Source organism: Arvicola amphibius, chromosome 12, assembly GCF_903992535.2.
Source record: "Arvicola amphibius chromosome 12, mArvAmp1.2, whole genome shotgun sequence".
Lineage (NCBI taxonomy): Eukaryota > Metazoa > Chordata > Mammalia > Rodentia > Cricetidae > Arvicola > Arvicola amphibius.
The window spans coordinates 158,054,530-158,126,618 of record NC_052058.2 but is presented as its reverse complement, the minus strand read 5'-3'; the positions used below and the strand labels follow the sequence as shown (position 1 = coordinate 158,126,618).

The 72,089-nt window shown below is 45.8% G+C and overlaps 1 protein-coding gene across 1 annotated transcript; it reads left to right on the top strand.

Moving 5' to 3' along the window:
- The first annotated feature begins 27,246 nt into the window (after positions 1–27,246).
- Positions 27,247–60,349, top strand: Ccdc83 (coiled-coil domain containing 83). The gene is made up of 10 exons (XM_038313444.1): positions 27,247–27,341; positions 33,765–33,849; positions 37,330–37,492; positions 40,621–40,788; positions 43,749–43,840; positions 47,407–47,475; positions 56,671–56,792; positions 57,858–57,937; positions 58,483–58,670; positions 60,188–60,349. Exons 1-10 carry the CDS (start codon positions 27,247–27,249, stop codon positions 60,347–60,349), a joined length of 1,224 nt encoding a protein of 407 aa, XP_038169372.1.
- The last annotated feature ends 11,740 nt before the right edge of the window (positions 60,350–72,089 follow it).

Sequence of the window (72,089 nt, the reverse complement as noted above, 5' to 3'; positions counted from 1 at the left end):
GAGTGACCTTATGTGTATGTTATGCCGATATGAAGACTTCAGGTACAAACGAGATTTGCATCTACGGTTGATTGTCTGTCAAAAACATATTTGTTTGTTGTTTTGTTTTCTAAAGTAATGTTTATAGGAAGCATAAATACTGAGAAAGCCCTGGACTAAGGATTAAAAAGCCAAAGATCTAGTCTTGATTTTGTGTGAAATAAAAATGCCTCTTCTCCAATTCTCAGATTGCTCATCTATAAAATTAGAAAGGATGAAAATATCGTTTACCTATTATGAAAATAAGATAATGAAAATGATGATCTGCAGAGTCTTGCTTCTTGGTGTTGGGAGATCTGGCTCCTGGACTCTGCTAACAACGGTGGGTAGGGTTGTTGAGAAGCCATTTAGCCTCTTGGCCTCCATGTCCTTATGCCCAAAATTAAGAAATAAGGCCACAAATACTCATGACCTCTTGTAGCTCAAAATCCCAGATTTAAGAATTTGTGGTTTAAGGAGGCCTTTCCTTGAAGATGCTTAGTTAAATTCGCTGAGGTCATACTTACCATAACAAAGCTTTTGTCATGGGCTTCAGAGGCGTTGGCTGTGGTGTGAAACACTCAGAGCTTCCTGGAAATCCCGCTTCCTTGTTTGCAGAAAAACCACCACCTTAGGTGTTGGATGGTTTTGTCCTTTACATTGTTAAACTCCAAGTCAAGGAAGAGAGCTATTTTTGACTTGCAGGAAGAATGTTCCACTTTTAAGGTTTTGTGTGTGTATGTGTGTGTCTGTGTGTGTGTGTGTGTGTGTGTGTGTGTGTGTGTGTGTTCATTATACATGGTGCTGTGCCACTGTGGTGGTCTGGAAGAAAATGCTCCCCAAAGGGAGGGGAACTAGCAGGAGGTGTGGCCTTGTTGGAGGAAGTGCGGCACTGTGGGGGCGGGCTTTGAGGCTTCAAGCCACACCCATTGAGACAGACCACTTACTGTTGCCTGTGAGATCAAGATGTAAGAACCCTACGCTCCTTTTCCAGCGCCGTATCTTCCTGCACCCTGCCTTGCCTCTGAACTGTAAGTGCGTCACCACAATTGAAGATTTTCCTTTATTGGAGTTACAGAAGGCACATACAAGCGTGTCATACAAACGTGTAACAGACACCGAGCGTATTCCTTCCCGCACCCTCCTATCCACCTTCTCCTCCCGCCCATCACTCTGCCGTGATCCCACAGATAGCCTTGCCTCTCGGTTCATGTTATTATTTATTTACACGTAATTTTATGTACCTGTGTACAATGTAGGGTCCATGGATGACACAGGGAGCTGTCACCAAACTGCCCCGCCCGTCCTTCGCCAAGGTCAACGAATCTTGACATTGTGTGGACACCTGGCTTGAAGGACAGTTACTGCCAAAGGGAAGCCCCTTCCTAACCGAGCATCAGCGGGAACTTGTTAGAAAAGGTAACTATGGGCTCAACCACAGCATTCCAAAGCCCAAGTCTAATAGGAAACCATGCAGCTGGGTTTCTATAGCCTTCCAGGTGATTCCAGGGCACACTGGAATTTGAGAGCCATTGAAGAAGGGAAAACAGCAAGTTGACGCTGAACTACTTATTCGCTTACCGGCTGTTGATAACTGTTTCCAGGTACTTCCGATTTCCTCGGCAGTGGTTAGAGTACACAATGACTTCTCTAGACGCTGCTGTTGGCACCAGGACTAAGTCCATCGGTGCTGAGTTGGGTCACTCACCATATAGCAGCTGGAGATCACGAGAGCCCTAGACGTGCGAGGACTTGTTGATGTTGATCTGATGCATTTGAGGAGGTCTCACAGTTATAGCAAATTCATTGACCCGTTTATAGACGAGGAGAGAAAGAACTGAAGAGGTCACAGACTAGCAAGCAGCAGAACTGGGATTTACACTTTGATCGGTTTCCCCAAATCAGTACTTTTTCATATGGTGCCCAAACGTAAGGTATTGCACATACTAAGTGCTCTACCACTGAACTAGCCCCTAGCCTACAACTTCAGCTTAACAATCAAATTAAAGTCTAAATCAAGTAGCTGATGTCAGCTTCAATCTTCTGCATTAATAACCTCTGAAATTCCCCCAAGATGCAACAGAGGTGCGCTTTGGTGTTTGAAACCACAGACTGTACTTTGTTGGTTTTTTGGGGGTTTTTTCCTATTTTACTCCTCATTTTTCACTGTCGTTCTTGTTTTATGTTTTCCTACCTTTCTTGTGGGCGATATTATTGGTTCCACTTTTGTCACTGGGGTAAAAATAATTTGCAGCAACCACAAACATTGTCTGGAAGTTGCCAAAATTGTGGAGTTGTCTCTTCGATTAAAGTGATAGCGTGTTTTATAACTTAGACTTGAGGGAAGTGCCCCAAGGAAAATACTGATGAAAACTTTGAGGTTTGACTCCAGTCTGGGCCGTAGGGCAGTGCTTCAAGTCACATTCAGAAGTATTCAAGATATGTGCAAGCTCCACAGAACCCCAGCCCATCTCCGTGTCGGCTGCAGGATGCTGTGGTCAGTCAGGCTGAAGCTCCATTGGCCACATTCAGAGTAAACAAGAGATTCTGGGACAAGCCAAGGAACCATGGGAAACCCGATGGGGCCTCTGACTTCGGATGAAAGGAAGCCGCATGCTATCACGCCGCCAACCAAGAACACATTTATAGTTTGTCTAAGCGAGGGTGAGTGCAAACGGGAGCCTCAGTGACTTAGAGCCGACATCCATGCTGTTCATGACGTAGCTAAAACACTAATGGTTTCATTGCTCCCGTGGCTTCTTAAGAGGACATTCTGAGACCTCGCTAATGCGGACGGACGTGGTATGAATGGGATCAGAATGGCACTCGGGTAGAGGCTCTGCCTGTGTGTTCAGTTGGAGCTGGGGCTGGACAGATAACACTGTAGACTAGGCATTTGAGGGGAGGGCAGGGGAAGAGAGGGGATGTGAAGGGAAGAGAGGGGAGATACATTAAAAGGAGCAGGTATCATTGGAAGTGACACGTGTTCCACCAAAGATTGCCTAACGTCTGATTTCTGGTTCCCTCAGTGTGGAGAACTCACAGAACTTCCCTGACGCAGGATTAATAGCCCCGGGCTGTGAAGGTTTGCACTGAGTAACATCCCAACCATTGGGTGGTTGGTGAAAACTGTCAGTGGCGCATTTTAGCCTCACCAACTGCTGGGACTCAGATGCTGATGCCCCTTCTCTGAAATACGAGTCATAAGCAAATCCATGCCAGGTCTCTGTTGATGGCTCCTAAGAGAGTTCTGATGAAACCTCATCGTGTCAGGTTGAATGAATGCTCTCGGGAGATACAAAGTGACAGAGATGTTGGAGCCTGCAGACAGCCACCTTCCATGTGGCCATTGAGACATCTCTGCAAATATCTATCCTTAGGACGGCAGTTGTCAGACATCGTCTGACCTTCTACCAGCCTTTGGAAATAAGGCAGGCTTACTTCTGACCACCGCCTAACCCCACTAGCCATAACTGACATTCCCAATAGATAGCCTTTCAACCATCCCACAAGGAATCATCACCACTTCCATGACAGGAAACCATGACCACAAAGCATCCTGTTGGGTACTGCTCTAGCAAGTTTGTGGTAGACAAATCTCTCTCAGAATCCTTATCTGAGATGGGGGAAAAGCCACAGAAACAGGAGGTAATGTTACATTGCAAATTTCTGAATATGTAATCAGCTAAAAATGCTAAATCAACATATTCCAAATTTGGCTCCCTTATTCTTTCGTTGGCAGTAACTTGTTAAGAGAAACTAATTATCTCTTTAGCGAGAACTACCTTGGCACTTCTTTTACGAGCTGTAATGACTCAAGCAGCTAACTCGCCTCTGCTCAGGCATCATTTTATTTAAGGTGACTCATCCCGGTAAACAGGCTTTTCATTAGAAAGGAAATTCTTATCCTCCTCCAAGAGAAGGGAGAAGTCAGGAAGCATTTAACTAGCTGCATCCCCCGATGGCACCACCTCCAAAGGGATTCTACCTGCGTAGACAGTTTCTCCCACAATAATCCTTTCCACTAAATAGGACTTAGCAGTTTATAAAGGAGGTCCACATAAGGACTTTCATTTGGCCCTCTCGGTAAACTCCGAAGATTAGAATCAGAGCTGGGGCTGGAGAGATGGTTTGGTGTTTAAGAGCACTGGCTGCTCTTCCAGAGAAGCTGGGTTCGATTCCCATCACCCACGTGGCAGCTCGCAACTGTCTATAACTCCAGTTCTAGTGGATCCAGTGCCCTCTTCTGACCTCCATGGGCACCAGGCATGTACATGGTATACAGGCAAACACTCATAAAATAAAAATCATCTTTAAAAAAATCCCTCCATGTTTAAAAACAAAAGAAAGAAAGGAATTAGAATTATGTTAGTTTAGGATTGACAATGCAGCAGTCTTGGACACATGATGAGATTTTCGACCCTCGGGTCAGCCTCGGGGTCACTGCTATCAGGTAAGTCCTGATTAAGTCTGCCTGATGTCTCCGAACATATCACAGAGGGATCCTGGTTCTCTGCAACAATATTTCTCAAACTGAACAGTTTAAAATTATGAAGTTCCACAGTGTATGTGGGAAGCCACAGTTGGCCAAGTAAAAGATTAGGGTGTTTGGCTATCATCTCGAGTGAGGGACTTTGTATTTCTATGGGGCGGGCATGCGTGTCTTTTAACATACTGAGTGTCCAGCATGTGCTTTATTTTTTTAAAAGGTATTCTGTTGCTTTTATTTATTTATCTTTAATTTTAAACATCACCATATTATTAGTTCAAGCTTCTCATGTTACAGATTGGACATAAAGAATTTGAAACGTTCATACCCAACTAGGACAGAAACATGAATGTACTCTCTATACTCAGTCTGTTTCTGCCCCCCAAATTGGCATAAGAATTATATTTCTCAGGACAATAGTTTATCGATAGCCATGGTCCTCAAACTTGAATTTGTATCAGGGTTATTGGGAGGGCTTGTCACGGGTTTCCAAGTCCTAACCTCCGAGGTGACCAGTGGGAGGCCAAGAATTTGTCTCCCTAACCCATTTCTGGTGATACTGGTTATGAGAGCCTAGAGAGAGATGATCCTCTGAACACTAGCCATCTACGGAATATCAAGCAGTCAAACTGAATTGACCAGGGTGGTACATCTCACTGATTTATTTCATTTGGAGTTAATAGGAAAGGGGCATCTTCCCTTCGGAATTTGTAACCCATTATTTTACCATATCCCTACATCATCAATACCCAGCTGCAGTAGCCAATCATGTCAAAGCTCCTCCACTCTATTGGTAGATGATGCTGATGTTGGACGTCACCTTGCCCAAACTGTGAGGTGTTCTATGTCTGCAGTAAATGGTCCCTGTCTACATTTCTCATTCTCAATGGCTGGCATCTCTTTGTGTGTCTGTGAGAGACTTTCTTCAGGCCACAAACTTTAGGGGAAGCCAAATTTCTCAGGGGCATCTTTCAAACTATGAAGACGGGAAGCTGAGGATCCTCCAACTTCCCTGTCGCACAACGGGGGCAATCCTGAAGTCTGTCCAAACAAGCCCTCAGAGTGTCAGTAATGAGGTGGAATTCTAGTCTTCCACAGCAGTCCCCACTTGCCAGCCCACCCTCTCCTGTCCACTTTCTCGTCTAGGCTTCCTGGGATCACATCCTGTATAAGCTGCCTTTAGACCAAGACTTGGATCCGCTTTCAGGGGACTTGAGACTTAGACAGTCGGCTTCAGAGCTCTTCCCCAGACTCAGGGCTGCCACACTGGATCTCGCTTAGTTTTCAGTTCGGTGCCCCTGGGTCTCATTCACAGGTGATGAGTGTTCGGAAGTCAATGAATAGTACAGACTGTTGGTGCCCTGGCGACAACAGAGCTTCAGACAGTTGACACATGAACGCGTGATTCTCTCACCGTGTGCAAGGCAGTCACTCAAGAAAGAGGCCTAAGTTCAACAAAATGAGATCTATGAGGGATGTCAGCTAAAAAAAAAAAGAAAAAGAAAAAAGAAAAAAAAGAAAAGAAAGCCCTCCCTGTGTGTATCTATTCCAGGACACTGCTATAGCAAGCACCTGTCAGTTCTAAAATGCAGATAAGCTCTGCAAATATTTGGGTTTGAGGAGTGGAGTTCTCAGCAATGACAGCACCAACGTTTGTCACAAGTGTGTCATGGTACCGGACAAAACCCCAAGGGGGAGGAAAAGCCTTGAGAACTGAATCCTAAAATGAAGCCAATTAGAGAAAATAGATGTTTTTGGTATTTTTTTTTAAAAAGGAGTTAACTATTATGTAAAATATAAAATAAAAAAAATCCATGTTTCACACTAGACAGTTTTTGGTGGCTTAATCTTTCCAAGAACAACATCAAAAAAGAGGAGGAAGATGGTGGCAGGTGACAGCCGGGCACAGACTGCTAGGATCTCCAGGGAATAAACAGAACAGCTGGGCAGCAGTCATCCTCGGAGATGGGTATTAACAGGAAAACACCAGTTTCAGTTACAGAGAAAGAAAGGAAACTGTGGAACATGGAACAGGAGGGTGAGTGGAGACTCAGCCCCCACTGAGGAATGCTCACCCCCAGTGTTAGCGCATCTGCAGAGGGCAGAACCATGGTGAAGACGCGAGCCTCAGAAAATCTGTACTGCAACAAATCATGTAGAAGAAGAGAGAAAGAGAGATGTGGAGACAGAGAACCTCATGGGTTGCTGCCCTGCAAGGGGGAGTAGACGGCCCATCTTCTTGGAGGAGGCAGGAAACCATTGTCAGACGACCCCTGCTGAGTCAGCACCACGTGGCCCTGGAAGCAAAGGTCCCTCTCTGGCCAGCTGACTGAGGGATCCCAGAGCAGGTGTCTCTGGACTACTCTGAGACCTGGCCCCCGGAATACCTCAAAACTGCGCAGGGTTCTGTGAAGTGGAAATCTGGTTTGAGCCACTCTCTGGAGTAGACATCACAGAGACAGACCAGGTACCCAGTCACCTGTGCAAGGGCAGGCACAGAGGCAAGCCCAGAACCCATGCCACTGACAGGGACCACCGCCCCCTTGAGGGACCATACACAGGGGGACCAGCACCTGTGCCCCAACTCTGCAAGGGATTATACAGAGGCAGGGCAACCCTGCTCCTACAGAAATACACAGAAACAAATTGCCTCAGCATGTCCAGGTAAAGGACCACATACAGACTCTAAACAATAACACAGTTCCTCACCCTTCCTGGGTGCACTGACCTTATTTAACATCTAAGTTCAACTTAATGGGCCGGCTTTGTCCTATTCTCTTCAATTTCATCCCAGGTCCTCTACAAGCAAGTGTCTAGGGTGGCTCTGGGAGAAGCTAACGGGAGGACTGAGGGCGGGGGTATGAATGTGATCAAAATATATTGAATGCATATAGGTCCTCAAAGAATTAATAAGAATACTATTTTTCTTTTGTTTTAACCTTTGTTGAATCTTTGTGGATTTCACATCATGCATCCCAATCCCACGTATTTCCCTGTCTCCTCAAATCTACCCTCTTCCCTTGCAACCTCCCCACAAAACAAAACCAAATTTAAAAGAAAACCCAAAAACCTAACAAAATAAAGAACCAAAACAAAACCAAAAAGAAGAAGAAGAGGAGGAGGAGAAGAATAAGTATCTTGTCGTGGAAGCTGTAGTGGCCTGGTGAGTCACACAGTTTACCCCATAGTCCATTCATCTTTACTTTTAAGTATTCATTGCTATGAGTCATTGGTCCCGTTCGAGGCCTCTGGTTTCTGCTACACCAACCCCTAATGGGCTCTCACTGGGGCTTCTCTTGAATATCCTGTTGTCCTGTGTCATGGAGACCCTGCAGTTCTGAACCTGCACATGCTCCAACAGTTCACAGATTCGGTGGATGTCGGGGTGGGCCAGCTCATAGCCCTGGTAGTAGCTGGGTTTGTCAGCTCACTAGTTTTTCCCCCTCATCCTCATTCCCTGGATGAGCTCTCCAGCACTGCCTGGGCTATCTCACCCAATGCAGCCTACAACAAGGAACTGGGCCAGTTCTCCGACTCTGAGGCCCTCAGGACCTAATCCCCCTCACCCATATCACCAAGGCCAGATCTACTGTTTTGCCCAGGCAAGGTGCAGGGCCCTCTCTCCTGATTGCTGTAGGGGGCATACAAGAGGAGGGGGCGGGGTCAGCTCTCCCGGCTCTCACACCCTCAGGACTGGCTCACCTTTATCAGGACAATGGGTCAGCTCTAGCAGTGTGCTGCTCAGATGGGAAGCAGAGGCTGCTTTCTGGTGCACTATAGCCAGTGAGGGTCAGGGTTAGCTCTCCTACTCTCGTGACCCCAGGACCAGGTCTTTCATCTGCTGCAGGTGGTAATGGGGGAGGGCATCTTTCCCTCACCCATGCTACCACATGGCAGATGAGGGGAACAGGGTCAACTCTCCCACTCTCAGGGTTGGCTCACCTGTGTCCCCAATTACAGGGTCAGCTCTAGTGTGCTTCCCAGGTGAGGTGCATACCCATGGCGAGGGGTGTAATCATCTTTCCCAAGTACTGGGGTGAGCTTTCCCCTGGCAGGTAGGACCAGCTGGCCCACTGCAATATCCAGCAAGTGGCAGGACCAGTTATCCCAGGACCAGTGAAGGGGCTAGCTCAGCCCAGCATGGTTCCCATGATCCCCATGCTAACATGAGCCATGGACATCACCACTGACCCCAGCTGCAGCAGGACCATGGACCCAGACATGGCCCTTGGCAGAATCTCAGGCCCAGGCAGCAGCTCAGGCCCAGACATCACCATGGCCCTGGTGGCAGCATAAACTCCTCAGATCAGCACAGTGCAGGCAGCAGCATGGCCCTGGGCATCAACATGCTTCCAAGTGGCTGGCTAGACCCTGGTCATCCGTAGAACCCTTGGATGGCAATGGGAGCCATAGACCGCCCCCCCCCCGACCATTGCCCTCCAGATCATGGACACAAAAATGGCCCTAGGCAATGGCCTATGCCATGAAGTCTCCATGGTGGTATCACTGGTCACCCAGATCAGCATGGCTATTCCCGGGTGTGGCATAGTTCTCAGACACTGGCACAGTCAAGGTGACCAACTGAACCCTGGTCCTCTGCGTGAACCCCAGTGACAACAGGAGCCCTGGACATCAACTCAGATCCTGGTGGCTGTAGGACCACAGACCCAGGCATGGCCCTCTGCAGCAACTCTGGCCCGGACATCACCATGGTCACTCAGATCAGGACGTCCCTGGGGGCAGCATGGCTCTTGGACACCCTCACAGTCACAGGTTGTGACCCAGCCCCCAGGCATCTATGTGGCCTTTGGTGGCAACATGGGCCATGGACATCAATACAGACCCTGGCTGCACCAGGACCACAGACCCAGACGTTGTCCTCGGCAAGAGCCGAGGCTGTCACCATGGCAACCCCTCCCTCCCGTGGCCATGTAAATCACCCACGTTGGCATGGCACCTGTGCAGCACAGGCCTCGGATACCAACATTGCCAAACCCAAAGGTCCTGTACAGTTCCGAGACGACAGGAGCCACGGACATAAACTCAGACCCACTCAGCTGCTCTGGAGCCTCGGATCAAGACCTGGCCCTTTGTCACACATAGCGCAGGCCCAGGCATCTCCCTGGACTTGAGTGGAGAGCTGGTCATTCACATCAGCCCGAAACTCACCATCCTCACCCCTCCAGATCTGCCTTTCCCCCAAACCCACAAACCATCCCACCTCTCCCTCTCTTCCACCTCCCCACCTTGTACTCATGACCACAATGATGCCCAACCACCCAGTGTCTGGGCTCTTGGTTGGGTCATAGGTCATGCTTGGTTGGAAAACTGCCAGTCCCAGCTGTAGGAATGGCATGGAACTGTTGCCTTTCCTGTCTCCCATGCCCAGGCCTAGAGACCTCGGGCGGTACTTGGTATGATGGTACCTGATTGCATGGCTCCAGGGGTACCAGGCAGGGTCCTGGTTGATTGTGGCCCTCGAAGACCCAAAAGTCTGAGGGCAGTGGGGGAGGGGAGGTAGCACCATCTGCATCCATCTCCCCAAATACTATATTTTTGAAAGACAAATAATTAACCAAATAAGTCTCTCTGGCATCAAGTTTCTCAGGGTGCACATGTACCATGACCTTGATGCCTATACTCCCAAAAACTCCTGGGTGGAGTGAGCAGTAAAAATATATATTAGCAATTTCTTAAGAAGGAAAAGAAAAAAAAACCATAGGGGCTGGAGAGAGGTGGCTTGGTGATTCAGAACCCTCCCCTACCCCCGGTCGTGCAGAGGACAGGGTTTGATTCCCTGCAACCACAGACAGCTCACAACTGTCTGCATCTCCATTTGCTGGGTCTCAGACTCCCTCTTCAGCATCCAAGGGCACTGCTGACAAGCATACAAGCATACACACACACATACACACATACAATAAATAAATATAAAAACATAAAATGAAAGCAAATCTTCAGAAAAAGAAAACATTTCCAGCTAATAAATATAATACGTATTGCATACTAGATTTAAGGCAAACACAGTTTTGTGTAATACTTCTTTGTTTTCGCCGCGAGAGTGATGGAGTGGCTTTAGAGCCCTTCGAAAGTGCTTGTATCACGAATTCGTAAATGATGGATGTAAATACAGACACATAAACGCACATTGCTCCTGGCACTTTAACCCCCAGAACTGACTTTCCTCCACCCGTTCCACAGATTCACTGACTGTAAAACCTGTTCATACTCTGGATTTTCCTGTTTGCGCTTTGCTGTAATTATCAACAAGAATGACTGACCGAGTAAATTAGAAATGATCTTCTCGACTGTTCCACAAACAACTTTTCTATCTTTCCATCTCGAGGAACAGGCAGCAAAGTTAGTCATCACTGTGTCCCATAATTGCTTGCACGCACTCCTGCGCGCCCGCCCCCAGTGCAAACGTGTTTTGTAGGCAGGCCCTCGCCTGCAGAGAAGAAAGGCCCTGCAAGGACATACAGTGAAGCCAGTCAGCTACACTCCAGGACCAGAGCCCTCAGCAAGCCAGAGCCTGCGCAAAGTCAGACCCAAGAAACCTGGCCTCCAGCACTGGGAAACTATCTTTCTGCTGTTTAAACTGCCCTATGTTGTTTTGCTGTGGTAATACTAACACACTAGCACACCTCTCCCATGTCCCTTAGTACAACCTTGTTGAAAAAGGAAGGGAGGGAGGGAGGGAGGGAGGGAGGGAGGGAGGGAGAAAAGGAAGGGAGGAGGAAGGAAGGAAAGAAGGAAGAAAGGAAGGAAGGAAGGAGAGGGAGGGAGGGAGGGAGGGAGGGAAGAGAGGGAGGGAGGGAGGGAGCGAAAAAAGCGAAGGAAGAAAAAAAAGATGGCAGAGCAGGTAAATCATAGGACGGAACTATTCCTGACTAGGCTGGAAAGTACATTAAACTCTGGTGATGCCAGAGCCTCTGGCTATCAAAATGGTTCCAAGCCAGTTTGCACGGTGGAGGAACCCACATTCAGATGGCCCTCCCTCTCCCAGAGCAAAGCCTCGGGTGATTCGCATGATCCCGTGGGGGATGGGTAAATGATGCCTAGTGTTTCTTTTTTTTTTTTTCTTTTTTTTTTTTTCCTCCTCTTCATTTTCTGCTTCTGCTAGCTCATAGAAATTGAGGCATTTGTGTAACTGGTCTGTTCTAAACCAGGGTCTTAGGCTCAGCACACTTGAGGTCGAGAGCTGCGGGGGAAACTGCCCCCCACGCACACACACACATTGTGGGCTATGTAATCCCTGATTTCTACATGGTACCTACCACTGCCGATGTTCGATGTCTGCAGATATTGCCAAGTGGACACAAGGGGACAAAAGTCACCCTAGTTGAGAAGCATCAATTTAAGCCTTCAGAGATCGTTTATAGGAGCCTGTCAATCAGCCATCTAGAGAAGAAAAACAAAATAACAAAAAGTGATATGCAGACAGGGGACAGGGTTTCTGAAGAAAGATGAACCTGCTATGCCAGGGAGAAAGATATACGAGCCCATCTGCTGTGCTGCACACAACCATTTCCTCTGAAAGATATATGATCAAGTTTCCTGTAGCAAGCTTTCTTGTCGGACTCTCTTTCGATTGCCAGGCCCCAAAGAGCAACACTGGAGACTTACTATTAATTATGAAAGCTTGGCCTTAGCTTAGGCTTTTTTCTAACTAGCTCTTATAACTTAACTAACGTGTTTTTATTAATCTATGTCCTATCGTGTGTCCTGTATGTCTGACTCATTCCGCGTCCCCTTGGCGGCTCACGAATGCCTAGATTCATCCCTCTGACTTCCTCTCCCTCTCCCGGAAATCCTGCCTACCCTCTCCTGCCTCGCTATTGGCCACTCGGCTCTTTATTACACCAATCCCAGCAACACATCTTCAAACAGTGCACAAATGTCCCACAACAGCTTCCTTCGTACATGCAATAACCATATGCGTCTTGACACATGTAAAAAACTATGAAATTAACACTACAACAAAGATCTAGAATATTCATGGGCTGGTAAGATGGTTCGGCAGGTAAGGACACTTACCTCCAAGCCTAGTGGCCTGAATTTGATCAGAGGAGAAACGTTGTCCTCTGACCTCCACATGCACAGCCAACACACACACACACACACACACACACACACACATTAAAAATATGATTTGAGGGCTGGAGAGATGGCTCAGTGGTTAAGAGCACTGGCTGCTCTTCCAAAGGTCCTGAGTTCAATTCCCGGCAACCACATGGTGGCTCACAACCATCTGTAATGAGGTCTGGTGCCCTCTTCTGGCCTGCAGACATACACACAGACAGAGTATTGTATACATAATAAATAAATAAATAATAAATAAATATTAAAAATGTGATTTGAAAGATGAAATAGTTGAAAGGCAGTGTTTTAATGTAAAGGTTTGAAGGAAGCACAACCATTGCTATCTTCAGCGAAGCCCTGTGATGGTCACAGGGGTCATTCATATACGATCTCATTAACATGCAGCTAATAACATAATAAGTTAGTGGGGTGTGGTGGTGCACGCCTTTAGTAACTGCACTCTGGAGACAGAGGCAGATGGATCTCTGAGTAAGAAGCTACCCTGGTCTGCAACAGGGTGTTCTAGGACAGCCAGGGCTAGAAAGAGAAACACCTCAAAACAAAACAACAATTTCTTTTATAATTCATTCACCAAAGTGGGTCCTGCCCCATGACCAGTCTAGTGGCCCCATAACAAAACTGCCACACATGTCAGAAGTTGGTTACCCACATTGTCTCTGGACTCCTGCCTCCCAGCCCCTAGTCCCCGCCCCCACCCCCTACTTGCTTCCTTCCTGTTTCTTGCTCCTGATTTGGGCATGCTAGGAAAGCCCTGGCGCTCACAGGACAAGGTCTCATCTCCATGACGCCATCCTCACGCACCCCACCTGTCCGTGGTTATCCAGAGAGACAGCTGAAAGCCATCTCTAATGACGCGGGCTAAGCATGCTTGCTGTTAAGAAAGTTCATTGTCTCTGGCTCAAGCACGACATGGTGATTGTTCTTGGGCTAGAAAAACACTGGTATTAAAAAGGCCGCTCGAACTCATTCAGGCAGCTGTCTGTCCTCGACTGTCTCTTCCGTTGTTGTGCGTTAAACCCAAAAACTTAACCTTGTGTGTGGTCTTCCTTGCCTGCTTACAGTGGGTAGCTCGGGCTTCCCTCGGGGATGGGAGGGAAGGCTCGCTGGGAGGGTTTTGCTCTGTTTCGTTCCGGGTGATAGAAATCACCTGCAGACAAGGAGCCTTCCAATGCTTTTCTCCAAGAGTTTTCTTTCACCTGGGGGTTTGACCCAGAGTGGCAGCAGCAGGCTGTGGGGAGCGGCGGCGAGAAGCGCCCTCTAACGCTAGTCTCCTAAAGGGCTCAGTTCGCAGGATGTTAGAGCCCCCCCCCCCTCCGTCCCTCCCACACACACACCCTGGGCCTGGAAGACTTGATGGCACTTATGGAATTTTTCATGCTCCCTTCTCTGGCTCCTTACAGCCTTTTCTCTGCTCTCCCTCATTGTGATGGCCCTGTAATTTCACTACCCTTCTGCCCTGGCCGCTCTCAAACTGTCCAGCTCTTTCCGGCTGGATTTGAGTTCATGGTGGCACCGGACATTGTGGGACCCGAAGACAGTCCTGGGCACGGTGACCCTCTCTTGTTCTTCTATAATCTCAGCACCTGGGAAGTAGAGGGATGACTAAGAGTTCAGCGTCACTCCCAGCTCCATGATAAGTGTGAGAATAGCCTATGTTACTTGAGACCTTGTTCCAAAGATCGAAGAAACAAACAAAAATGTTCTTATATGAAGGGGGAAAGGGAACTAGTGAGAACTGAGAACATTGAGGGATGCAGATACGAAAAAGGTGCAGGGTATATGTGTATATATTGTGTGTGTGCGTTGTGTATATGAAATATCATAAAGAAACCCATTATTGTAATATGCTACCTAAAAATAAACTAACTTTACACATAAATGTCTCTATGTTTTGTTTTTGTTTGTTTGTTTTAGGCAAGGAAAGCCGCAGAGAGGAGGTGAAGTGCATTCTGGGAGGTGCGGTGGGCTCCCTCGCGCCCTGCACAGATTTTTCTCAGAATTCACCATACAAGCCAAGGGCTTCTTCTAGCAACTACTTGTGACAGTACCGGGTTCAGACCCCCCCTGGCCCACAGGGCACAAGGGCATAGCTGACCCCTGCAAGCTCCAAGTGTCGCTCTGTCAGAGCCCTGAGGAGCAGCCCCCAGCCAACAAGTGGGAACTCGCTGCCCAGCCTACTGGGCTGTGTTCCAGAGCCCCAGCGAAACCAACCCCGTTATCCCATCTCTAGATAACTTGTTCATGTACAGGCTCTCACATGTCTATCTTTCTCATTTCCCCATTCTCCCAACTAAAAGCCTACTTGCGCACGAACCCCAACTTGAGGATACGCCTCTAGGGAAAGCCAGTCTGGGTGACTTTCCACGGCCCTGAGTGGGCCTGATGCCTGCGAGCTGACCAGTCGCATTGGGAACCCTTTGCTACAGGCTGAGTGAGAAGCCACCTTAGGACTTAAGAAAGGATGGAGCCTCTGGCAGATAGCGGAGAAAGAATTGGATTCAAGAAAGCTAAGTGGGGAGGCAAGGCCTGCAGCGGGTGTTGAGGCGGTGTAACTTCTGCCCAGGGCTCTGAATGTCGAAGTGAAGAAATTCCATGAAGCACGGGTAAACGGCGGGAGTAACTGTGACTCTCTTAAGGCAGCCAAATACCTCCTCATCTAGATAGTGACACGCATGAAGGAGATTCCCACTGTCCCTACCTACTATCCAGCGAATCCACAGCCAAGGGAACGGGCTTGGCTTAGGCGGGGTAGAGGACCCTGTTGAGCTTGACTCTAGTCGGCCACCGGGAAGAGACGTGAGAGGCAGAGAGTGTCAGTCAAATCAGAAGCTAGGAACCGTCCTAGGAGGAGGCTATAAAGAAGCCCTACCTATTAAAGTGTTCTCCGTGTCCTAGCCAGAGTAACTCTAGCTTCCAGCAAGCCGCCGGGTTTTTGTTTGTTTGTTTGTTTGTTTGCTGTTCTCTAACACGTGCAATAAAATAAGCCACGCCTCTCAGGTTCCGCAAGGCCAACAGAATCCTAGCATAGGGCAAGGATGGAGTGAGCGTAGCAGTTCTTGGGTGTGCCTGGGTGGCTTCTCTCCAGGTAGCGGCCCTGCTGGAGGCTCCACAGCTGACGTCTACAGAGAGTTGCCTTTCTGGGCATCCCATTTCAATGGCATCACATATACTCTGGATCTTTGGCTGTGGTCTCGGCTAGAACGTTGGGTGAAAGGTAAAATATGTACTCAAACCCACGCGAAGTGGAAGGAGCAAACCCACAACGTCCCTTGCCCTCTTATTTCAAAATGTACTGCATTACATCGGGTTTGCTAATACGGGCAGACACTTCTTAAAATGCCTTTTTATGCCCCTGTCTGCAAACCAACTGGGTGCTTCAAAGATAAGAGTTATAATTGCGCCTGCCTCATTCCCCAGACGGGAGGCAGAGCTATTAATACATCCTAATTCTTCTCATGTGTGCTGATGTTGTGATGAGAGCCGTTTCATAGGCTACGCCCCCCCGTGTGGGAGTGGGCATCTCACCTGAGCCACAGAAACCTCAAGACATTAGGCAAGCTCCCAGGTGGAGCCAGAGAGATGACGACGTCATGGTTTTCCAGGCACTGCAACCAGAACAGCGCCTGAGCGAGACACGCTCCTTGGACCAGAGACTGGATGCAAAGGACAGTCCCTTTGGCAAACAGAGATGGGAACCGGGGTTAGTGAAGTTCATCCTGGAACCCAGCCTCACCCTGACCCTCCCGCCGTCCTCTACGCCAGCCAGGGTTCTGCCATCACAGCAAGCTTGCTCTCATGACTTACAGGGCCTAGTGTGAGTGTCCCTGCTTGCCTCTCCACCATCCCCTCAGTCCCCTCTCCTCTCTGGAATCCTATTGTCCCGCCACAGTGGATGCCTTTAGCTCCAATAGAGGTTCAGCCTTCTCGCCCCTCGGTCTTTGTATCCATCACAGTCTCTGCCCCCGACCCTCCAACCACAACCCCAAACTGATGAATCATTTGCTCTAGGCTTCCTCCCAGCCCTTGAATGGGTTTTCCACGGCAGCCTGCTTGTCTCTCTCTCTCTTCTAGAGTTCTCTCAGTGTGCAGAAACTGGATTCTTGTGTTTCCAGACCCAAAGTTCCTCCAGACAAAAGCAGAACCTGACCAATATCTGACCTCTGACCCCATGAGGTCAGAACTCAGCTAAGCTCGAACTGCTCCCAGACTCCTCATTCACAGAAACTGTGAGGTAATGAATGAGTCAGAGTGGTTTTCTACTGTAATAGGTAACTAATACACTATTAAAACTAAATGGTTTAAAACAATGACTTACTACATCTCCTTGATCCCATAGTTCCTAACTGGTGAGCTCGTCTTCCCGATGGCACAAACTGAGATCACTTCAGCACTACCTGGCTGATGAGTAGGCTGGAGGGGAGGGTCCAGCGTGACTTCGCTCATGTGTCTGGCATTCTGTGGGCTAGAAATTGGCTTCTAGCCCACAGAGTGATCACCAAGTGATGATCCACAGTGCCTATGATTGGACTGGCAAGGCTATGCCATAAGAGATGGAAGTGTGTGAAAGTTTACTCCCTCGAGAGCAAGGATCCCAAGAGAACCAGAACACTCTGCATCATCTACCAGGACCAGGTCTCAGAATTGATGGAGAATCATTCTGCCGCATGCTCACAGTAGAAGCAACCATAAATCATAAACCAACAAGAACTGTGGAGAAGGAATAGAAGGTCCGTCTCCTGATAGGATGGGTCAAAGAATTTGACACTGGTTTGTAAAAATTAACCTTACTGAAGTATAGTTTGCATACAGTAAGACACAAACACACACACACACACACACACACACACACACATTACCTGGTCCTCAACTGATCGGGCTGTTCGGGAGGTTTAGGAGGGGTGACCTTGTTAAAGGAAGTGTGTCATTGGAAGTGAGATTTATCATTTCAAGTGTGCTCTCTCTGCTTTATTCTTGTGGTTAAAGACGCGAGCCCCCAGCTTCCCATTCCTTCTGCAATTCTTCATTCCACCCTCATGGGCTCTAAACCTCCAGAACTATAAGTCCAAATAAACCTTCTGTCAGCTACCTCAAAAAACTCCACTAACGGCTGAGCTTTCTCACCTCGGGGCCTTTGTATCCGCCACACTCTCTGTCCCAGACCCTCCAACCAGAGCCCCAAACTGAATGAATCACTTGTTCTAGGCTTCCTCCCAGCCCTTGAGACGGGTTTTCCACAGCAGCCTGCTTCTCTCTCTCTCTCTCTCTCTCTCTCTCTCTCTCTCTCTCTCTCTCTCTCTCTCTCTCTCTCTCTCTTCTAGAGTTCTCTAAGTGTGCAGAAACTTGCTACCTGTCTTTTGTCACAGGCACAGAAAGGTAGCTAATACATCTGCCCATCAGGGCTAGGCAAACACTGGGTGGCTTTCAGGCTTTCCTAGACTTCCCTACGATCCTTTCCATCCTGCTTGGACTCTTCACGTAGATGAATGCTTCCTCAGGGCTGTTCGTGGTTTTGCCAGCATGGCTAATTTAGTCTGCTCTGTTTCTGCGGCTGTGTGGTAGGGTATTAGAAAGGAGGCTGCTAAGAATACGTATTCTATTTGTCCTAAGAAGCTATGTAGTAGCGGTGTCTCTGCTCCAGACACTGTGTTTGTCACTATAGAGGACCTACCATATTGCTTTCCAAAGCGGTCATTGCAGGACGCTTGTCGGTAAAGTGGTAGATTAGAAGCTAACTCCACACGATGAAGGGAAGTCAAAGAAACGCAATAAGGGCTGGAGAGATGGCTCAGTGGTTAACAACACTCTGGGCTCTTTCAGAGGACCCAAGTTCAACTCCCAGCACCCACATGGAAGTTCATGCCTGTCTGTAACTCCAGTTCCAGGGGGTCTGACACCCTGCACCAATGCATATAAAGTAAGGCTAAATAAGTATTTAAATATTTTTAAAAAATATTTTTTTAAAATAAAAATAAAATAAAAAAGATTCTTGATAGTTCGGAGGTAGTGGTCAGCCTGGTCTACAGAGCAAGTTCCAGGACAGGAAATCCTGTCTCTCAAAAAAACCAAGAAAGAAAGAAAGAAAAAAGAAAGAAAGAAAGAAAGAAAGAAAGAAAGAAAGAAGAAAGAAAGATAAAAGAAAAGGAAAGGAAAGGAAAGGAAAAGAAAAGAAAAAAGATTCTTGAGAAAAAATATAAAAACTCCAGAGGAAGAGCTTCAGAATTCACTCACAGAGATAGTAACACAATGCCCAGGCGTGCAGCAGGAAAGACAGACAACATCTCCAGAAGAGGTAAGTCCTGCCCCAGACTTGCCCCATCATGACTGTCTGCTGAGAGAGGGAAGACAAAGTTCCAGAAAGTATGTTAAAGGAGACAGCCAGGGGCTGGAGAGAAGGCTCATGGTTAAGAGCACTGGCTGCCCTTGCAGAGGACCCGGATTCAACCTCCAGAACCTTGTGGAAGCTAACAGTCTTTAACTCCAGTTCCAGGGAATCAAGTGCCCTCTTCCAGTGCACAGAGTATACAGACATGCGGGCAGGCCAAAACATCCACATCCAAAAATAAAAATAAATCCAGAGAAAGGATGCAACAGCAAATATATTCATGGTTCTTAAAACTTACGTTGTCAAAAGACTGATTTTTTTAATGTATTAAGATGTTTAATAATTATTCATCCATAATAGGATCCCTGTGGTCTTACCAAAAACTGCTTATCTGGCTTTTTCTCCCACACATCCATTTCCCACCTCAGCTTTCAACATGGCAAGTCTAGCAACAAAACCAAGGTCAAATGAGGAAACCGGGCAAATGGTTTTTATCTGGCTTCTCTATTTGACCACCAACTGGCAAACACTGTTAGGAAAACTGAGCGGAGGATAAATGACAGGGTGGAGTACATTTTTGATGACGGGCCCAGGCTCTCGCACAAGAAGCAGGCCTCAGAGTTGTAGAGGGAAGGAAGTCAGTGCACTGGAGAAGTCCAGACTGAGCCCAGAAATGGAGAGAGCCTCTGTGTGTCATCCTGGCCTGGTGCTGAGGCCCTGTAACCCGGAGGCAAAGAGGCAAGCAGATCTCTGTGAGTGCCGGGCCAGCCTGACCTGCGTAGAGAGTCCCAGGCCAGGCAGAACTGTACAGTGAGACCCTAGCTCAAGAAAATAAATGAACAAATAAATGAAATATCTTTATCAGATATGCAAATCTCAGAAAATGTGTAACATTGCACAAGGAAAGGGAAGTTCTCGTGATTTCAAACTATTTAATTTTTGGATGACTTTTGGTATCTTTTGGTTGGTTTTGTTTTTACAACAGGATCTTCCTTCGTAGCCCAGGCTGCCCCTGAAGGCCCAATCCTCCTGACTCAGCCTTTCAGAGTGATGCAATCCCAGGTACGTGTCCCCACGCCTGCCTGGGATAATTCTATTTTTTTAGCGATGAGAAAACCTCACGTAACCAGCAGCTGTTTTCACTAACACCCTCAGATCCGGTCCTTCAATGGGCCCCTAATATAACAACACAGCACTAACTTTTAAAAATGATAACCGATGTTTTAATCTATTTCTTTAAGCCAACTAGATCACTTGGAAAAGAGTAGAAGGCCTGAAGGAGCCTGGCTTCGGACTTCCCAGGCCGGAAAGACAATTACTGGAATGTAATGTGAGAAAATTAGGGCGCCCGCAGAGACTGCCTTCAGGATGAGAGAGACTGGCTTGCGCAAGAGGAAATTAAAATGTTGTACTGCGGGGCGTTGGTTTTGTTTGGTTCCTACCTTGAAAACGGCTTTGCGGATAAATCTATATTGCGTTATGAAAGCTATAAAGAAACTGAGAAGGAAGACAGAATCAAAGACTTCAGTACCTCACGTTACCCCGTGAGCACTTGCTCCAGGTATCCGCCATTCTACCCGGAGTTAAACCTAACCTGACAAAAGCAGACAGAAAAGCACAGGGACGAGCCCCCAGCACCTGCATCGCCCGAGAGCTGCCCCTTCCCACACTCCGGAGTGGTTTGGAAATCATAGAAGTGATGTCTCTGCAGCCCCTCGCCCGTGCGCTTCCGCACATGGCCGCCAGGTGGCGCGCGCGAACCGCCGCTGGGGAGGAACCTGGAGTGGGAGAGGATGCCAGTTGCTATGGAAACTGAGAACGCACCAGCAGCCCGGAGAGGTCGGGGGAGAGGGGATCCGAGAGTGCTTTGAGCTGTTTGAACTTGAGTGAGAACCCCCGGCCGGGAGCCCGGATTCACACACGAAAGCCGTGGAGAGGATGTCAGGAGAAAGCTGACATCCTTGTGTGACCTCGGGCTTCTTCCTCGGTCCGCAAAGAAGCTCTAGGAATCCTTCCCCACCACACCCGACACCCCCTCCTGTTGGCGGTGACGCGAGAGGGGCTTGGAGTCGCGCCCTCTGGTTTTTCCCTCGGGGACGTTGTTCCTGGGCGGTTAGGAACTGTTGAGAGGGATTCTCCTAGGCTCCCCCTCTTTCACCACCCTGAAGACAGGGAGACCAGCCTGCTTTGGGCCATCCTAAACTTCAAGGTTTGTAACCTCCAGGTCTTCACGCAGTCGCTAACTCAGTAAATGCCTCCCTTTTGTGTGGCAGTTTATCACAGTTTCCTCAAAACATTTGAGTACTCTTAATTCTGAAAAGAGATTGAAAAGTTGGAGAAAGATACTGGGGGTCAGACAGGATCGGAAACTGGGCTGAAGTTGAAAAACTTAGTGGAGAGATGGGGGTTCCACTTCACCTCCCTTCTCCTAGTGCGTTCCCAAGCTAGCTGCAGGATGCTGTTGAGTGACGTTACACACCCCTGGGATCCCTGATCCAGCACAAGAGGACCGTGCTTCTTTCTCTCAGTCTGTTTTCAGGAGTCCTGAGTCAGATCATGCTGAAGTTTAAGATCTAGAAGAATCTGGGAACTTCGGTTCAAAAGTGTGCCAGCGACTAAATATTAGCTCTTAGGAAAATAGATGCTAGGGGGGTGGGGACTGGGACCTCGCTTAGCACAGGTGAGGTTCCGACTCTGATTGCTTGCAAGGTAAGAAAGAAAAGACTACACACAGCATCAGCCACCAAAAGGTCCATGATCGAGTCAGTCATCCAGATGGCTTACTTGGATCTGAATACATGGTTTTAATGGTACTTTTCTAAAGTGGGCAGAGTTGGCATTTTCATGGTATTTGTAACTATGCCCAAATAGTCTACTTGAAAAGACGCATGAAGTTTTATAAAGCAACTTTTAGGTGGTATTACCACTTCTAACGGGATTAAAGTACTTTTTTTTTTAATGCTGGAATGCATCTAGTCTGTTCACAATGCATTCTGGCAAGAGAGAATAAAGCTTTTTATGTCAAAAAGTATCTCTGGCATAAGTGAACATTTGCACTCCAAGGACTTTTGCTGGGATGGAGAGATGGCTCAGTGGGTGACGTGTGCAGTGTGGTGTGCAGTGGGCGCATGAAGACCAGGGTTTGGGTCCCCAGCACCCAGATAAATGCTGGGCGGGCAGGCAGGCATGGTGACTTGCCCGTGCCCCTAGTGTCTGGGAGGCCGAGGCAGATCCCAGAACACACTGGCTACCTGACTAGCTGGATTAGCGAGCTGTGTGTTCAAATGGCAGGCCCTGCCTCAATAGATAAGGCAGAGAGGAACTGAACAAGACATCCACCGTCAGACTCCGGCCTCCACACATGTACACATGCACAAGCTCCCACACATGCAAACACATACACACCACACACGCATACCCATGCAAAATACTAATTTTTTAAAAAACTACTTAAACAATTTTACTTTACAAACTTAGAGCCCACACACTGTTATCAGTGGAGGAAGGCCATTGGTAAAGGAAGAAAATAATGTATGTTTGTAGATCACTCAATCACACCAGTGTTTACTGAACATCCTGGATGCAACCGGCTTCTGGACCTCCATATATTTTTGAATTTCCAAGGACATGAGCTTACTGGAGCATTACTTTTCAGCACTAAATGAACTTTAGTTATAGGAGTACTATGAATATTTTTAAATGTGTATATTGCCTCGCAGCCAATGTTACAATGAGTTCTGTGCCTTCTCGGTTGCTCTTTCTGTAACCAGGCTCCTGGAAGGAAGTACTGCATTTCTTGCTACTGTTAGTGCTGCTACTTTTGAGTTTACAGAAGCTTAGAGATTTGAAGGGGGTGTGCCATGCTGAAACGTACATTTCCATTCTTGTTGGCAAGTTCACTGTTGGAAGGGAAAGAGCCAAAGGAGGGGGACCAATAAGACTTAGCTGTGGAAATGGAAGGGAGAAGAAACCGTGTAAGAAAGTTATAGCAACAACAAAGAAAACCCTGTCATTTCTGCTCACCTGTCACAAATTAAACATTTTGGACAATTGCCATATTTAACCAATGTCTTTGGATCACGTTTTCTCTCCCAATGGGCTGTCTCTCAGGACTTGGTCATAATGTTAGGTCCATGTGGTTCATTTCAATCCACGTTGATGGAAAACTAGCCAAGCCGCATGTCCAGAAAGATGTCAGGGCAGAAATGAGACAATGAAAGGAAGGGTGTCCCCAGGGGTTCAGCCCCACCCCCGAGACTGTGGAGATAGGAATATGTTCTGTGTCTAGGGGCGATTCTACAAAGCCAAAACGCTTTGGGAGAGCAGTCCGTTAGGAGCCAATCACGTGTCTGCTTTTACTACGTAAGCTTCATTTTTCACTGAGAAACACCTGGGAGGCTGCTGTTTTGAAATGCTTTCTGCCAAGAAAAGCAATGGTCACAGTGGAAATCCCAGGCTCGGGAAAGCCTGGAGACCAGAGTCTTTGTGAGCCAGACTGCCCAAACCCCACGAGGCAAGCAAGAGTGCACACACATGAATGCTTAAGAGGCATCACTTCCTGGAAGACCGTCAGCGAGAGCAGCCCTTGAATAACCTGGGAGTCTCTCAGACAGCTCCTTGTTTTGTGTAAGGTCTGCTGCAGTGTGTGTTCCCCCATAGCTCTGAGTTTCCGGCTTGCTTCTATGTTGTACACTTAATGACCAGGTAACGTCTATCCACAAAGCAGGCATCAAATACACATCTGCAGTTACCGCAACAAATTAGATACCCACTTGTGAGGAATTATATATACTGGGTGAACCCTTCCTGGAGATAACATTGACCATGTGACGAGTCTGTCTCCCTTTGCCATGGCAGCAATCCGCAAAAGGTCAGCGACTGTGTTTATGAAAATCTCCACGGCTTTCGGGACATCATCAGATGCAAAAGTCCCTTCTGAGGCACTGTCATTAGCAGCCCGACTGTCTCGCTAATTTTCTTGAAAGCCCTCAAAACAATGACAAACATACAGTGCTGTTTATGCATGAATCATTCTTGCTTTAGTGGCTTGACATTTTCCCTCATATTTTATTAAACTCCTTTGTGGTAAGTTGCAGTTGAATAACTAATTATGCATTCAGAGTTAAAAACATAACAGCCATGTAACTGAGGTAATTGAACAAGATGAGGTCGTGTTTTCTCCGGCACCAGATGGGAAATGCTGGAGGAGACGCTAACATTTGATCTTCTCCATATGACTCATGAAGAAAGAGATCAGTCTTGACGCTTGTTTCAACTTTCAAATAAGATAGAATAAGAAAAGAATTGAATAGTAAATCACTGTTTTACAATAAAACATTAGCCTGCTTTTTTATATAAAGATAAAAATTTGTATTCTAAAGTAGCAGATGATATAAAAATTCAGTATGGCACTGGAAACAAAGATAACAGGTTTTCCTTAGCTGATGATTTTCTGTGAACCGTGATGGTGTAATTTTTGATGTGGAAGATTACTGAATTGTTGCAAATGGTTGTCATATTTAAGAAGACAGGTGTGATAGGTTGCTCACACTTGTAATCTCAGCACCCAAGGGGCTGAGACAGGAGGATTCCCACAGGTTCCAGACTAGCTAAATACACAGAGTGAGACGTTGTCTCAAAAGGGGGTGGGGAAGGACACTAGCAGTGTTAATGAATTTTTTTTAACCTGGATGTGTACTTGTCTAGAAAACTCTGAGACACAAAGAAAGCATTGCAAGAAGTCTGGGCGCATGAGCAGCAAGGCTATAGAGAAAGGCATGTTTCCATTTCAGAGGGTTTCCCACTGGGGAGCTTGATGACCCATAGATCTACATGGACCGCCAATCTGATGATCCAGATCAGTGGAGAAGCCAGGCTATAGTGAGCCCAGGGGCCTAAATCTGTCCCACAGACTCTGCTGCTGCACAGTTGCCTGCCATTTAAAAGGAAGAACATGTGATTTATAATGTGTATCTGTACCTGAAGAGAGACGTGTGGCTTGTTAAGCTGTTGCTAGGGAGAAGGCTTCTTGTGTGTCCCGGCTGCCCGGCTAGCTTACACCCAAAATAACCACACAGAAACTGTATAAATTAAAAGACTGCTTGGCCATTAGCTCTAACTTCTTATTGGCTAACTCTTACATATTAGTTTAACCCATCTCCATTAATCTGTGTATCACCACGTGGCAGTGGCTTACCGGAGATTCTAACTGGCATCCATCTTCAGCGGAAGATCCATGGCTTCTCTGACTATGCCCTTCTTCCTCCCAGCATTCAATTCTGTTTTCTCTGCCTACCTAAGTTCCACCCTATCAACTAGGCCAAGGCAGTTTCTTTATTCATTAACCAATGAAAACAACACACACAAACAGAAGGACCTCCTACACCATTAAGCTTTTTGCCTGTCAGACACTATGCAAGTCCAGATGTTTATCTATACAGATGTTTATCTAGCTCACCAGAGCCCTTTGAGGTCCCTAGCACACTCAACCGTGTGCGGGCTGAGGAATCTGCAGTGCAAAACAGTAACCTTCTGAAGATCACACAAAAAGTAGGTGGTGAGGTCTAGGGTTTAAACGTACATCTGCCCGATTGTTCCCCCACCCAAGCATGTATTCAACAAGAGTCATGTCTGTCGTAGGGAGAGAAAGAGCAATGCCCAACAAGTATCACAGGCTCACCGTAAAGAGTTTCCAACCACTTAATTCTCACGGTGTTTCCTGTGATAACAAGGATGGGCCCTTGATCTTAGGAGAACAGTGGAAATCAGATGAAAATCTTCTAGGGAAAGCTACATTCTGAAAAGAGTGCTTCGAGACCTAAGTCAAACCCATGAAGTATCCTGCTTCATTCCAGTATCAGCCAGTAGTGGGCCTTGGTTTTTCTTTTTAAGAAACATTATCAGTAATTTAATGATTTCATATAAAGGGAGTGGGGACTGTCTTTGATTCTTTTGCCTGCTTTTGAGACCCTTTTTCTCCTACTGGGTTGTCTCGTCCAGCCTCATATGAGGGGATGTGCCTGGTCCTATTGTAACTTGCTCCGCTGTGTTTGGTTGATAGCCCTGGGAGGCCTGCTCTTTCCTGAAGGGAAAGGAAGGAGGAATGGATCTGGGGAAGAAGGGAGGTGGGGGAGGGACTGAGAGGAGAGGAGAGGAGAGAGGGGAACTGTGGTGGGGTGTAATATATGAGAGAAGAATAAAGAAAAGCATATTATTAATAATTTAAATATTTCATAGAAAAGCAGTTTATAACTTATGAAAAGTTAACGAAGCAGCATCATAATAGCTATTTGCATTTGTAAATCTCTTAGGTGTTTAAAAAATATTTTAAAGTGTGCTTTTACTTAAGATTTGTTTAGCGACAACCTTGGCCAGACACAACTCTTTCAAGTCCTTGCACCTTGATTCTAAAAAAAAAAAAAAAAACTTTAAAAAAATATTTTTTCTATTCTTTGCATATAATACATACAATGTGCTTTGACCATATTTTACTCACGCCTTCTCCCTGGCCCACCCCTGCCCTCTCACTCCCCCCCCCACCTTCAATGTGCTCTCTCTCTCTCTCTCTCTCTTTTTTGGTTTTTCGAGACAGGGTTTCTCTGTAGCTTTGAACCCTGTCCTGGAACTAGCTCTTGTAGACCAGGCTGGTCTCGAACTCACAGAGATCCGCCTGCCTCTGCCTCCCGAGTGCTGGGATTAAAGGCGTGCGCCACCACCGCCCGGCTTCTCTTTTTTCTTATAATCTGCTGAGTCCCATTTGTCCTGTCCATCTAGGCCATGGCTGACACATCCCTAATCGCCTCCGCTAGTAGCCATTAACTGTCACTAGCTCCTTAGCTGGGGTGAGCAGTCATGAGTCGCTCCACCACCCACACTAGAGTGTTGACTGGCTTGATCTTTGCAGGCAACCCCATCCGCTGTGGTGGCCGCAGTGAGCCTGTCATGTCAAGAAGACATGACGTTTCCTGTTCAGTCCCCCTGAGTGGTACAGCCTTTCAACTCCTCTGTGGGATTATTTTTTAGACATTTATTGAGCTGCTGCTACACACAGCGCACATGGCCGAACACTGTGGAGAAATGAAGACCACAGGAAACTCAGGCCTTCGGTCATTAAGAAGAAAGATGGGCAATGCGGCTTGATGGTGCCCCAGCCTTGTGGATGATGCTAGATCTGGGGACAAGCAGCCCCCACGACAGGGTAGCCCCGGCGGTGGTTTCCGAGAGTCAGCGCAAGTAGAGGGGCCAAGATGGAGCTGGTTCACTTTTCTTATGTCTGTTTGCTATTCAGGTATATTCATAGTGGTCAACCGGAACCATGGACAGCTCGGCGAAAGGAAACAAAAAGGAGGCGCAAGATGGACCCCCAAAAGATGTGAAGCTGCCGATGAGCGAAGCCTTTCTGGACTATCAGTGAGTCTGTATTCTGAGCCTGAATCCGAAAAGGGGCCCCATGCAGATATGGTCGCTGGTAAGGCTCAAGTAACTGCACATGGGGGCGGCGCAGCTAAGCACCGTCTGGGAAATCGGGAGGGATTAGAGACCTTAGACTGCCGGGTTGTGCGCACGGACCAGCAGTATCTGCGAAACGGCTCTCCTAGATGCGGTTTTGGCTCCTCATTGTGTTGTGGTCCTTTTCTACATAGACAACAGCATGCCGGCTTCCCTCCTAAAATACATCCTGGAATAGTCGGTGTAAACAGAGAGCTGGAGGCGGCATTTCCCTTTACTCACCTTTCAGTCTCTTAGATATTCCAGTTTAGATTATTTCTAAGTAACTACACATCAAATGTAAGCAATTTAGAGAAGTGTGTGGTTGTGTGTGTGTGTGTGTGTGTGTGTGTAAGCAAGATGACAACCTTGACGGTCATTCCTCAGTCACTGGCTACCACCTTTTTTTTTTTGGCAAAGTCTCTGTCCTTGCACTTGTGACACTCTTCCTGCCTCAGTCTCTTAAGTTCTAGAATTACAGGCAGATGCCACAACTCCTGGCTTAGAAATTATTTTGAAGAATGAGAGCCCTTTAATCATGTCTCGCTCCCAGGAGCTGGAAACGCTTTATTTCAACAAACAGCCTCTTGAGAGCTTGCGAATGCCAAGTTCTGGCACTGGGTAGGTGTTCCGATGTGTAATTTTTAGGGAACTCATGGAAAACTGTCAGTAAATTTCCAAATAAAAATGAAATCATTTGTGCTTTCACTCAACAAATATGTACGACAAATGCTGGGCCCAGAGCACAGCAGTGAGTAGGTGCAGACGCTCCCTGCTGTGAAGAAGCAGGGAAGAGCCCTGTAGAGAGGGAGAGAAGGACTTGACCTACTCACAGGGTTTGGAAGAGTCGTGCGAGTTTCTCTCTGGAAGAAGACAGCTATGGAGAGAGTGGATGCATACGGCTGATGCAAAGAGGCCAGGTGTGAAAAGGCGGATGGCTTTCAGGAAATGGCAGACGTCAGAACAAAGGTCAGAGGGCAGGCTCTGGTGGTGTAAGGCCAGTGCATGCAGCAGTGAGATCAGGGAAGGGCACCATTCATGGGAGGGATCCACGGTTGAAGGTGGGGGCTGTGGTGCTGATGACCCAGTGGATGAAGAGAATTGTCTTACCAGCTTCCCAACAATCAGGGGAAAGCCCCCTTCTACAGAAATGCTAGCTTGGGTTCTCATTCTGAGTAGAAGGCAGAGAGTAAAGGGCCAGAACTCTAACGAAGAGGCAACCCCTGGGACGAGCTGTCACACTCCTGACATGAGGGACCCTTAAGTCACGACCAGGCATGGTCCTCATGCATTTCTCGCTGTGACTGAGATCTTCCTTCTCCCGTAAGCAGTGTAGAAAAGTCAGGCTCTGTGGACGCAACCTGATCCTGCACACGCTCTCTGGCTTGGGATGACACCCAGTTACATCTGGCTCTCCTTGGGGTGGACAGAGGCCAGTCCCTCCCTCGTTAGCAGAGGTTTACATGGAGAGAAATGCCAGCAATAGACATAAAGTGACTATTCCCCTGCCTGCATTCTCTGTAATTTGTTAAAAATGAAATAAATAACCCCGTGGACTAGAACTGCCAAAAGCTTGCTGGCCCACGCTCTGCTAGTGACCGAGTACTTATTCTGGGTGTTCCCTGAAACAGAACTTTTGTCACATAGCACATCACCTGCTTTGACCATCTGAGAAAGGGCCTGCCCGGGCAGCATCTTATATTTCTCATTCTGTCCCCTGTCATAACAGAACAGTGAGCACTCAGTAGATAGTGATTCATGGTTTCTGAGCAGCTGAACCTCAAAAATGATATCCAAGGAAAATGAGACTGTGAGATTCTGTAATCTATATCTATGTTGCTATCATCTTGAACATTCTTATTTTCTCCTCTATACCTAGATTTCCTACATTGGGTATAGATATAGACAGAGAATTAAAAAGTAGAGATTTTAAAAAATAGAAAATATCAATCAAGATTTTGAAACCAAAAATTATTTGGCTAGGTTATTTGAGGGTTTGCCTCTATACAGAGCAGGTAGTGAAAACAGAGCTGAGACGAAGGGAAAGGCCAGAAGGTGATTCCTGCTTGGTTCTTCTTCAACAAGTACTGAACTCGGAATTTCATGTGTCTTCAGTGGCCAGTATGACTATTACACAGTGTAAATTTGGAGCTTCTTTTTTTTTTTTTTTTTTTTTTAGATTTATTTATTTGTTATATACAGCATGTTTTCCTGCACACCAGAAGAGGGCATCATATCTCATTACAGATGGTTGTGAGCCACCATGTGGTTGTGGGGAATTGAACTCAGGACCTTTGGAAGAGCAGGCAATGCTCTTAACCTCTGAGCCATCTCTCCAGTCCCTGGAGCTTCTTTCTTGAGTAATGATCACTATTGAGCCTTATCTGGGTGCAAAATCACACGGAGATAAAACAAAGATACCGCCTTACATATCAGTATAGGAAATAAAACTTTAAAGTTCTCAACCGAGCGCATTTCAGCGTTCAAGCCATGATCAAGGGGTCTTTCTCCAGGGGTGAGTATACGCAGAAGGCAGCTGTAGTCACAGCCCTGCCCTTTGACAGGAAGTCCCATGCACACAGGGACTCTACCGCTAAACAATAAAGCCAAGAGCTTCCTGGGAATGTTACTCTGAGAAAAGCCAATCCTGGAAATGCCACAAAGTGATGGCTTCTAGTGACAGTTTTCATTTTCTCCCTTACACTTTTCCCTTGGCCTGCTACAAGGAAAGTAGCTGATATAGGCTTGGGTATGATTATCTGTTTAAAACAATATTTGTCTTCTGAATTGTTAGGTTAATAATGTGATGGATTTACTTAGTTTTAAACTGTTCATTTCTGCACACTAATTTTTAAAAACACCCTGGATGAAGCATATAAGAAAGCTACTTGCTTTAAAGATTTATTCTTAGGGCTGGAGAGATGGCTCTGGAGGTTAAGAACATTGGCTGCTCTTCCAGAGAACCCGGGTTTTAGTTCCTGCACCCATATGGCGGTTTACAGCCATCTGTAACTCCGGTTCCAGGAGATCTGACCCCTTCTTCTGATCTCCATGGGCATCAGGCTGGCAAGTGGTACACAGACATGCATGCTGTCAAAATACCCACGCACATAAAAGGAAAATAAATAAATCTTTTTCTAAGTTTGTCCTCGTCCCAAAATTTTCAATGATATCGCACGGAAGGGAATCTGCATGCCAGTAACATTTAACAATATGGAGGGAGTTGGCACGTAATGCCACTGTGCTTTGTAACAGCCCTGGACCCTTTTAAGATCGCTGTAAAAGCCAGACCTGGCGGCGGGTGCAGAAAGCAGAAGAAAGTTCAAGTTAGACCTGCAATTGCCGTGACTTCCACAAGGGGGCAGGGACGCGGGAAAAGAGTTGGGAATTCTCTAAAAACTGCAGCTAAGCCTCATTCGTCAGTGATGCTCAGCGCAGGATCAGCAGGACACAAAGCCCTCAGCCATTTGCTCCTAAATGCTCAGAGGGTAAAGGCTGTAGGCTTTTTTCGGATGTAACAAGTAAAAACACAAGCTGAGTAATTAAATTAGAATTTCAGAGGAGCAAAGAATACTTTTAGTGTGTGTATATCTTTCGCAGGACCTGGGTTGCGGCGGATGTGTTCTCTGGTCTGCTCGTTGAGCGTTCAGTCATCACCAAGGAAGGGGCTTAGCTGCGGCCCTAGAGTCACGCGCTATGCAAGTTTGTCAAGGACTCAGTCTCAGCCAGTGGAGGCAACACACGCGATATCTGTTTGCAATACTCCCATATTGCAAAAATAACGCGAGTAGCCTGCACAGTTCAGATAACTTTTATTTATAATATTTTTATTTTTAATCCATAAAATGAGAACTAGAAAGCTGGAGGTAAGGCTCACTGGTAGAATATTTGTGTAATATGAATGAGGCCCTGGTTTCTTTCATTCTCTTTTTCTTTCTTTCTTTCTCTCTTTCTTCCTTTCTTTCTTTCTCTTTCGTTCTTTCTTTCTTTTCATTTGTTTTGTTTTTTTTTTTTGATACAGGGTTTCTCTGTAGCCCTGACTGTCCTGGACTAGCTCTGTAGACCAGGTTAGCCTTGAACTCACAGAGATCCAGCTGCCTCTGCCTCCCGAGTGCAGGGATTAAAGGCCAGCTCTGCCACCACCCAATTGAGGCCTTGGTTTCTGGCATTAACACTCCCTCCCCCTCCATACACACAACACACACATGTACACCAGGAGACAGGGGATGGAAAGAAATTCTTTTTGTTGTTGTTGTTGTTTTGTTTTGCTGAGACAGGGTTTCTCTGTAGCTTTGGAGCCTCTCCTGGAACTAGCTCTTATTCCTCGAACTCACAGAGATCCACCTGCCTCTGCCTCCTGAGTGCTGGGATTAAAGGCAGCACCACCACCGCCCAGCAGAAATTCTTTTCTTATCAGAAGTAAAAACCTTACTTAGTCAGATGCTCTTTTTTCCTGTCCGGCAAAACAGCAGCCCTTCCATTTCCTCTCTGTCTCCTGGTCCCACAAAGTATTCATCACAACGTGTAAACATTGTTAGTGCATTTACTTGCGCCAAATCTGCTAAGTAGCATTCCTTGAAGACAAGGGTCATGAAGGTCTTGTTCTAAACCATTGCTGTGATTCCCAAAGCAGCGTGGGGCCAAGTGGCAGCCACTGAGTCTGTGACAGGAATGCAGGACAGCAGAAATGGTGGGAGTTTGAGACTGACGAGCTGTGGAGCACAACTCCTTTGATCTTATTTTAGACATCCATTTAGCCTGTGAGTGTGTGTGTGTGTGTGTGTGTGTGTGTGTGTTTGTGTGAGTGTGTGAGTGTGAGCATGTGAGTGTGGTCTTTGGATCAAACTGAGGCTGTCAGTCTTGGCATCAAGCATGCCAGCCAGGCATCTTACCACTCCTAATCTCTTTTACAGAAAAGTAAGCTAAGGCAAAAGCAGTTATGTGCGCTGTGCAGGCAATGGGAAAGCGCTAAGTCAGCGTTCTTAATATTCAAATTGATGTCTTTTGTGGAGGCCGCTGTGTGATTGCTAACTTTATTTCACATTTTCTCATCTTGTAGAAGGAAGGAGCCTTAGCTTTCTCTCTCCTAAAGTATACAAGATCATAAATATAATTAGATTTTAGAGAAAATTCTGATAGTATGTCAGATTCAACGAGAATTTATGAGCACTCTCTGATCATACCCTTTATGTATGATTTCTTAATTTTTCCATATAATAATACATAGAGCTGGGTATGACTTTCTTTATCTGACAGCTTGAGATTTTAGGTCCTGAGATTTGACTTGCCTACAACCAAAGAGGCAAGAAATGGTTAAGAAGCAAGATTTAGAACTGTGTACTTTATTTTGAACTAAAGCAGGGACTTTGGGTGAAGTGATTTCTATAGCCTTACTTCAATCTCAGACTTAGAGGTCCAAGATTTACTCTTGTCCAGAAATACAAAATGCACAAGCACTTCTAATGGCCATCGATTCCCTTTACCTGAACCTTCTGCTCTTTTTCACATGGACAGATGGTCCACAAATACTTACTGGGTGCTAAAGAGATGGTTTGTGATGGGGAAGCTTTAGTCCTTAGAAAAGAACACACACTAACAAGCATTAAGCTGGTGGGTTGCCTGGGTTACCCCCCCCCCCAAGATGAGCTTGCCTCAGGCAATCTTGTTTGGCCTTTGTTTTTGTTTTTTGTTTGTTTGTTTTGCCTGAATTCTTTTAGAATTCTACACGTATCTCTGGATGCGAACATCTAGAAAGCATGCGTTCTGTGTTCTCTTTCTAGGTTTTCTTTAAAAAGAATTACAGAGAATTAAAACATAAATTATATCTATGAAATAAAAGCAGGAATGTTTCTTTTAAAGGCTTAATATTCACCCGATTTATATTTTAATGAATTAAATAGGTAGAAAATACTAGCTCTCCTTAGATCCAAGTACTCAGGAGCCAGAAGCAGGATCTCTCTGAGTTCAAGGCCAATGTGGTCTGCAAGGCAAGTTCCAGGTCAGCCAGGGCTACTAGTGAAACCCTATCTCAAAACCAAACAAATCAGCAGGCACTTGGGAGGCAGAGGCAGGCCGATCTATGTGAGTTCAAGGCCAACCTGGTCTACAGAGTGAGTGCCAGGCTGTGCTCCAAAGGTACACAGAGAAACCCTGTCTTGAAAAAAAAAAAAAAAAAGAAAAAAAAAAGAAAAAAGAAAAATCCAACCTGATAAACTCTATCTCATAAAGGAGATTCTTATATCTAATCCAGCTTTTGAAGGTATTTGGTAATTTAGTTTAAAATTAAAGTGTAGCCTCATCACCCTTCCCTGAGGTACTAACCCACACATCTCTGCTTCTTCTCAGACGTGAAATAAAGGAGGATGCAGTGGAGCGATTCATGTTTCAGATCAAGAAGCTGAGGGACAAGAACCAGAGGTACCAAGACAGGGTGAGTATGACTTGGAGCCGTCGGCAGGCACTGAGCATGTGGGCCGGACAGCAGCTGGTCATGATGAAACGTAGCTTCTTCAGTGCTGAAGCTGACTGACGTACCACTTATTAGGTTTCTTCACGCACGCGAGGCAAGCAGGCACGGCCGTTCCCATGGCACTGAGTATTACTTAGACTATGAGGACAGACACCCTAGAAACGGCGTTTACCTTTGGACTTCTTGTTTATCCAAACTGCAAAACACTGCTTCTCACTTTTCTGTCTCCGAATCTTAGTTCCAGCTTTTCCCAGAGTATACATATGTCAATGCATTTAGAACAATATAAGCCCAATTGTGAAAATTACTAATGGCATACTTAAAGATTATTCTGTAAAAGTCGGTTAAGGGTCCCCAGCTCAGTCAGAAGGTAAGGGTACCTGCTACCAAGCTTGGCAACCCAAGTTTGATCCACAGAAGCCACACGGAGAAACCAAATCTTACAAATGGTCCTCTGATCTCTACATGCGCTCTGTGGCATTTGTCCATACACATACATACATACATACGTACGTACATACGTACATGCATACATACGTACATACGTACATGCATGTGGCAATTAAAATATTTATAAATAAAATTAATATGAATAGCACAGGGATGCTGGCTGTGTCCATCACAACAGAAATAATATCTGTAAGTGGAAAACAGTAACAAGCTGAAGTTCTGCCCTCAGACATCACAGCCACAAGGAGAACCAAGACCTTCCTTCACTGACTGACTTTGAATGGTCTGGAAACTTCCACAGTTAATGACTTTTTGTTTATCTGCCCTCCCCATACGGAATCTCACTATACCACGCAGTCTAGCCTTTAACTCATTCATGATTCTCCTGCACCACAGCTTGTTTCGGGAACCAGGCCACTTGTTCGTCCCCAGCGGCCAGCTAGCTTAGCCCCGAAATAACCGTACAGAAACTGTATTAATTAAAACACTGCTTGGCCCATTAGCTCTAGCTTCTTATTGGCTAACTCTTATATTAATTTAACCCATTTCTTTTTTTTTGTTGTTTTTGTTTTGGTTTTTCGAGACAGGGTTTCTCTGCGGCTTTAGAGCCTGTCCTGGAGCTAGCTCTTGTAGACCAGGCTGGTCTCGAACTCACAGAGATCCACCTGCCTCTGCCTCCCGAGTGCTGGGATTAAAGGCGTGCGCCACCACCACCCGGCTAATTTAACCCATTTCTATTAATCTATATATCTCCACGTGGCAGTGGCTTACCCACAAAGCACATCTATCTCCGGCAGTGAATCCATGACATCTCCCCTCCTCCCACCTCCCACCTGCCTTCTCCCAGCATTCCATTTAGTTTTCCCCGCCTACCTAAGTTCTGCCCTATCAAAAGGCCAAGGCAGTGTCTTGATTCATTTATGGTAATCACAGCACACAGAGGAGACTCCCACATCAACAGCTGGCTTAAGTTTTGTTTTCAAAGGCTGCATCTTTACCGTTTAAGGGAATCTGGAGTCGGAGTCCCGAGTGTGCATCCTGGCTGTACAACTCTCTAGTGCTGGCATCGGCCTCAGTTTCCTGCGTGTAAAATGAGAGCTCCTATCCACTCCACGCTGCTCTGTGGAACTTGGCAAGCTTCTGGCGATATGACTGTGAATCTGGTGTTGTTACAATAGTCAGTACTTGTGACAAGAATTAGAACAGGCACGGGCGGACAGTGAGAGTGACAAGAGCCTTGTCAGTATGTTTGAGCCCACAGGGCGTGACCCAAGGCCTGAACCAAGAGTGAGTTGCCTTCAAAGTGGCTAGTGCGCATTCTCCGTGGCTAGTGCGCATTCTCCATTCTCCGTGGCTAGTGCGCATTCTCCGCTGGCTAGTGCGCATTCTCCACATTCTCTGTGGCTTGTGAGCATTCTCCGCTGGCTGGTACCTGCCCTCCTACATCAGGCGTGGGTAGGGAAGTTTAGCAGGTCAAGATTGAAACATCTCTTCCCTCCCTTTCCCTTCCAAGCACTGGGATTACAGGTGTGTGCCCCCACGCCCACCTTTGGCTCTTTGTTTTCTGTCTCATGTGCGTCTTTTCTTCTTCCACTATTATTGTGTTGTTACACTTTTTCTAGTGCATCCTTCTAACTATTATTGTGTTGTTACACTTTTTCTAATGCATCCTTCTAACTATTATTGTGTTGTTACACGTTTTCTAGTGTATCCTTCTATTATTGTGTTGTTACATGTTTTCTAGTGTATCCTTCTAACTATTATTGTGTTGTTACATTTTAGTTATTTTCTTAGTGACTTTCTTGAGGATTCTACTTAACACCCTAATTTATAGAAATCTAGCTAAAAATTAATACCAACTCAATCTCAATAACATACAAAGATGATGCTCTATGCCCTGTCCCCTCAGACATATTATCACAGAAAACACACTGTATAAATTGGGATTGATTGGTAGGTAATGAAATGTCAGTCTATATTTATTGCTCTACATAGTCTTTCAAATAAAATAATTTCAAAAGTATTATTATGTAAGTTTCAGATTTACCTGTGCAGATGCTTATATTGCTGTTCCTGTGTTCTCTCGTGAATTCAAGCCATTATCTGGTGCCGCTGACTTCATTGCAAAGTCATGTTGATAATTACTGATAATTATTGATGATAATAATAGATAATTAGGGCAGGTTGGAGTGGGATTCCTTCGCTCATTTGATTCCTCCATGCACACAGTAAGACAACCATGGCAAGAATAAACTTTAAGTTGGTTAGATATCCATCTCAGAAGCATGGATCAGACACCCACAAGAAGACCATGGTTTTTATTTCAAATGTAAAGTTCCATGTGCTGAATCACCATCATCCTACAAGAAGAGGATGAAATAGGGTCATCTGTGATGAAAGCGAGGAAGGATGGAGCTCCCACAGAAGCGGGACTTCTGCTTTGTTAGTGATCACGCGAGTGCCCAGCACACAGCCTCTCACATGGTAGGGAGATGAGAGAGAGCAGGGTTGGTGGGAGGTTCGGAAACATTAGCTCCAAGAGTTGGTTTGAACTTTTGTGGAGCCTGTATGTGAGCAATTTGGTAAATTGGCAGCATATTCTTAAAATTACAGCAACCTATTGCTGGCTATTGCACTGATATTTGAGTCTATTTGATTCTGACTTTTACACGTCCTGTAAGCTCTTGGAGACAGCGCTGTATACTTCAGTTAATTAAATGCTTCTTCCTGCTCTGCAAGTCTCAGGGCACGCTTGTGTGCTGGAGAATGGTGCAAATGGCAGAACCGGGCAGGTGTCTTTAGCCACGGATGGTTTCCCTGGCAGAACCGGGCAGGTGTCTTTAGCCACGGATGGTTTCCCTGGCAGAACCGGGCAGGTGTCTTTAGCCACTGACGGTTTCTCTGGCAGAACCAGGCAGGTGTCTTTAGCCACGGATGGTTTCCCTGGCAGAACCGGGCAGGTGTCTTTAGCCACTGATGGTTTCTCTGCAGAACAGACGCCTGAAAGATGAGCAGAAGTGGCACATCAAGAACCTCCTGAAAGAACTGAGCGAGGAGAAGTCAGAAGGAGTGCCGCCTGTGACGAGGGAGGACGTGGAAGAGGCCATGAAGGAAAAGTGGAAGTTTGAAAGAGACCAGGAGCAAAACCTGAAAGGTGAGTTAGCAGCTTGGAAAAGGCCAGTGGATGCCGTATTTCCCCGGGACTTGAAGCCTTTGTCTTCCACGTGTGAAAAGCGTTGTGACTGCATTTCCAATTGCATCATCTGGACCACAGTCCTAATCCCTCCAGGAGAAGAAAGGAAGGAAGCCTGCAGGGGCCATGAGAGGAGGGAGACTAGGGCAACAAGCAAGACCAGGAATGAAATCCATCTGCTCCTCAATCCTGACAGTGTCCTGAGTCCTGAGCTCTCCCAGGGGGTTGTTCTTTATCTACGAAGTTCCGTTGCTGAAGGCCTTCACTGACCTTACCTTTGCTTTAGATTTGGGCATGATAAAGGGAATATAATTATGGATGTCCCTTCCCCAATCTAATGGAATGAAGCCCCCATGTTGAATTGGAGAACGAGAGCTTGGAAATGGGAAAGGGGAATTTGGCAAGCGATTCTAGGAAGGCAGTAGACGACACAAGACATGCTCTTATTACTGGAAACACGTGACCCATCTGGTAAATCACACGTGTAGTTTTGATGCGCACATTTCTTATCCTGTTCTTTCATCCTACACTTCTTGCTGACATTTCCAAAACCACTTTGACCATGGTCCCTTGAGTTGGCGATGACCTCATAATGACTGCCCAGGTGGCTAAATTACTTTCTGGCAATGGCTCCAGTTGAGGTGCACCTGTTAGTATGGAGGGACGAGGCACAGGGGTGCTATGCTGTCTTTGGGTTTCTGTGGCTCCCACAAAACATGGCGACAGAGAGCAGCTTGGGGAGGAAAACATTCACTACCACTGACAGCTCTCAGGTCCATTAGTGAAGGACGTCAGGACAACGGCTCAAGGCAGGAACTTAAGTAGAGGCCATAACAGGGTGCTGCTCACTGACCTGCCCCTCATGGCTGGCTCAGGACCACCACCCCAGTGATGACACTACCCACAGTAGGCTGGGCACATCAATCACCGACCAAGAAAAATTACCACAGACTTTTCCCACAGATCAGTCTGGTGGGGGAGTTTTCTCAGTTGAGGTTCCCGCTTCCAAAATGTCTCTGGTTTGTGTCGAGTTGACATAAAAGACAACCAGGATACATACTAAACGGGGGCCAAGTTGGATGACATACTAGAGCAGGTAGGGGTCAGATGTGAAGCTTCCAAAGAGGGAATGCCACAGAGACGAAGGAAGAGAGGGAAAGGGACACAGCAGCTGTCTCAGGAGAGATCATCTGTGACAGCCACCCGCACGCCAGGCAGTCCCTTGCAAGAACCTTGTTTTGAGGTGGAACAGACTCAGTAGCTCATGAGGGAACTTCTTAGAATCGAAGACTCTCAGGCCCTGCCCAGGCCTGCTGAATCATCGCCTGCATTTTTTCCAGCATAATGTTTTTTATTGATTCTTTGGGAATTTCACGTCATGCATCCCAGTCACACTCATTTCCCGGTCCTCCCAGGTTTGTCCCTCCACACACCCTTGTGACTTCCCCTCCTAAAACAGAAGACAAAGGAAAGAAAAACAAGTTCAACCTGTGTTGCCCCTATACTTGTAGAGCATGGTCAAACTCCCAGGGGCTAGCCCTTAAAGAAAACTGAGTCCTTGCCCACCCCTGCCAGAAGCCATCGGCAGTGGAGAACTACAGCCATCCCTCCCTGGATGCACCCAGTTGAGTCTGATCTTGGAAGCTAAGCAGAGCTGGACCTGGTTAGTACTTGGATAGCAGAACCTGAATTGTTTACATGTTCCTGGGGATGGCGGGTGCACAGGAAGATCTGGGAAGCACTGCAGGAGCCTTTGCCCCCCAGCTCTTAACTAGAGCATGCTCGAGAGGATGAAAACCCAGCTTGAGCTTTGCGTTCCTCATAGCAGCAAGCCACAGAAAGGGCAAAGGCTGCCTGCCAGGTCTCAGATTTTCCTTTGAAAAAAAAATCTCTGTGTATATGCTTGTGTGTGTGTGTGTGTGTGTGTGTGTGTGTGTGTGTGTGTTACTAGAAAAAAAAAACAGGAGTCAAAGTGAGCCAGTTGGTATACTCATCTCTCTGTGTAAAGCTTCAGTGACATCTACCAATCCTCCCCTTAAGAGTCAAACGTAGCAGGGATTCAGACAGTAGCAGTCTGTCAAATGGGAGGACAATTGCCCACCTGGTTTTGACAACTGTTCAGTGACATTAACAGGTACCGTTTAGGCAATTTATGATCTTATGTATATCTAAGCAAACCATGCCCAGGGTTCCTTAGACTTCTGGATTCAGGGCATCTCGTAAATAAACATTTACTGAGCCAACCAGCTAATTGCCAGGCTTAAGAAGGCCGGATTTGCAGGGATGATTAGGAATGTTGCCTTCAAGAGACTTTTCAAATCAGGTAGAATGCCAAGCTGCTGTGAGGTTCACTCTGCGTGGCTCTGGGCACTGAGTCCTACATACAGACTCTCAGCAGTATTATACTTGAGCCTCCAAACTGAATAAAACATCACGTTAGCAGGTACACCGGAGCAGGCCTGCAAAGGACCTGAAATCATTTTTGCTTAGAGGCATCAATGACTGGAAAAAGCCACTCTACACATGAAATTGTAGGGGGCCGGAGAGTTGGCCCAGCAGTTAAGAGCACTGCCTGTGTTTCTCAGAGGACCCATATTCAATTCCCAGCACCCACAGGGTGGCTCACAACCATCCATAACTACAGGATCTAATGCCATCTGGCCTCCTCGGGTACCAGGCAAGCGTGTGATGCACAGACATACATGCAGGCAAATACCCATACACCACAAAATATAAAATTAAAATAAACTCATTTCACAAAGCCATAGTAAGACGTGAAGACGTGAATGAACAGGGATCCTTATGAAACAAGTGTAGATTTAAGTTTGTGGGTTCCTAGGCATATTTAATCATTTATCTACATAGTCCTAAACCATGCATCCCCTTTAGAAAGTTTAATTTTACTTAGATTTGTCATGAGGGATATCTAATCATTTTAATCATTTAGCTTTCTCTAAATTGCACAGATAGAATTTCTGAGATAATTGCATTTTCGCATCAGCCCCTAACTTTGTGGAAGCACACTGTGTGCTGTGCACAGGTTCCGGGGATGATGGAAATGGCATGTGCCTTGCTTTACTTTCCAACAGAGATGCGCATACAAATAAGTAATGCAGAGAAACTGTTTCTTGAGAAACTCGGTGAGAAGGAATATTGGGAGGAGTACAAGAACGTAGGAAGTGCACAGCACGCTCAGCTCATCGCTTCCTTACAGAATGACATCGACACCGTCAAAGAAAACGCCGAGAAAATGTCAGGTCAGTCGCCACTGAGTTTGCTCAAATCCAATAGAAGGCCCGTGATTAGCAGGCGGAACAAGTGCATTTGATAAGTTCATTATCAAAACAGAAAAACCAGCTGTGTGCCGGCAGAAACCGGAGATGGCGCTTGCGTTGGGTGCTGCGGGGGCAGGTGGGTACTGAGGACCAAGGGCCAAAGGAAAAGTTAGCAGTTTCAATGGACTCTGTGTCCCCTGCATCAAAGGACTACAGATGCAGTATCGCAGAAAATGGGGAAGGCAGAGACCCTAGACAAACACTCTCAGGACAGGAGAGTCGGCCTCTACGGCCGATGAGGACCAGGGATTGGAGTGAGCTTGAGATAGGATCAGTCAAACCATTAAAGGACCACACCCCAGACTCCCGTAGGTGGTGGACAAGGAAACAAAGCAGAGACAACAGGAAGGCTCAGTGCTGACCAACCAGCATCAGCATGGCTTGGGGTTAGCTTCTCGGAAGTGACCACAGTATATCGGACAGCTAAAGTCTTGAAGCACAAACGCAGTCTCTCAAGTGCCTACCCGTGGTGTCTCAAACTCCTCCAAGGACACTCCTGCACACCCCTGCCTTCAACAGGGAGTGGTTAGTAAGGGTAGTCGCTCCAGAAAGTACCAACTGAACCATAAAAGGCAGCCATGAGATTTTCACCGTAGCCCTTGGGCTGAACGCTCTACTCTGTTTTTAAGGAAAAGCAACCCATAGGATGCTATTTGGAATTTAGAACAAGATAACATGTTAGTGTTGCTTTTTCAGCATTAATATGGCAATGGAACTTGACCTTCAGAATATATTTGGTTATCCACTTTGGATAATTCATAGCAAAGAATTGACTATGTTATCCAATTGCAGGTTTTACAATTTCTTTCCGATGCTAAGCATGAAAAATAGATTACAGCTGAAGTTCTGAACCACAGCAACTTTTAGATGACTGTGTCTAAAGTTTAAATAAACAGTTAGCATTAACTGGATGGACTAGCGCCTGAATCAAAGAAAGAAATTTTAGAAGTTGAACTGGAAGAGTTAAATGGTCATGATACTCCACATAAAAGTGAGGAAAGGACCCTGTGTGGATGAGCACAGGTCGTCTAGAACAACCCAGATCTCCGTTTCTGACCTTCCAGATGTCAAGCCAGACTCGCTCCCCAAATCTGCCTAGCCCTCTGTTCTAAGCCTCATGCAATCTTGCTCAACTCTATCAGTGGCCCTGTCCTGACCCCTGCCCGTAACCGGAGTGAGCTCTCCTCTCTTCATTGCCCCATTCTCCTTAGCTGCCCCTGGAGAGCCATAATCGGCTGCCACAACCCAGGTGCTGAAGCCTCAGACCACGGCCCACCCATGGCTGGCCGCTCACCACATTGAGTTTTCTTCAAAATACTTTTTCAAAATGTATTGCATTCAGGGGAGCAGGAACACAGGAATACCCAGATGCCATTCCACTCACAGCTGCCTGCATCTAATAAGGGGAAGCACAGATGAGGATGGAGAACTTGCTTGGCCCTCCCGTCCGCCGGGAGCAGCCTTCGTTTGGCTATTGGCAGACCAGACCTGCCTTTCCTTCACACCAGCCCAAGATCCCAGACTTCTGCTGTAGCCGCCTTGGTCTGTTAAGAAAATGTCCCTAGTTTTGCAGGGCTCCACCCCTAGACAAAGAACTGCAGGCAGCTATTGGGAGAAGGAGAATTCATATCTCCTGTGAGTGAACCCCCTTGCTGGTTGCTCAAGTCAGAGTTGTCAGCCTTGAAACAGTTTGCCTACCAACAGCAGAAACGTACTCTACAGGGTCTATTTATATCTGTCCGTGCACATGCACAGGAAGTGGTTCCTCCAGCCTCCCAAGCAGACTCCCACCCTCGTGCTCCATTTTCAGTCAAAGGAGCACTGGTGGTACGATCCCTATGCACCCTTTGAGATGTAAACGTTTTCATCTCTGCTCTATCACTGATAAATAGGACTGGAGAAATGGCCCAGTGGGTAGAAGCCACACAAACCCGAGTTTGGTCCCTGGAACCCACTGAAAAACCTGGATGCTGGGGTACGTGTTTGTAATCCTAGCATTCTTCCTGGGAGAGGAGAGGCTGAGACAGGAGAATTGCCTCCTATGCATGGTGGGAGAAACAAGAGACCCTGCTTCAAAAACAAGGTGGAAGGGTACTGATCTCCACACGCATGCTGACACATGTAGACCTTTTCCCCTGACTCCCAGAGCTGTCCTCTGACTTCCACACATGTACTGACATGTAGACCTGTTCACAAACAAATCTTTCATTTAAAAAAAAAAAAAAAGAAAGAAAAAGAGAGAGAGAAAGAAAAAGAAAGAAAGAAAGAAAGAAAGAAAGAAAGAAAGAAAGAAAGAAAGAAAGAAAGAAAGCAAGGAAGAAAAAGAGAGAACAGTCCAGAGGATACCAGTCCTGCCCCTGCTCCTGCCCCTGCCCCTCTCCCCCACCCCTGCCCTGTAGGATGCTCAGCACAGGCCCAGATCTGCAGCCTTCAGTCCCCTCCCCCTCCTCACTGTGTCTTCATCGCACAGGGAACCACATGCCCCAAACATTGGTAATCTAGTTAGAGTCAGATGTACCCCATGAGACTCAGCCAGATGATTAAGTCTGTATGTCCCTGCTGTGAAATTAGCATCGTCCAATCCTGGGTGACCCAAGGGACAGGACAGAGGCTGTACAAGTGCTGTTTCAAACTCCCCCTCTGCAGAGGGAATCCTTTGAAAATACAAACCTTGGCGACCTTTAGACTAAGGTGTTAGCAAATTGTTGGAGCATATCTTCTGATTAGAGGAACTAAATGTTTCAGAAAAAATATATTTGTGGGAATCTGGGATTGGGGTGAGATTGTGTGTGGAGAGGGAGGAGGGCCACGGGAAGGAAAACTTCTGAACACCAGTTTCAGCTCCAGTCGGCCCCACTAAAGCTTGCCATCTCTTTTTAAAGAACAGTATAGAATCACTCTAGAAGATACCAGAAAGCGAATAATCACAGAAACTCTGATACAAATGGATCAGAGGAAGGAATGGGCCACACAGGTACGTGCCAGTTCTCTTAGAACAAAGCAAACCTTCTCATTCTTTCATGTGGTTTATCACTGAAAGCCATGGCATCCACGCCTGTTTGAAGGTCATGGGCGGTATATGCCTGTTTTGGAGCTATGGTGGTACATGCCCGTTTGAGGTCATGGTGGTACACGCCCATTTGATGGCCATGGCAGTACACACCTGTTTTGTGGCTATGGTGATACACGTCCGTTTGAAGGTCATGGGTGGTACATGCCTGTTTAGGGGCTACGGCAGTACACACCTGTTTTGGAGCTATGGCGGTACATGCCCATTTGAAGGTCATGGGTGGTACATGCCTGTTTGGGGCTATGGCGGTACATGACTGTTTGAGGCCATGGCTGTATACGCCTGTTTAAGGTCATGGTGATACATGCTTGTAAGCCCAGCACACTGAAGGCCGAGGCAGGAAGACCATGATCTAAATAGCCAGACCCTGTCTCAGAAGGAAAGCACGGGGATTAGGATGTAGCTTAGAGATGGAGCACTTGCCTCGTGTGTGCACAGCCGGGGTTTGATTCACAGCAGTTCAAACATGAAAATACCATCACCTCCGCCAAACAAAGCAAAAGCCTCCGTTTACACATTTAGGCAGTTAGCTGTGCTGTCCCAGAACTTAGGAGCTGCAGGGCAGGATCCATAACTCCATTTCCCCAGACCTCTGTCTTCTAATGTATAGAGCAGACACATTACATCTGCCCTAAATACAGAGTGTAAGGACCAAACAAGCTTATTTAAGTAGGAGCAAGTGACGTACTGGTCAGTTATGTTAAAAGTAGCATATGGTTATAGTGAAATATGTTTTGAGTGAAATATAACTTGTCTAAAAGCAATTCTGTACACTTCTAAACCTGGGAAAGTACACTCTACATTGGTCTTTTAAAAATTTGACTACAAAGTCAGGCACGGTGTCATGTCTTTAGTCCCAGTAAAGGAAGCAGGAACACATGAATCTTTGTGAGTTCAAAGCCAGCCTAGTTCTACAAACCAAGTTCGATGAGAGAGACAGAGAGAGAGAGAGAAAGAGAGAGAGAGAGGGGAAGGGAGGGAGGGAGGGAGGGAGGGAGGGAGGGAGGGAGGGAGGGAGGGAGGGAGGGAGGCTGTGTCTCACAAAAGAAAAAAAGTTGGGCTACAAATCATGTTTCAAGATGAAATTTCCAAACATCTCTGTTTTCTCGTGACTGTTTTACAGGAATGTCTAACTCCCCCCCCCCACACACACACACACACACACACACACACACACACACACACACACAGTGTTTCTTGTTTTTTAACTACTTCCTAGACCAGTAAAGGGAATTCCCATTTAAACCCCACCCTTTCTTCAGAATCCTAAGCTTCTGATGTTTTCAGAAATCCTGTCAGCAGTTTAGCTGCAACGCTCATGGAATCCCTGCTGGTCTCGTTGCTTTTCCGTGCCATTCTCCTGTCTGCCTGACAGCTGCAGATTTACAGAGACAGAGGTTATGGGGAACCGATCAGTGGTTGGTCTGCTCATGTGGTTGGGTCGATTCTGATGAAATGGTGAAATCCATCTTGAAGTGATCTGACCATGGTTTAAATGACTTAAAATGCCTATGTGGACATCACATGACAAAATAAAACAGAACCTACTTGTGATGTCAAATGCTCATCTCAAGGATGGCCCCAAGCTTTCATCTGACACTTAAATCCCCCAGCAATTCGAAAGCTATAGAGACTTGCTAACAGGATGGTGCTGTAGAGAACAGGGACCCGCACAGAACACACGGAAGGATCCAGACTCAGTTCAGAGCTCTTTCAGAGCTTGGCTCAGTGTCACCCGAGGGCTTCGGCGACTTTTCAGTCACTGGCTTCTGTACCTTCCTGTGTTCCATGCTGTGCAGCCTTAACTAGACAAACATTTCATGTGTTCACCCCATGAGGCCTGTGTCCCACCCACAGAAATGCTAATACAATTGCTCTGAAATATTGTCCTGGCTTGTGGATTTTCCAGTTTTAATTAGGTTCTGATATATAGCTAAAGTTAAAAACCACTGCCCCACTGTTAGTGAATTAAGCAACAAGCCAGCTAATCTCAGTCAGGACCTCCTTCAGATTCTGTTCAGATGATATTTTAGAGGAGGAAAAACCCCGAAGAGTCTAGAGAGATGGATCGGCTGTTAAAAACACTCATTGCTCTTACAGGGGACCTGGGTTTGATTCCAAGCACCCACATGGTAGCTCACAACCATCCATAAGCCCAATTCCAAGGGATCCTGTGCCCTCTTCTGACATCCTTGGGCATCAGGCACACACATGGTGCACATACCCATGAAGACAAAACATCTGTACACATAAAATAAAATAAAAAATAATCTAAAAAATTAATGATATTTTATGCTAGTATAAATGTAAGCTATAGGTTATAGCTCTAATATAAACATTGCTAGAAAGTATATATTGTCTCTGAATTTAATAAATATGATCTTTCATTGAAAATCTACTTTTTAAAGACTTAACATATCAATTTATCAATTTATCTTTAACATACTATTATTTCTGTCCATGTTTACAACCTAGGACTTTTTTCTTTATTTATGTGTGCGTATATACACACGTGGAGGCCAAAGCCCAGCCCAGGGTGTGGTTCCTCAGCAGCGGTCCACCTGCTGGCCTGGAGCTCACTGATGAGGTTGGCAGTGTGGCCAGTGGGCTCCAGGGTCCTTCACTTGTCTGTCTCCCCAGCACTGGGAGTGCAGGCACACCGCCACGTCCAAGTGTGTTTGTTTGTGTGTGTTATGAGTGCACACGCGCCATGATGCCCATGTAGAGGTCAAAAGACAACCTTTGGGATTCGGTTCTTTCCCACTGCTGGTTCTGAGGATGATGCACTTTGTGCCTTTACCCACTGAGCCATCTTGCAAAAACATCTGATGATTTTGTCTCAAGTGCTGAGAACTGAACCCAGACCTTCATGCCTGTATTGCAAGCACTTGCCAAATGTGCTCTTTCTCCAGCCCCTGTTTCTCTTGTTGCATTTTTGCTCTGTTCTTTTTGTGTTTCTCCTTTTAAAAGGTTTCATCTTGGGTTACAGAGTTGGCTCCATGGTTGGGTGCACTTGTTGCTCTCCCAGAGGACCCAGGTTCGATTCCCAGAAACCTCATGACATCTTGAAGCTACCTGTGACTTTAGTATCTGGTGCCCTCTTCTGACCTCTGTGGGCACCAGAAGGCATATGGCACACATTCATGCCTGAAGGCGAAACACTCATACACATAAAATCATAGAATAAATAAATCTTAAATAAGTTAAAAATTAATATATTTAAAAAAGAGCTTTTGTCCTTTAGTAGCTGTGTGTTGGATTTGAAACATGATATTTAGATGAAACCATCTCACCAAGAAACACTGTCATCTGCTATAAAAGTCCTGTGGGTAGGGCTGTAAATATCAGGATGGGGATGTGGTTCAAGACAAAATTAGAACGAAGGTGGAGACAAACCCTGTCCCACCAGCGCTGACGTTGTGTGTGTCACCTTATGACAACTCTTCCTTCATGCAAACCTTTCCTTGTAGAATGCTGTGAGGTTCATTGACAAGAGCAACTATCGAGAGATCTGGGAGAATGACTGGCTAAAAAATGAAGTAAGTAGAACGTGTCAAAATAATTCTCCCTATTTTTTTTTCTTGAACTGGCAATGGCCTTTAATTATAAGGCTGAAGTCAGGAGACCAGAATGGACTTTTTACTGGCATAAAGGAGTGTCCAAGTAGACCCTAATCCTATTATATTCTTACTCAACCAATGCCATAAATAATCTCAATAATAACCAGCAATAATTTGGAGACTGTACACCCCCAGCTTCACTGTGTCCTAAATCCAGGCTAGTGTTTCTCGTGAGCCTGCCTCCTGCTGGGTTGTGGGCAAAGCTAAAGATCATTCCGGCTCCTAGTTTAAGTCACCCCTGGGTAACACATCATCCTTTGGAAGTGTGTTCAGCCTTTTAGACTTCCTTTCCTCCCCCTGACCTGACCTGATGCACAGGGCAGAATGGTTTACATTACCTTTGGCAAGCCGGTGGCCGGCTCGCACTTAGACCCCAGCAGTTCCCTTAGAGTCCCAGTTCCCTCTGCCCTTCAGCCCTGGAGGAGATGCTCTGTTTTTTTCCCCCTCTACTAGGGGCTCTGATCTGTAGGATATTGTGTTGCAGTCCAAAGCAAACCCACAGTATAGCCATTTACCTGTGATCAAGATGTCCTTGAAGGACCTGTCCCTCTCCAACCTGTCTGCTGAGCAGGACCTGCTCCCTGGGCCAGGCTGTGTGGCAGTTTGCTGGGTGTGGACAGTCATAAGGGACTTGTATAGCAGGCTGTATACTGTCACTGCTTTTTGTTATTTGGAACTGCCCTGTTCTCCTCACATTGTACATGCAAGTCACTCTGTCCCGATCTCTAGGACATCTGTCCCCTCACTGCCTGTAAACCTAACTCTTCCTTTAGATGCGACTTTGATGACCAATTTCCTTGTGAGTCATTTCATATTGCTCTCAGGACATCCCGAGAACTCCAGTTTCCCCAGGGTTTTCTTGCATTGCTGAATTCATGCTAAAACACACTGAAACTCTGTTCATGACCTATGTCCTTAATATACAGAGCAGGCTATACCTTTTTAATACTATGTCTACAGTACCTGAAAAATAATCCTTGCTTATCAAAAATCGTTATTAAATGAATGAATGCTAAGGAATGTCTATGGATATAGATAAGCTTACTCATTGAGGGGATGAGTCATAAACATACTTATATACACTTTTAGTTTAGAAGCAGTTATACAAAACTGTGAATTATAGTGTGGCTCAAGATGTCTCTTGCTCCTCTTAAGGGCCCTCTGCAATAAAATTGCAAAGACACAATAAAGAATTCATCTGCAAAGACAACAGGTGCAGTGAACTAGCAGGTGAGATTTACACACACACGTGCACACACACACAAAGGGCGTGAAAGTAAGCTGTTGAGTAAAAGTGACAGATAACATTTGGTGCAGATGTTGTAAGTGTGCTCCGTGGGAAGCGCAACACTCGGTCGGTTTGGGAAGTGGGGGAGCCTCTGCTCAGAGTCCTTATGAGCTGTAGGTGGCAGAGAAAGGGAAAGGAGCAGAAAACAAGAACCGCCAGCATCCCTGGGACTCGGTGCCATTTCCTTTGCACAAAACAAAGCAGCTGTCCTGCAGGCTCTCCCCCAAGAACACTGAAATCACCTGATACAGTTTCTTTTCTTTTTAATCTTTCAATACATTTTTATCTTATTGATGAATAAAGCAGTGAAAGACAGATGTAAACAACAGAGCTAAAATACATAACGATGCAGTTTCTAGCATAGATATGAGGCATTTATATGCAAAAATTCTATGTTTCCAATTATGATATTCATGAGGACACAATCTAAATATCCTACGCCTGATCTCTCAATCCACAACAGCCCTCCTGCCATGACTTGCCTTTATTTTCAGTCTTGAATCTACTTTCTCTTTGTGAAGAGAAACTTGGGATGAAAACAGTCCTGTTGGTACAGTGGTGGAGAAAACGCCACCATTCCTTAGCCCAGTGGTTCTCAACCTTTCTGAGGCTATGACCCTTTAATACAGTTCCAGGAACTGGATGATACTCAGGCGGGCAGACCCACCTGAGAGGGATAAACAGTGTCTCCGTTCCTAAGGCCATGGGGAATACGTGTTTTCAGATGGTCTCAGGCAAGCCCTGTAGGGGTCGCAATCCATAGGTCAAGAACGGCTGCCTTAGACCTTAATATGACTGAAGGATCACTAAGAACAACTGGGCAGTGGAAGAGAAAAACCTGGTGAACCAAGGAAAGCAGAAGCAAGAACTAGTAATAAAAGCCTTCCCTAAAAGAAGTCTAAGGGAATTTCAGAAAATTGAAAAGGGGCTTTTATTAAGATTAAAAAATCTGAGTGCCATCTTATTTATAAAACAGGATCCTTCAAGACCAAAATAATCAAATATAAAACAAGATGTGGAGTTCATTCTCTCAGGTCAGGGAGAAACACATCACCAATGTAAAAGGCACAGTGTCCCAGAAACATGAATTCTAGAAAGATAAAGCAGACGGAGTCACCAGCGAAGCACTAGAAGAAAATCCCTGGTTGCTGAAGATAACAAACCAAAGAAAGAGGAAGCAGTAAACCAGCACTGGGGGCGATAATGAAGTTCAGGTGGAGAACGTTTTTGAACTTGGAATTCTAGCCTCCACTCAACTAGATTAAAGGAAACAAAACAAAACAAAACCCTAGTCCCAGAATTTCAAGGGCTGTGATATTTACTTCTCAGTCATCCTCAGGAATTTACTGAACTGTACACAAGCTAGCCTACCAAGAAAGAGAGAAACAGGAAACGCTGGCTTCCCTAAACTCCAGGGAAGAGCCGCCCGAGGACAATTGTGTTTCAGGCTTAAAAGGCAGGCACATTAGAAATGACGTCATTTCCAGGCTCCTAACCCACGCACTCATCAGCCAGCTGCGACTCCGGGTGCGCTCACCACAGGCATCTCCGACTCTTGAATTGACAACAGCTGCCTGTTTCCCTGAAACTGCTTCTGGTCCCACGCTGTGTCTGTCCCCGTGAAGGACCCCACGGTTATGCCATCACCCAAGTCAGGACTTTGGAAGTCCCGAATGTCTTCTTCAGTATCCACTTCCTGAAGGCCTCGAGTCCCACAAATCCTGACCAATCGCTTCTCCGCCACTGCCCTCCTCCAGGCCCTCAGGAACCACACCCCATCTGTAAGGGATGCCTTACCTGGTTTTGCTTCCCTTAAGCCAGACTCTTCCCGCTTCTCCTCCACACAAACTCAGACACTTCCTTCTGAAACGTAACCCAGACTCTGTCCTTTGGCAGTGAGTTCAGACGTTCAAAGGGACGCCATAGATGATCTTCCGGAGTCGTAGGCTGGGCACACATTGTGTATCATGTTGACAGGTTTGGAACCAAGATGGCTAATACAGTCACCTTGACAGGATCTAGAATCATCTAGCAGGCATAAGCCTGGGCATCTAGAAGAGAGTTTCTAGACTGGGCTAAGTGAGGCGGGAAGACCCATCTTGAATGTGGGCAGCACCGTTTCATGGGCTGGGGCCTCTGCTGAATCGTAAAAAAGAAAGCGAGCTGAAGGTCACCAGATGCTTCCAGCACCTGCGACCTTGCTTTCCTGGCCAGGTGACGAGCCACTTGTCTCTTCAAACAATGACCCCAATCAGCCATTTTTCTTCTTAAAGTTGCTTTCGTCAGATCTCAGAGCAACAGCAAAAGTAACTATTAACCACACGGTACTCTTCCTCGCGGTCATAGAATCACTAAACACCTTATTAACAGGCCCGAGTGTTTCTGAATTCTGACCAATACTCTATGTGTCTCTAGTTCAAGCACTCTCCCGCTCCTAAAAACTCTCTTTGCATTTAGACATAGCCAGCTATCCATCCTGTGCTTACATGTTACATATGAAACAAAACACACTATTTAAAAAAGAGATCTATTGTTTTTATTTATTTGTTTGTTTGTTTATTTATTTATTTATTTTGTGGGCGAGTGTTTTGCCTGTGTACATGTGTGCCTGACACTTATAGATAGTCCGGGAGAGGGCAGCAGATCCCCTGGGACTGAAGTTACAAGTCGTTATGAGCCTTCATGTGGGTGCTGGGAACTGAAGGCCTGCTGGCACATTAGCCACTGTGATTCTCTGACGCACATCTTTCTCATTACCTCGTGTGGGCCCCGTGTGGGTCCCGAGCTCTGAGCCTCCATCTTTAGTTGCCTGTAAAGACATTCATGAAGCTGGAAAAGGCGCTCGAGTTGGCATCCCTACTGTGGGATGTTAAATTCCTCACTCCAGTTTCTCCTTGTCCCTCACTGTCCAGAAACACGGATAGAAACGTGACTTTTAAGGTTTTGCCTCTTCTCCTTCCCGGGTTTCCCGTCTGAGTAGTTAAGGGTTCTAGAGTACCGGGAGACAAATTGTACATGGTCTCTGTGATGTTGTCGACCAGATGTGTGTGTGAGAGAGGGCACTAGGGACTGAACTGAGGACCTGTGTGCACTGGGCAAACCCCTTTTCCTTTTAGGTTTTTTTTTAAATGCAGTGTTGGAGATTGAACCCACAGCCTTGTGCTAAGCAAGCACTCCCACTGAACTGCGCCCCAGCCCGATTTATGTTTGAGACAAGGTTTCTCAACATTGCCCAGGCTACCCTTGAACTTGTTCTGTAGTTTACATATCGCTTAAATTTGCATCTCCTTACCTCAGCCTCTGGAGGAGCTAGGAGCAGAGGCTTATGCTACCAGGGCCACCCTGACAACAGCAGCCAAGCTACCTCTGTAAAGTCATGTTAATATGAGTTCATACTATTACTCCCAAATAATTACAATGAATTTCCCATTTTAAACAAGACTTTGAAATGGAGGTAGGAGGATCTAGAAGTTAAAAATCATTCTTTGTTATGTAGCAAGTTCATGGTCAGATCTCTACATGAGACCTTATCTCAAAAAAAAGTAAGTAAAAAATGAAGCAAGGTATCAATAATTTACAACTCAAGTGGGTTAATAACTATAGAGTGTTAGGGAATGTTTATTATACTTTTGTTAAATACAACAGCATGATATTTTAATAACTATTCAACTCTTGATTTCATAAGGTGTCACAGATCTTAGATTTAAGGAAATGACTTTTTAAAAAATCTTTATCTGGCTGATAAGAAAGGCTGTATTAATGGCCTGACTCTTCTGCTGAACCCTCACACTATGTTTGGGTTTATTCCATGTTACTTCTTATAATTCACCAGAAATAAAAGGGAAAATGCCAAGTCTAATTGAATCATAGAGCTAAGAAATAAAGGGCAAAGCATTTTAAGGAAATGCAATAGGTTTACTCTATTATGATAAATATTAATTTTGACATGATTAAATTTACTCAAAAATTAATGAAAACTATTTCTTATTATAAGTTCATCACCGCATTCAAGAGTTGCCCAGAAACAGAACAATTAAGTTGATTTATTTCTTTGGAGAAGGCTAATAAGGACTTCAAAAGCATTGCTAGGGAAGGGACCTCTGAGAATTTTCCACTTCATTCTCTCTCTGCAAAAAAACCAGAGCACAGATGCATCAGAAGGGTGCAGGGCATCTTGGTGCATTGTTTTTGTTCTGCATTTTCTTTCCATGTACTTATTAGGAAAATGAAGACAATTGAAATTCCCAAATGACTTAACCACCCCTAACACAAAGAAACAAGACAAAGGGAGTCAGAGGCTCACAATCTCAAAGGAGCATAGGGCTCACACAGACCTTGTAGAAGAAAAGGTCAAGTGTACACATTTGAATCAGGCCCCTAGGTCCCTGGTTTAAATAGTTTGAACTGTCTGTCCTGACCTCTACACTTCTTAGGTATTTGGGGAAACGTGGTTTTCCGCCTCTTCTACCCTTTCATGTTCCTTACCCCAGAAATCTAAGAATTAATATGATTATTTGTTTCCCTAGTATTTCAAAAGCCCAGGGAGTTAGCAATAGATATGAACATCACTGGGCAGTCTGAAGAGGGAAGTGATGTCATGAATTGTCCTAAACCCCTGCAAAGCTATCTTGGTACCAACTTTGAAAAGTGCTGGAGAACTGTGTGCTGCCTCCCATGCATGTTCAGCCCACAGCCAGGCATCTTCCCAACATTCTATATTTTCCTCCGTGTACAGCCTCTATAATGTCCTTCTCATCCTTTAAAAACAAACCTTTCCTTAAGGCATTCAAACTTGTAATCAAGTTAATCAGCTCTGAACATCTAAGACCTTAAACACTGACCACCAGCTTACTATGAACCTAAATGTTTGAGACATTAAGTACCGTTCTTCCTTCCCAACTCTAAGCCGCCAGCAGTCTGAGCCGTGATAAAGAGCGGCAGCATGTCGAATGGGTTAGAAGCAGCTGTCTTTGGGGGAAGAGTTGAGTCTTGGTCACCTTTGTGTCTTTATTGTGCTGACTTCCCAGAAGATTTCATCTCAACGATCCTGGTCTCTTCTTAATCACCACTAAATTCCTAGCTCCAGGTGACCAGCATCAACTGTCCCAGTAAAGCAAAGGGTTTAACTTTAGTGGTTCTCGTCTCTTGCTAATCACAGCTGATTTTTCAACTCCATCTGACCAGAGCCCAGATTCTCAAGAGTCTTTAAATGGCTCGCACATTTCCCTCCGGAACTTCACAAGCCAGGCATCCATGCCTGCATCACGCTCAGCGTTCTTATCCTCCAGGCTCTCAAAGAACAGCTCACCAAGCTCTGAGCACTCAACGACTTTCCAGCTCAGAGTCCCCGAGTCCTTCCACAGTCCTTCCCCAAACAACACGGTCAGGGCTGTCACAGCAGTACCCTAAGATCCCAGTACCAATTTCTGTCCTCCTTAGTGTTATGGTGGCTGTGATGAAACCCCACGACCAGAGCAAGTCTGTGAGGGACGGGTTGGTTTGGCTCACACTTCCATATTGCTGTTCATTACCAAAGGACGTAAGGACAGGAACTCCAGCGGGGCAGGAGCCTGGAGGAGGCAGGAGCTGATGCAGAGGCCATGGAGGCGTGCTGCTTACTGGCTTGCTCCTCATAGCTCGCTCTTCTTGTTTTGTTATAGAACCCAGGACCCCCAGCCCAGGGGTGGCTCTCCTCACAATGGGCTGGGCCCGCCCACATTAATCACTAATTAAGAAAAAGCTCTACAGGCTTGCAGTCTGATCTTAGGAAGGCATCTTCTCAGTTTAGGCTCTCTCCTTTTTGATGACTCTAAGCTTGCGTCAAGTTGACATAAAACTCGCCAGGGCATCTCAGAAGCTTGCCCAGATTAGACCCCACATATTTTACAAATATGGATGCTTCAAGATTCCCAGCCTTCACCGACTCTCGGTGACAAAGCAGAAGCCAGCTTCTCCTGGCCCGAAGGAGCGAGTTTCAGCTTATGTGCTTTTTGTTTGTTTTGACTCGGTTTCTCTGTTATTCCACCAGTCAACCACTCTTGATTTTATATTTAGTTCTAACTCTCATGCCCTGACTGCTTCCATGAATATCTGCAGATGTTGGTGCTTGTATAATAAAACTCACACTGCTGGGGTGGCAGAGAAGTGGCTCCAGGGCCCAACCAAGTAACTTCTAGGAGTTCTTCCCTCAGATAAGCCTTTTTTTCTGATATTTTTCTTTGTACTGATAAAGGGTTGCTTATGCTAATAACTGATCTGTGCAGTGAGTTGGCAAGGCAAAGTCGAGGCACTATGTGGACTGGAGACAGGGCTTCATGTCTTCGTCTTTTGCTCTTCTTGGCCCGGAAGCATTTCCTCAATCTCATACCTGCCTTCGGCCTGCAGATGTGTTCCATGGGAGCATCCTTGGTTTTGAACATATTCCTCTCCGCCTTCAGATACAGGCTGTGATACATAAGCTGGCCATTCTTCTTCTTAGAGTCACAGTATCTCCTAAGCAGTCCAGGCAGGATCCTCAGCCTCCACCCCTTCTTTGATGACATTCAAGCTCTGGCAGGGCCCTTCCACTTACCTAAACCTACATGCCTGCCTATCCATATCATATGGCAAGACATTTTTTGGCCATCAAGCCCAGAAGAGGCTTACAGGAGATCAGCCCATCTTTCACCAGCCTCTGGATCTACCAAATGAATGGGAGTGTCATTGGTGATTTCACCAGTTTCTCTGAGGTCGAGCCAGATCTTTACATCACAGCGTAGGAAACAAAGGAACGCCTCTTCTAAACCCGGAGCAAGAGCGTGACTGCCTGCCTTCTTTAGACAGAAAGTCCCAAACACACTTTTAAAAGACTGACAGGAACTCCATCAATCAAACTGGCAAATGCTGTTCATATTTGAAAACCAGATTCTTGGGCAGTGTTTGTCTCTTTCTTACTTGCTCATTCGGTCCCCAATTCCTCCCCCATTCCCCCCTTAATTGTGCCCTGGTAGACTTGGTTCCTGCTCCCCAGGAGACACAACTTGCATCTACATTAAGCCCCGCGTCATCCTCACGATGTGGGTCAGATGTCATCCTTCCTGTCAGTTTCTCATTATCCCGACATCTGCGCCTTCCCCATCCCAGAGGAGCTGGCCTCCCGGCTTCCATTCAGATTTCTAGCACCTCATCTTGGGTCGGCACCATTGCCTACAAGGCTGAGATCCCATGGCGGAATTAATTTTGTATCTTGATCATTTGTAGTATGTTTGCGGGCACATGTAAGGGTTTTAGTACAACAAATGAATTGGCAATTATTTCATATATACGCATTTCTCAGAACTGGCACCAAAAAGAACCTAATCCTAATAGAGAGGCTGGTAGAAAGGACTTTTAGGCATTTTTTTAAAAGACACCACATATATATATGTGTGTATGTATGTATATATGTATGTATGTATATATACATATATATATATCAATTATTCCAGTGTGTTTTCATTGTCTTATTTATAGTCGCCGTTAGAGAAAGTCCCATTCGCTAACCAATGTATCATATTGCTAAATGAATTTTATCTTCCTAGCTCTGCCTCTAGCTCATATTTAAGTTCAGCCATGCTTCCGGACGGCGTAAAGGGCAGGTTCTGCTCTGTAGTAACTACCTACCAGGCCTGGTTAAGGCCTAGAGAACCACCCCACTCTTCCCCTTAACCACAGAAGGACCAGGAGAACCCAGTTATAAATCATGGATGCGAGCTCTTCCCTCGGGCCCGTGTCCTTTCCAGAGTCGAATCTGTGTCACTGAATGAAGCCAGTAAGTACCAACATCCCATCCCCTTTTCCGCAAACAGATTTCGATTCACAGGAAGGAGGTTGAAAAACTGGAAAGCTGTATTCATCAACTAGAAGAGGAAAATCTGGTGCTTATTGACCAGCTCTTTAACTGTAGACTTGTGGATCTCAAAATACCCAGGTGAGATGCTCGCCCTGGTGCCACAGCTGCTGGCATTTGGTGCTCTCAGAATACCCAGGGCAAAGTCATTAACATTTCTAGAAAGGGTTTTGTAGACTTTATACCTGTAAAACGTTGGTGGGATTTTTAAGATAATTTAGCCAGTGTTACCTGTAATCCCAGCGCTCAGGAGGCTAACACAAGAGGATTACCATAAATTCAAGGCCAGCATAGGCTACATAATTCTAGGCCAGCCTGGGCTACAGAGTAACACGCTCTGTATAACAAAGAAAGATTTAGTTCTCCAGTGCTTCCTAGATGACAGGAGGCAAATGGAAGGGAACTTAACCATCTCTCATGGCCCAGTGGTTAAGAGCACAGGCTGCTCTTCCAGAGGACACGGGTTCAAGTCCCAGCACCTACATAGTGGCGCGCAATCATCTGTAACTCCAGTGCCAGGGGAATCCAATGCCCTCTTGTGGCCTCTGAAGGTACTGAATATAATGGTGCACGCACACGCAGGCAAAACACTCTCACATGTAAAGTACAAATAAAGAATTAATTAGCATTAATGAACAGTAGTATGTGCTGCAGCATGCATGCATGTGCTTTAAATAACTTACATGCTTTACCTCCCCCACTCTCCCCCTTCCCCACCATTCCCCTCCTCCATCTCCCTCCTCGCACTGAGCCACGCCCAGTATTTCTTATACGCCCCCAGCATTTCTCACTGGCCTTCTTACTGAAAATCCATTGGTACCCGACTGGTGTCTTTCCCACGGTGGACTTCTGGTTCTACAAGACTCCATGCAGATTTCTCCTCAGGAAACCTCCCTTGTCTCCAAGGCTAACTCAAGGGGTGCCTCTTTCTGACTCCCCCGAATTCTCACACCACTCATTTCGCTCCTCATTAGAAATTACCCTTTAAGATACTGTAGTAGTTTATCGGTCAGGCAAGCCTTATGCTCCCGAAGCGTGCGGAGCAGGTCCTGCTTCCGCTTCCTCTCCGTACTCTAGAGAGAAATAGATGCTGGTGAGCAGGTATCACGGTAGTCATTGGCCAACAGTCTGCTTTGGTTCTTTTAGGAAACTGTATCTTACTCAAGCCGCTGGGCAGCAAGTGCCACCTGAAGACGTGTGTTTGATGTTGCCAGAGACAGACAACGGTACAATTTCCTTGTGATGAGGTTATCCTCACCTCAACACAGCAGCCTGAGCATCTTTTATAGGCAGGAATCTACATGCAGAAGCTCTGCACCCCACACGGAGGAGCTCTGCACCCCACACGCAGGAGCTCTGCACCCCACACGGAGGGCTGGGGTGCAGTATACCCATTAGTTCCCAAAAGGCTATGGTTAATGTCTTAGCTATCAGGCTATAGAATAGTTTCCTAAAATGGGGCCGCCTCTTCTTTTTATATATTTTATATTACTTTCATTTTATTATTATTTATTTATTTATTCCATAAATTCCATACTGTTTTCTCTAAAAACATTTTGGATTTGGTAGTGGCAGCCCTAGGGATTGAACTTGGGGCCTCATGAATGCTTGGCTCTCGTGGTTTTGATTAAGCTAAGTCATTCCTTTCTCCCTAAGTTTTATATTTCTAAGTTCATAGTTCTTTCAACAACAACAAAATGTGACCAACAATGGCATCGTATTTGCAATCTGCTCAGATGTTGCCTACTTATTCCTTTGCTTTAATTCTCAGAGGAGAATTTGAAATCGCCCGCTGAAACAGAGAGTGGAGAAGCGCTGAACCTCTTGCTGGGGAGCCATGAGGCTAGCAGTCCAGAGGACATCCAGTTGACAAAGACAGAGAGAGAGGGCAGCTCCTCCACCGAGATCGAAAGCTCTGTCATCCACTGTTTACTGCACGAAGACGAGCAGGACTTCAAGGTGAGCGTCGTGAGAGTGTCGCAAAGTTCTGACGAGAATGGCAATGACCGCCATGCTGGCATAAGGAGACCTAGGATGTAAATACTGAACATTTGCTTTGTGATTCTAGTAAGAGCGGCTCGCCATTGACCTCTCGTGGGATACTCTTTTGCTCCCTCTTTGAGTCAGTTAGATCAACGGTTCACTTATAGACCTCCATTACCAAGAGGAAGTGTAAGGGGGCCGATGCTCCGGAACATACTAGCCCTGGCCCTAGCAGTTTAAAACAATACTTTGGTTGGGCAGAAGTTCAAGACAGCGGTTCTCTGTGTAACAGCCCTGGTTGACCTGGAACTTACTTTGTAGACTAGGCTGGCCTCAAGCTCAGAGATCTGCCCGCTTCTTCCAAGTCCTGGGATTAAAGGCCTGTGCTACCACCGCCCAGCTGAAAGAGTACTTGCTCTTCCTTTTCAGGCCTCCGTTAGCTGGAAGTCGAGCAATGGTTCCATTGGGTTCTCAGCTGGGCAGTCATACACTAGCTAGGGCCACCTCCATCTGAATGAAGCTTGGATGGGGGCAGAAGAGCCACCGCTAAAACGGGACATGCCTATGTATAGCAAGATGATGATGACTGTTCGGGGCCTCAGTTTCTCTTGTGAGCCTCTCCAGAGGGCGCCTTGAATGTCCCTCTGTTAAAGTACAGTGTCTAATTTCTTAGGGCAAATCCCGGTGACAAAAGAGAGGAGCTCTAATGTTTGGAGGCCACACACTCTCATGAGGCGCAAGTGTTTATGGGATTATAGGGAAAAAAAACCAACAATTACCATGTAGGAGGAGCCACACTATCTCTCCTGTCCCTCACCGGTCATGTGTTTATCATGGCACCCCAGCACTCCATGGGCACAGGGAGCATTCTAGAAAGATCTGTTGGTGTGTGTGGTGAAGGAGCACAACATGTGAATCATGGCTTAGGAGTCTTCCCACATAGGGCCTGAGCTGTGTGGAACTGGCTAGAGGATTTGATAGAAAGGAACTTTCTAGTTCTTCTTGGTGACTGACTTCACATCTAAATTTTGGCACAAGGGGCTACGTTTGACCTGGACACTAGCCGAAGCACCTGTGAAAGATCCGAATTCCCGGGCAAGGTCCTCAGTGTTACATAATCTAGTCCAAGCAACACCTGTAGAATCTCCACCCCGCTCCATTTTTGAATCACACAGAAGTCTGCCATGTGCCATGGAGAATGAAGGAATATAAATGCCTAGTATTCCTTCACCAACAAAGCAGCCCGGAGGGGAAACATTTTCATCAGCCAGTATCCACCCAACCCAGCTCCCTTTGAGACCACCAGCCTTCCCTCCCGCTGGCTGGGAGGTCTGTCCACTGTGACTCACGGGGAGTATAAACTTACAAGGTAGACTTTGAAACTTTCGCAGGGGCTTTCATATTCACACAATCAGCAGGGCCACCCAGGGAAAGCAGGTCTCATTCACCGGGCTTCCCTGCCAGTGACCTCTCGTCTTGTGTCTCTCCCCCAGGAGTATGTGAACTTGGGCCCCGTGGCTTTGAAGCTCCTGAGTGTAGAGGGCAAGAGGATGCCCATCCTCTTTCAAGAGAAGGAGAGTCCGCTCAAGTCGTACGATGACATTCAGAGTCCCGAGAGTCACATCACGCACAAGATGGTGAAGACGTTGTTCTAGGCCTGAAAGCTGCGTGGTGGGAACCACCTTTCCCTACCCATTCTCTGTGGATTAAAGTGCCCAAGCGGCTCGCTTCCCCCACAGGGGTCCATCTTCAAAGCTGGTCTTTCTAACTGCCGTCATTACCTTTAAAACCCAGGTTCCAGGTAGCGAGCTATTGATTTATCTGCCCAGCATGCGTGACAGGAAGCACACAGCTTTCTGCACTGAAATACTTGGAAGGCTGCGGGTTCAAATCCTTCTCATTTGAAAGTTCACAGATTCACCCATGGTCTCAATATGCAGTGGGTGTTAGAGATGTTTCTAAGAAAACTTTATATATCACTGTCTACTTCCCACTCTGGGTGCAGAATGATAGTCCCTGTAATCTCCTATTCTTTAATCCTAGTTAGATAGTTACTCCATCTGTTGAGATGAGATGCCCCGAAAACAGGAGCTTACAGGAGAGAGGGTTTATTTTGGTACATATTTTGACAGTGACGTCATGCCAGTGGGGGTGGGAGTTTAAAGGTAGGGGGGCCTAAAGGTGGGGGTCTAGAGGTAGGGGCTGGGGTGTGTGTACGAGCCCAGACGGCAAGAGCTCGAGCTTGAGGAAGCTGGTAGCATCATGTCTGTACTCAGAAAGCAGAAAATCAATGCTAAACCAGATTCCTGGATTCGACACAGTCCTGTGACAACAGTCACCATCACTAACAGCAATAGCAATAAAATTATGACATTAGAAACAATGGGGATGCCAGGCAGACGGATCTCTGTGAGTTCAAGGCCAGCCTGATCTACAAAGTTCCAGGACAGCCAAGGCTACATAGAGATCCTTTCTCAACAAGACGAAAACCATGTAGTGCCGTGTGTGGTACACGGGGGAGGCATCTCCCCTTTCATTCATGCCTAATACCATTTGAAAACAAAAAAGTAATCAATTAGGTGTCTTGGTTAGGATTACTATTTCTGTGAGAAAACATTATGACTAAAAGCAAGTTGAGGAGGGAAAGGCTTATTTGGCTTACATTTCCACGTCATAGTCTGTAGGTGGATTTTTCTGTCCCACCTAGCCAACTCCTAAATAACCACACAGAGACTTCTTATTAATTATAAATGTTCAGCCAATAGCTCTGGTTTCTTACTAACTAGCTCATAATCTTCAACTAACCCGTATTTTTTTTAATCAATGTCTTTATCCTGCTTCTCCCTGCATCTCCTGGTGACTCTTTCCTTCTTTATCCCAGCGTGCTCTCCCTGTCTGTAGGTCCCGTCTAACCTCTTCCTGCTAGCTGTTGGTCATTTAGCTCTTTATTAAACCAATGAGAGCAACACATCTTCACAGTCTACAAAAGACTGTCCTACACCAGTATCTATCACTGAAGGGAGCCAGGACAGAAATTCAAGCAAGGCAGGAACCTGGAGGCGGGAGCTGATGCAGAGGCCAGGGAGGGGTGCTGCTTACTGGCTTGCTTCTCGTGGATTATTCAGCCTGCCTTCTTTTTTTAAAAAAAATATTTATTTATTTATTATGTATACAATATATGCCTGCAAGCCAGAAGAGGGCACCAGACCTTATTACAGATGGTTGTGAGCCACCATGTGGTTGCTGGGAATTGAACTCAGGACCTTTGGAAGAGCAGGCAATGCTCTTAACTGCTGAGCCATCTCTCCAGCCCTCAGCCTGCCTTCTTATAGAACCCAGAACCACCAGTCCAGGGATGACACCACCCACAATGGGTCGGGTCCTCCCCCATCAATCACTAATTTAAAAAGGCAGATCTCACAGAGTTATTTTCTCCGCGGAGGCTCCTTCCTTTCAGATGATTCCAGCTTGAGTCAGTTGAGTTGGAAAAAAAAAAGCCAGCCTAGCACACAAAGCTTTTACACATTGGAAGTATAAAGCCAACAGAAATCGAAAGTAAAACGCTACAAAAACATATACCATGTAGACAGCAACAAAAATAAGGGTAATGTGACCTATAAGTACTGAACGGAATTGAAGAAAAGTATTTTGTAATCATGGGTCAATCCATCAAGATGATTTAACAATCCTAGATTTGCCACTATGCAACACACATGGTCTCAAAATGTCTAAAGTAGTCAGACTAAAAAAGAAAAAGAGCAAACTTTGCATTTTACCATAAAAAGGGGGAAACAAAGAAACATATACAAATTTACAAATTCATTGACTTAAAGGACTATACTTCTCAATAAATGGTAGACCAAATAGTAACTAAATACATAAAAATAAATGGTAGACCAAGGGTGATAGCTCAGTTGGTAAAAAGGGCAGGTCTCAGTTTGATCCCCAGAACCCACTTTTTAAAAAGTTAGACTTGATGGGCACGGCTGTAACCCTCGCACTGGGGCAGAAGAGACAGGTGGAGCCCTGCAGGGCTCTAACCACCCGGTCTTACCAACACAGCAAGATGGTGTCTCAACACCCAAGATGTAAGGCTCCTCACAACGCCAAGGTTGACCTCTGACTACTACATGTATCACACACTTACCCCCTCCGCACGCGCACGTGCGCACACGTAAAGTACTTTAAAATGAATGGGCCAACTGGATGGGAAAACACAGGCTGTGAAAGCTGGATTACTGCAGAATCCATCTTCCTTTCACGTGTACCTGAAACGCTAGAAATCAAGCCATCTGCTGGCCGCGAGCACATGAGCACTTTAGTGTTTAGGAGAAATGTGTAACTTTTAACTCATTAATTAAAAAACATAGAAAGGTAGAAAATCAGTAATCTAGTAAATTTTACCTTTAAGATCTTAGTAGGGGAGGAGGAACCCAAGATATAAAGCAGAAATAATAAAAGACAAAATAACTATTTCTTTCTTTCTTTTTTTTTTTTTTTTTCGAGACAGGGTTTCTCTGCAGCTTTTTTAGAGCCTGTCCTGGAACTAGCTCTTGTAGACCAGGCTGGCCTCGAACTCACAGAGATCCGTCTGCCTCTGCCTCCCGAGTGCTGGGATTAAAGGCGTGCGCCACCACCGCCCGGCGACAAAATAACTATTGAAACCAGAAATTCCACAAAGACAAAGTTAGTTCTCTGAAGGGCTGAGTCAGAAAAAAAAAATCCATGAAAAATGAAATGTCTCTATGGATTTTTATAGTCACTATTAAAGACATGAAATGAAGAAAAACACCTTCCCAATAAATCTGGCAATATCGATGAACTAAAAACATTTCTTAAATATAATTCTTAAGATCAGGAAGAGAGAAAGATTCTGAATAATCTGTTAGAGAAATTAAGTCTGATTTAAAAACTTGGCGCAAAAAAAGTTTTCAAACCTAATTAACTTTACTGGAGCATGTATCAATCATTGTGGAGAGAAATTACACCAACCACACACAAACTCACCAGGGGAAGAGAAACGCTTGGCCACCCTATGAGGTCAACGTCGTCCCAACACAAACACCAGCATTTCATGCCGAAGAAGCTCATGAGCCGGCGTGGCTCCCGCGTGGAGGGGGAGGAGGGCGACTTCCGCAGTGCGCGATGACCAGGATGAGGTCTGAACTGATTGGGGGTTATCATGGCTGTGTGAACGTCGTTAAACGTTTATGCACCATAAAGGATGAGGTAGATTAAACACTTGGGTATATTTTATCCTCCTGTGGAAACACTGTCCCCCGAGGCCTCCTAGTCTAACCCATCCCATAAGGTGGCAGCGCATAAAGGACTTGCTTATGCCCAGTGATGGGGAACATAGCAAGGTTGTCTCCTGCTAGGAAGGTAAAAGGTATCGGCCTTAACTTAGAACTTAGCCGTTCTGTCACGCACTGGCAAAGTTCAGAGCATGTGATTTAACATGGCGAGGGTCTGGTTCATTGTCCTGGATTGGCCTTCACGATGTGTACTTCAGACGGAAAGCTTTCAAGCTACCGGAGTGAAAAGCGTCACGGGGGCCCAGGGAGGAATCTCAGTGGAGCGCTGGCTTTGCAGGCACAGAGGTGAGTTCAGAGCCCGATACTGCCAAAAGCGTCATTCGGGAACTGCCCTTGCCTTCTGGAGGTATCATCCCTTCAACTTTAGAACTTCTAAAACACATCTTCTTTGTTTCTTTAACCACCCCCAATTCTCAGCAGTTTACGCTGTAGTTTTGTTACGTGGCTCCATTACAAACCAGTAAAGTCACCGGGTCTCGCTGAACTCACGGATCAATGCCACTCATTGAATGCCTTGCTCGTTTGTGGTACAAACCCTCTAGCCTGTCACTGTGTGGAAGGGTTAGCAGATGAGAAGATGACGTGTCTCTTGGGGATGTCATGGCCCAGTAAGAGGCTGGAGCAACAGAAAGCATCAAAACAACAGCCAGCAGCATAGAATGCCCACAGGGCCATTTACTGAAGTGGCTGAGTAGTCTATCCTGTGTTTAAGCCACATTATTCTATTCTCACATGTTTAGGGATAGGTGGTGGGGGGGGGGAATGAAATCCACATGAACCTGATGGATTTCATGTACATTTTAGTTCTCAGAGAATGCTTACATTCTGTCCCTCCAGGTTTGGGGAATGGAGACCATATTGCATCAGCTTTAGCCCCTGGCTCAGAACTTATTTCTGTTAGCCTAGAAGTTAAAAAGCTTTGAAGACGGTAAGAAGACACAAGCAGGGTTTGAAAAACACACATTGCAGAGGCTGGCTCAAACTGGGAACCTCTGGCAGCTACAGAACGTTTTTAAGTCCTATTTGCTCAAGGATCAGCTGTATGTCACAGCTGAGATAACAGACCTTTAACAATCACTGGATTTTCTGGAAACAGAGCTCAAACTGTTCGGCTGTCCTGACAGTGTGTTCCTGCAGTGACACACAGACCAGCAGAGGCACAAGCTAGTCCACACAATGGCTGTCCACACTGTTATCAAGGATGCCGTAGCAGGAGTCAATCAATCGGCTTCCATCACCCTGGTGGACCTAAGAGGCTCCACTCTGGACCTGCTCATCTTCATCCTGCCAAGCAGTGAGGGGAGTTCCCGAACGTTAATGAGCAAGGGAAGGATGGGCAGGGCCTCTGTTCCCTTTGTTCTCTACACTCGAACACTGGGGCAGTTCGGGGCACAGGGAAGCTAGAGTATTTCTGAAGCAATAAAGGGCTGCCTATTCACAGTCTGCTGGTCCTACTGGGTTTCACGAGAGCGCAACACAACAGCTCTCTGTATTTTTCTTGGAATAAACAGGCGTTTGCATTAAAAGCAAGGAAGTCTGTCCTTAAGCAACAGAGACTTTCTAAATATTAGTGACTAACTGGATTAAATGCTTCCATTTCCCACTCCTATGTCGTGTAAGGCTCAAATTCCCAAAAAGTCTTTTTTTTCTTACCGTGGCTTTTTAAGTTAGCTATAAATTTTAGGCTATTATGTTTTATTAAAAGTGCTTTTAAAATAATCATGATAAAAAAAAAACACCTTCAAATAGAAGTGTTTTCAGATATTCTGAACACCAAGCAAGTTTTAGAGTAAGTAAGTGCAAACCCAGACATCTGCAGACTGGGTGTCAAGCTCGTCAGCATTTCTCTTGTCCTGCAGTCAGCCTGCTGACCTCGCCTTGTGGGTCAGGGCTGTCTCTTTGTATAGTCTCAGCTATAAAAATGTGCTAGCCTTTGCAGCATTTCCCTCCTAAGGGGAAAGGAAATCACCTAGGCTAGATCCCCCTCTGCAAGGCTGCGCCTCTCTCAAGACTCCCAAGTGGGGGAGGGGGAGGGCTACAGACACGGCTGAGCTACGAGGGCAAATGGAGGATTAACTTGGTATCTACAATACTCCTTGAAAGTTAAACTTTTACACCAGACATTTCCTCCTAGTTACTTTTTAAAAAGTGTTAATTTTGATACTACTTGTATAAAAACGCCAACGTGAAACAGATCTAGATCTGATACTATCTGGTGAAAAGATACACATTTTGAACACCGTGCATCTGGCCTAGAAGTGTGTTAATTGTTTACTTCACTTTTAAGCTTCTATAATTTTTTTTCACTAAAATGTTTCAATGCTAACACTAATTTTATTTAGAAAGAAAATGGGAATTATAGAACGGGATACGGTTTGGAGACAGAAAACCTGATCAGAAAAACTTCACAATGTGGACAACTGATACAAATGGTATGACTGACTAGCAGGAGCTAACTGCATTTAAGTCTACTCTATGCCTTGTTTTAGCTGGGGAAAGCAGAGAGGAGGAGGGAAAGACAGGTACAGGGGGATTAAGGACCATGGAACAAAATACAACTAAAAAATGCACAGAGAACAATCTCGTGGGGAGGAGATCTACACAGGACCAGCCAAGTTTCACATATGGGAAAAACAACTCTATTCTGTTTGACTTGTTGTTTCCTGGTAAAGACAACCAAAATAAATGCAAATATAGAGGCTAAAATGGTTTCCAGAAAGGCCAATTGCATAACGGAATGTGGTCCCAGTCACTTACTAAAGGAAAAAACCCTCAAAGGCCTGAACTACACATTAGAAGGTATTCTCCTTGAGAAAGCACCTCTGGGTAACCCAGACTGCCACCTTGCGCATATTAGATGTGCACATCTGGCTGCTTTCAATAGTTTGTTCTGTTTTGTTCCCAGTACTGAACATCACACCCAGAGCCTAGCATATGCTACGGAGACCTCTACCACTGGGCTTATCTCCAGCCCCAAAGTGTTATTTTTATTTATTTTTATTCATCTATTTATTTTACATCCTGGCCTCAGCCTCACTCCCGTCTCTCCCACCCGCCCAATCTCCACCACAAGTCTACTTTGAAGCTTACTAAGATACGCTATTAGGGTTGGTGCTAAATGGTAGAGCCCTTGCCTATCAGGTATGAGGCTCCGACCGAGTTCCATTCCCAGCACTGGAGATTTTAAAAACAAACCAAATGCTGCCTCAGGACCTCAGGGACTCAGCTTGCATGGGAGCACGTGCAATCAGGGGATCAGGGCTCTGCTTTGGAAGCGGTTCCCAGGACTATTGTTAAAGATGCAAAAGAGCTGAATGGACATCCTGAAGTCTGCGCTTGAAGATTCAAGAAACGCCAACATCAGCAAACACTTAAGTACGCTTATGCAGGCACTTTGCCCTCATCAACTTTATTATGAAATCCCGTGGTAGGGGCTACAACTAACCCCGTTCTGCAGATGGAGAAACGCTGAAGTTTAGCCACTTGCCTGAAGCTGCCAAGCTAGTTAGAAGAACCAGGCAGTTTGCTTCCAGATTGACTCTAGACCCCACGCTATGCAGCATTCCTGCAAGAAACTTTATCATGTGCCAGGTTTCTACTTAGTAACTCATTAAATGCAGCACTCCCACGAGGAAGGCACTGTTATGTGTAATTTACAGATTAAGAAATTGAGGTCTAAGGAGATTGTGTTACTAGGTCCAAATGGACTACCATGACTGTTATACCGGCACGCGAGAGATTCTCTGAAATGCAAGAGAATGTTCTTTACGATGCAAGATGCAAGGAGGATCTCTCTGTAGGCTCGTCTTCTAGATTCTATTGGCTTTCCTTCCATACATCCCATCTCCCCTCCAGGCAAACTGTACTGGTCTCCCCCTAGATTCTGCAGCCTCTTGCCTTTGGACCAGCTCTCAGCCTAAGACTTGTTCATGCCTCAGACTGCTACAGTGGTCTCCTAACTGGCTTATCTATTTCTTCTTTTCTATCTGTTTTCTAATCTCACTTCAGCAACCAATCCTTTTAACAAAAGTCTTATAGCAATTTTTAGCATTTCTAGCCCCCCACCCACACCTGTTTAGAAAGAAACCCCAGAAAGAAACCCAAGCCTCAGCATGCTTAAGTCCTGGTCTATTCAGACCTCAGCATCCCCTGAGCTCCTCCAGCCTACTTAGGGTGTTCTGGCCTTCTTACTGACAACCTTGCTGCTTGTCTGAAGAGTGGAGCACAAACCCCTTCAGACGTCTGCAGCCTTCTGCTTGTGTATGTGTGGGAGAACTGCTCCCCTCACCTCATGGTCTGCCAAACCATCTGCCCAAACCCAAAATCGCTTGCCCAAACCACGCCCCGCTCAGCAGGTAGCAGCATCCCTTCACGGAGCGACTTCTCAAGCCCTCGTCGCTTCCTAGGCTAAACTACTGCACACGAAGGGCACTCAGTACGCTTAGCAGGTCAGAGAACGAGCGGATCTACTTCGTCCTCAGCGTCTCTGGCCAGCCTGCACACTTCGCCGGTTGTCAGTGACGTCACTTGCTCCCACCAAATGTACCTCTACATTTTCTTTACTCAAATCTGAGTCATGCCGGGCGGTGGTGGTGCACGCCTTTAATCCCAGCACTCGGGAGGCAGAGGCAGGCGGATCTCTGTGAGTTCGAGACCAGCCTGGTCTACAAGAGCTAGTTCCAGGACAGGCTCCAAAGCCACAGAGAAACCCTGTCTCGAAAAACCAAAAAAATAAAAATTAAAAAAAATTAAAAAAAAAATCTGAGTCATGATTTCTGTCTCTGCTGTAGAGTTAATAACCAAGTTCCCAAATGCCAGACTGAACAGACAGTTTGGGGTCCAAATTTCACTCCTGCTGACCATCCTTGATGCCTCTTCCCTGCTACTCTTTCAGTCCATCCATCTTCCCGAGTAACAGAGCTGCTTCAGTGGGGCTCATCCTTGCTGTGGCCTTTATTATGTATTTATTTACTATCACCAGATTGTTCCTTTGGTAATCTCTCAGCCATCACGAATACTACTTTGCATCATATTTCCCATATTTTGGACTTTAGATTTGCAAAGCAATGGAAAACAAAGCAAAACCCATTTTTTTTTTTATCAATTTCTGAAATAGCTTTCCAGTTTACACTTCCTCTTACAATGAAGTAGAGTTCCCTCCTCAGAATAATGAAGTTTAACAGGCAAAACAGAAACACAAAGAGGCAGATCATCTCAAACTCTATTAAGGGGCAGGGAATGGTTAACCTAAGCAGAAGATCCCAGAACTGAGAGCTGAGAGCAATGCTAAATATGGCAAAGATTAAACTTTTAATAAGCAGTATCTGACAAGATCCACTGGAAGAGTCTAGCACTGAAGTCACGGGATCCATGGGGAGGCTAGCCCTAACCAAATACCTGAACCCAATATGATGAGTCATTCCTCCTTTCTCAGGAAGCTACTACTTTCAGGAAAGAAATTATCAAGCAAGAATACTTTTGTTGTGTGTAACTCAGGAGGCAGAGGCAGGCGGATCTCTGAGTTCGAGGCCAGCCTGGTCTACAAGAGCTAGTTCCAGGACAGGCTCTAAAACTACAGTGAAACCCTGTCTCAAAAAACCAAAAAAAAAAAAAAAAAAAAAAGAATACTTTTGTTATTTGACTTTCATCTTTGTTCTTTGTGGGGTTACTTCTTATTTTGTTTTGAAAGTGAGAGAAAGAACAAAGTTGAATGCAAGATGGTTAGCTAAGGAAAATGGGAAGGATCTAGGAGGAGCTGAAAAAAGAAAAAATCATGACCAAAATATTGTATGGGGCTGGAGAGATAGCTCAGCTGTTCAGAGCACTGGCTACTCTTCCAGAAGACCCAAGTCCAATTCCCAGCACCAACATGGCAGCTCACAACTATCTGTAATGCAGCTCAAAGTGATCTGACTCCCTCATACAGACAAATATGCAGGCAAAACACCAATGCACATAAAATAAAAGTAAATAAATCACTTAAATTATATGAAAACTGATTTTAAAAAGCTTTTTAATTATGTGTATGTTTGTCTATTATTGGTAAGCATACATGAATGTAGGTGCCCATAGAAGACAGAAGAGGGCATTTCCCCCGGAAATGCAGTTATTGTCAGTTATGAGATATTCCAACAGGGTGCGTGGAACCAAACTGACTCGTCTTCTGCAAAAGCAGTCCATATTCTTAGCTGCTGACTCATCTCTCCAGAACCCTCAAACAAGTATTCTCACCTCACAAAATAAAAAAAAAGATACTATCTAAAAATATATTTAGAACTAAAAAAACAGTATCAAGAAAACAAATAACTCAATTAAAAACAGGGTACAGATCTAAACAGAGAATTCTCAAAAGAGGCAACTCAGATGGCTGAGAAACACTTAAATGTTCAACATCCTTAGCCATCAGGGACATGCAAATCAAAACAACTTTGAGAATCCATCTTACACTTGTCAGAATGACTAAGATTAATAACACAAGTGACAGCTTATGTTGGTGAGGATATGAAGCAAGGGGAACACTCATCCATTGCTAAGTGGCAACGCAAGCTTGTACAACCACTATGGAAATCAGTGTGGTGGTTCCTCAAGGAGATGGGAATCGATCTCCCTCATGATCCAGCTATACCACTCTTCGGCATACACTCAAAGGACGTCCATCCTGTTATAATCGCTCAACCATGTCCACTGATGTTCTAGTCTTAATAGTCAGAAATTGGAAATAGATATTTCTCAACAGAAGGGCAAAGAAAAAGCAGTATTTACATAACAGAATATCACTCAGCTGTTAAAAATATAAATAATAATCAAATCTCAAAACTCTCAGGAAAATGGCTAGAAGTAGAAAGAAAAATCATCCTGAGTGAGGTAACCCAGACCCAGAAAGACAAATATGACATATATTCACTTATGTGTAGATATTTGCTGTTAATGATTACCAAGCTACAATCCATAGAAGCACAGAGGGTAGAGAGGGAGGCGTGGGCGGGCATGAGGGTGTTGCAGACAGATCTCCCGAGGAAAGGGAAATAAAGGTTTTGGATGAAGGGGGAGGCTAGAATGGGAGGATCGAGTAAAGAGGGGAGGAAAACGGGGGGCAAGAGAGGGAATATGGGGGAAGAGACAACTAAAATTAAGGGTTTTCTAAGTGTAGTGTGGAAACCTAATACAGTAGAAGCCTCCTAAAATACATACACATATAAAAGCAATCTAAATGAAATCACCAAATAATGGGGGATATAGAGTACCAATTGACCATCTCTTGTAACCAATGAAACTTATTGTACTGGGTTACATCTAATTGAATCGTTGGCCAAAAGGGTCCTATGAGGACCCCTCAAACACGCCAGATTGTTGCCAAGACTATAGCTTGCTTGCCACAATGGATGGCAAGGCCCCATTGCTATTGCTAAAGACAACATCTATATAACTCACTGACATTGGAGAGGTCCAGCTTGTGCCTACACAGAGCCTTCACCCCATGACCTACTGTCCTTGGTATAGGAAGGCACTATGCACGCTGTCAAAGAAGAAAGGTAAACACCAACCCAGCCAACAAAACCCTTTGATCTACAATGGTGCCCTGCCTGCAAGATAATACTAGGGCAATGGTGACACAAAGCTTGTGGGAGTAACCAACCAATATGATATTTAAGAGCCACTCCATGAAATGGAATCTATACCCAGCACTACTTGGGGGGACCAAGAACCTGAGACCAGACATTCTGCTACATTCATAGATCAGTGCCTTGTTCAGCCATGATCAGAGAAGCTTATTCCTGCAGCACACGGAAACAAAAACAGAGACCCACAGCCAGATACTAGCAGTGAGAGAGACCTTGGAACACTCAGTGCTAAACTTGAAGTCTTCATCAAATCCTTCCCCTGAGGGGTTAGGGAACCCTGCAGAAAATGATGCAGCCTAAGAACCAGAGAGGACGGAGGACACCAACAAAGTCCCTCCAAAGCAACAGGATCAAAGCTCATGAACTCCGAGAGACTGAGGAAGCATGCACAGGGCCTGAACACTCATCTGCACCAGGTGGGGCACTAGAGCTGAAGGACATCCCTAACACAGAAGCCA

What these genes read in the sequence shown, in the direction of transcription:
- Ccdc83 (XM_038313444.1), top strand. Translation starts at nt 27,247, where the DNA reads ATGGACAGCTCGGCGAAAGGAAACAAAAAGGAGGCGCAAGATGGACCC. An exon ending in ATGACTGGCTAAAAAATGAA is followed by an intron (nt 47,476 to 56,670) that starts GTAAGTAGAACG and finishes TTCCGCAAACAG; the next exon opens with ATTTCGATTCACAGGAAGGA. An exon ending in GTTGCCAGAGACAGACAACG is followed by an intron (nt 57,938 to 58,482) that starts GTACAATTTCCT and finishes TTTAATTCTCAG; the next exon opens with AGGAGAATTTGAAATCGCCC.